At 40.9% G+C, this 72089-nt stretch overlaps 3 protein-coding genes and 2 long non-coding RNA genes across 9 annotated transcripts in view; 3 read left to right on the forward strand and 2 right to left on the reverse strand.

Moving 5' to 3' along the window:
- The first annotated feature begins 1624 nt into the window (after positions 1-1624).
- LOC133732069 (uncharacterized) lies at positions 1625-12789 on the forward strand. 2 transcript variants are annotated; one of them, XM_062159528.1, is made up of 15 exons: positions 1625-1894; positions 1977-2627; positions 2851-3051; positions 3161-3472; positions 4251-4378; positions 4616-5731; positions 6320-6461; positions 6547-6706; positions 6969-7132; positions 7483-7568; positions 8684-8783; positions 9546-9607; positions 10954-11113; positions 12240-12300; positions 12412-12789. In XM_062159528.1, the coding sequence occupies exons 1-14, from the start codon at positions 1733-1735 to the stop codon at positions 12273-12275; spliced, it is 3480 nt and encodes a 1159-aa protein (XP_062015512.1). In that variant the 5' UTR covers positions 1625-1732; the 3' UTR covers positions 12276-12300; positions 12412-12789. The 2 variants fall into 2 exon arrangements, with proteins under 2 accessions (XP_062015512.1, XP_062015511.1); XM_062159527.1 differs by lacking the exon at positions 12240-12300 and having other exon boundaries at positions 12350-12789.
- A 5649-nt stretch (positions 12790-18438) lies between these two features.
- LOC133731793 (uncharacterized) lies at positions 18439-19243 on the reverse strand. Its single transcript, XM_062159201.1, has one exon. The coding sequence runs from the start codon at positions 19201-19203 to the stop codon at positions 18613-18615; it is 591 nt and encodes a 196-aa protein (XP_062015185.1). The 5' UTR covers positions 19204-19243; the 3' UTR covers positions 18439-18612.
- Positions 19244-54371: 35128 nt separating this feature from the next.
- On the forward strand, positions 54372-55668 carry LOC133729965 (uncharacterized). 2 transcript variants are annotated; one of them, XR_009856564.1, is made up of 4 exons: positions 54372-54459; positions 54697-54761; positions 55110-55173; positions 55362-55668. It is a non-coding gene; the product is annotated as an uncharacterized LOC133729965 (long non-coding RNA). The 2 variants fall into 2 exon arrangements; XR_009856563.1 differs by having other exon boundaries at positions 54380-54459; positions 54671-54761.
- A 13660-nt stretch (positions 55669-69328) lies between these two features.
- On the reverse strand, positions 69329-70338 carry LOC133728962 (uncharacterized). The gene is made up of 3 exons (XR_009856117.1): positions 70096-70338; positions 69802-70009; positions 69329-69467 (listed from the first exon to the last, which is right to left on the reverse strand). It is a non-coding gene; the product is annotated as an uncharacterized LOC133728962 (long non-coding RNA).
- Positions 70339-71481: 1143 nt separating this feature from the next.
- Positions 71482-72089, forward strand: part of LOC133732113 (uncharacterized) — a 6521-nt gene continuing 5913 nt past the window's right edge. For 2 of the 3 annotated variants that reach the window (XM_062159579.1, XM_062159580.1), the window contains exon 1: positions 71514-72055. The gene's annotated coding sequence lies outside the window, so the exon portion shown is untranslated. Of the gene's footprint in view, positions 72056-72089 lie in introns of all 3 variants that reach the window. The other variant, XM_062159581.1, reaches the window with a different exon arrangement.

Genomic DNA, 72089 nt, shown 5'->3' on the forward strand with positions numbered 1-72089 from the left:
GGTAAAGTTTGGGTTGAATTGAAGGAAATGGAGATGTTGATTTAAGAGGATTGATTTTGGAATCGTATTTAATTGCCGAATTGTTGTTCACGGAATATAATTGTGTACAGGGCACTATACCGAGTTACCGCTCGACGAAATGCGTGGTCACCTATATAGTACTGTGAGTGGACTTTTGTTTTAAATGTTAATGCATGCGTTGTTTCTTGAATTAATGTTTTATTTAATTATCATAATATTTTGTCGAGCATATTATTTTTAGTTTCGGATATTATTTGGTTTTGGAATATTGATCGGATTTTCCATCATGATTTTAGAACAAGAGTTTTCTACGCTCGAATTTGAATTTACGATTTATAATGATTTTTCGACGAATTATTTTCCGATGTGATTTCTGGAATTATATATTATATTTTATTCGTTGATTTTGAGATTTCTGCCATTTTATCGGACTGGTGGAGGTTTTTGTAAGGATTGTCATATTTATTATTTCTCGCCTATTTGTTTATGACTTCGAGAATGTTTTGGCGTGCGGGGCCACGTCATTGGAAGATATCTTTTTCTCGTGAGATATTGGGGAAGCTTTATGGATTTACTGGTTTTCGATTATTTTCTTCACCATACTGGGGTCGTTCTATAGTGTCTCCTCCTCACTTACTTTGTGTTTGTGAGTGGCAGTCGAGGATTATCCTCCTCACGTGAGTGGTAGTCGAGGTTATTAGTTCTCCTCCTCACACAATCTATGTGTGAGTGGCAGTCGAGGGTAGGTAGAGCCTAAGGGGCTCCTTTACCCGTATGGTGATATTTCTTCCCCATATCCTATTATTACTTGACTAGCGGGCTAGTCCGATTTCTCTTAACCAGCGGGGCTGGTAGGTTTTCACGAGATTTTGAGGTTAAAGAAATACGTTTTATAAACGTTGCATGCATCGAGGCTTTATAAGTTTAAATACGTGGGAAAGTATTCAAATTTGCTTCTTTTAAATTATCTTGATTATTTATTTTTGTCCACTCACACTAACGTGTTTTTCAATACTTTCCCCTGGGCCCTTCGATTTCAAATGCCCAGTTTGCAGGCGAAATTAGTTGAGGTTGGGCGTACACGGGTTGAGGCATAGTTGTCACTGCTTCCGCATTGTAGGATTTATCGATCATTCACCCTCTTTACTTTTATTTCTATTATACCTTTTGTTTTAGAATTGCTCTGATAACCTGTGGGATTAATGTTATTAAGTTGAGATTTGTGTAATGTGAATTGGAAGATGTTGTGATTTGGGGAGCAGGGTGGCTCCAGGAGAATAAGGATGGATTGCTTAGAAGTGCAAATGTCTTTCTACAGGTTTTGGGTAGTCCATTTCACCTCCGAAGGTGTGATATGACTATATGTTGGGTCGAGCCCATGTCGCCTTAGTAGTGTACGAAAGGAAGTGACGGTACACAACATTTCAATTAAAAATTTAATTTACACATCAATTTACTTTACATGAGCCTATTGTGACTTCTACTGATCTACTCAATGGACTGTTGAGGCTGTTACTGTGTTACAACTGAAAGCGACTTCCAGTTAGGAGATTAACCGAGAAATGGTCGATATTTAAAATTCAAAACCATTTTCCCGTATAAATAGTAAATACCTTAGGCGGCGGGGTAAACTGACACTCTCCACTACTCTGCTCGATTGGGGAAGAAGACCGATGCCTATACATACCCAAAATTGAGAACCAGACGAGATATGGCTGTGGACACCAATTTCGCATCCTCATTGCTCCAGAATCTGAAGCTCGAAGATCCATTGCTTCCTCCAACCACATGGGAATCCATCCCTTCCGAAAGCGGCCATTTCCATCTTCCAACCTCCACCTCTCCATCCCTCTACCACGCCTCCACCGTCTCCGTAAGCCCCTCCTTCTCTCAATCTAGGGTTTTCAATTTTCACAAATTCCTTCATTTTCATTTGGACTCGATTTTGTTTACAGGAGGCGAGTCTGGTGCGGCTGGCGATGAATGCACTGCAAGGAGTTGAATCCTCCCTTATTAGTGTCCAAAAGCTTTCTGCTGCGTTTCGCTCCGATCCGGCTGATAGGACCTTCCATCAGGTTCCGAGTCTGTGGAGTAGGTCTTCCAGCACTCGTGCTCTGGGGAATGTTCTCCACCCCATAGGCTGCTCAGGTTTGCTGGTCTTTCTTCTCGGAAAATTCGTCGATTACTTTACCAATTTGAATGTGGAAGGTCAAAATGAAGCTCCAGCAAAACAGTGCGCTCCGTATAGTCTTGTTAATCATGCTTTTGCTGTTGCGGTGGGGAAGGTTGTGGAGGGTTACATGTGTGCTCTGGATACCTTGTATGCGTCTGTGGGTGTGAGGCGGCGCTCTTCTTCGGGCTCGCCTTCTGCGGTGGGATGTCTCAACAGTGTACTCCATTCTGAGCTTACTTTGTTGGAGCTGTATCTGCACACAAAGGAATTGAGGACTCAGATTGAATCCCTTACTAACATATGCAACTTATATCAGTTTTCTGATTGCTTCTCGGCGTCTTCTTTTGATGAGTTACTTACGAAAGCCAAAGCTGAGTTTTGTAATTTCCACAGAGGGGGTGACCTACTCACGTATCTGTATACTCAGTTACAGGTTAGCTTGAAAATTTAGTATGGACTAATCTATTTAACTAGTTTCGGTTATTTTATTCACTGGCCTTTTTTGTTATGGTATTCCATCACATGCTTGTAATTGTCTCATTCGTTATTGTGGCTTCTTTTCTGAACTTAAATAGGACTTCAAACATCTTAATGTTTTGAAATGGGATTCTGCTCGTGTTAGCACTGACATATTTATATACTTTTTGTTTGTTTAGGTTGCTGATCCTGCTCATCGTCCTGTATTGAAGTTTCTTTTTCTTCGTACATGTGAACCGTACTTCGGATTTATAAGATCATGGATATTCAAAGCTGAGATTAGCGATCCTTATGAGGAGTTTTTGGTTGAATATGTTCACTCTCCTAATCCATCTGTTGAAGCTGGTATCTCTATTGACTTCCCATTGGCAACTATTAGGGTAATGCTAATTACGTTTTACTCTCCGAACATGGGAGTTACATACTGTTTTCAATGAATTAGTCATTGTCTTCTTCCTAAAGTTCTGATGGTTGGTATTCGTATCTCAGGAACGAGATGGAGTTCCTGTTCCTTGTTTTTTGAAGGACTTCTTGCTTCCACTTTTCAGAGCTGGTCAGCAGCTGCAAGTTCTAGCGAAATTGCTTGAATTGTGTACTTTTGTTGCCCCTAAGAACCATACTTATGAGAGTTTTCTTCCCTGCTGGAGTGGGTTTTCAAGCAATTGTCCATCTTATGCATCTCCATTGTCGTTCAGCAAAGGAAATATAGAGGCCATGGTACTTTCAAGGGAATGTTATTACAAAAGGATGCAGGACCAACTCCAGAATCTTTTGACGGAATTAGAGTTCAGATTTCAACAGGTGGTTTGTTTTGGTAGTTTAGTTTTTTCAGATGGAAATTGTGCTTTCTCCTATTTTATTAAAAATGTAAAATGCAATTTCCAGTCTCCTTGCTTGGTATATTCTTTCTGTTTATTTATCTTTTTTCTTATCTGCGGTTATTTGTTTCAAGCATGTAATGCAAATGGCAATATTTTCGGTTGCAGGCCAACGTAGTTATATTGTTGTCTGTTTATACCTTATAAGCAAGTACCTTTGATAGTTCCCTTGATTTCTTTTTTCTGAATTACTAAGATTGTTACTTGCCATCTCGCATATATAACACATAACAAAGTGATGCATGTTGTGATAATTCTCTTAATGATCACGCCACTTAGCATATAGTCATAGGTGGGACTAATAATTTTTAAATGTAATTTTCAGACATTGATACTCTGATATGTTTGAAATGGTATAGTGGTGGTTTGCAGCAACCTGTGACGCTGAGGTTCAAGCTCTACTTTCAGTTATAAACAAATTGGATTTATGTCTGTGTGCATGCTTTAAGCAAATACATTCATATTTTTAAGCAGACAGGAACTGGTCTTTTGAATAGAACTGATTTTTTTTGGTTGTTATACCAGTCACAAGGATACTCTTGAAGGATGTAGAGATTTCAGAGTTTCATTATAAGATATCCCCTCTTTTGAAACATATGCTTCATTTCTATCATACTTCATACGATCTTGTTTCTGTAGTTGTCTGTCATCCTGTTGTTTTTTCTTTTCTTTTAATAGTATGCATGATTTTCATTTTGCAGGTAATTTCACAAGACACACTGCCTGTTCTCTTGGATAATAGTGGAAGGAGGTCAACCATCCCAGTTTTAGTCCCACTGGATGACAGTTTTATTGCTCCTTCAACAGATGATGAAGGGGAGTCAAATGTGTAATCTCTCTCTCTCTCTCTCTCTCTCTACCCCTTCCCCTCCGTCCCTCTCCTTCCTATGTGTGGATATTTGTGTGCATGTGAACACTTGCATGCATGTATTGTGTTATTTTCATCATATAACATATGATGATGTTAGGTTGTGCAATACGTATTCATTTATCCTGCATCTAGTTCTTTCATTTTCTCCAAATGTTGTCGTACCTTCAACAAAGGTTAAATTTCTTCAATTATCAGGGTGGCTGATGATTTGGATTCAGACGAATTAAGTACAAGAGACAATGTATGTTACACTGCAGATGCATACGAGTCATCTGAATGTTCAAGCTCCACTATATCTGAAGAGCAAAATGTGTTCGAGCAGATGACTGAGTTCCCTAATCACATTGTAGGGGAAGAACAAAAGTATTTATCTGCTTTAAGCTTCTCAATGAGTATTCCAGTTGATACTTTGCAAAAGCCCCATGGATCTGCAGATTCATGTCATATAGACAAGATTAGTAGAACTTGTGAAAGAAAAGATGCCTTTGGGCATTCTCATCATAAAGGCATACTTACGAGTCAGATATCGGATGTCCAATTTTCAGATTGTCTCTCTGATAAGGATTGGCCGGAAAGAGATTATTTTGAGAATCAGTCTGTCATTGATATAGAGTGCAAAGAAGGTCTGAAGTCACGTCCAACGGACTTTGCCTCAAAGGTGAATGAAAGAATAATGGGATCGTTAAAGGAAGGTTCATCATATTTTAGAAAAAGAATCATGGATAGTAATGCTTTAATAGAAGAAGCCTTTGGCAAGGTTGAACCTCAAAAGGCCAGTTATACTTCTGATACATTTGCATTACAACAGTGGAAGGTTAATTACCATAACAATTTTCTCAGCATGAACCCAATGTTGACAAAAAATAATTTCCTTCACCTAACATCCAGGCCTGGAGAGAGATGCAAGACAGACCTTGGGGATTCTTTGGCTTACTTTGATTTCTCTCACATAAAAGATCCTTGTAAGGTGTTTCCGGTAAAGGTTCCTGTAGGGCTCATGGACTCTGGTGCCTCTACTACCAGTGTTAGGAGTGATCACCATCTGAAACAATGTTCTGCAGAAGCTGATGTTCTGATTGGCAGAACAATAGTATCTGACTCTCTTCCGTCTTCAGATTCGAAGGGCCACACCAAAGGAGATGCTACTTTAACAAATGTTTCTGGTGGTAGTTGTTGGGAGAGTTTGCTTGGTAGATTTAGTGACACTGTCATTAATAGAGTTGAAGATCACAGAGAAAGCTTAGCGGCCACTTTTGACATACCACTTGATTTTATTATCGACACATGCCTTCTGCAGGAAATCATGCTCCAGTATCCTTACATACTTGCTTTATGCTATTTTTTTTTTTTTCAAGTTTGTGTTTTCTGGAGAGGATAATTTGTTCTACACATGGTTTTGGTAACCCATAGCGAATAGCAACCATAGTTGCATATAGGATTTAGTTGGTTTCTTTAAGGTGTCTTAACCAAGTTCACTGTTCTTTTCTCAATGAAGCTTATCTGTCTGCATAGAATATTCTAGGACCGTGAGTTTGTTGTTCGGTGCTTGGTTGCTTATTGGTTCTTTGAAGGTTATGAGTCTGCATATCCTTCTTTTGTGTCACTCTATTCTTTCTAGGCATCTAGTCTAACAGTGCATTCTGTTACACTAATATTCATGTTCATGGTTTTGAGGATTGGGATAGAAAATCTAGTGCTACCTTTTAATGATCTTCAGCCATTGGAATATAAAACTCAAACGCATATTGGAATGTCATTTAATGAAGAAGGATAGATGTTTAAATTCTATATCTTTTCTTTCAGAGTATTATATTGAGTCATTGACTCGGAATGCTATTATTTTTCCTATCCTGGTCAAAATTTTGTTTTGGAATGAGATATTATCCTTGAACATGCTAGATATAAGTATGTCAGCAAGTTAACTATTAAGTTGCTTGAAGAAGGATTTGATTTGCAAGAACATTTGCTGGCTCTGCGACGATACCACTTCATGGAATTAGCAGACTGGGCAGATTTGTTTATTATGTCCCTTTGGCATCATGTAATAATCACTCTGTCATTATACAATACTGTTGTATGAGGAATCATACGTCCCATCTGACTCCATTTTTATTCTGGAATAACAGAAATGGAGTATTACGCAGGCAGATCATAGACTTTCCGAAATTCAAAGTTTTCTTGAGTCATCAGTTCAGAGGTCATCATGTGAACGTGATCATAATAAGGACAGGTTATTTGTGTACCTGAAAGGACATGATGCAGTGCCTCTTTCAGCATCTGCTATTGGTACATTATTACATTACGGTTTTTTTTTTTTTTTTTTTTTGGGACGTAAGTATACCTTTGTTAATACAAGTTTCATCAGCACCTTAATTTATTGTTGTTTGAACAAGCTTCTAGTGTCTGCCCCCTTTCAGACTTGATTATGCTTTAGAATTTTGAGACATTTGGTGTAAATTTAACTTGGCATTCTTCTGTCATCTCTCTGACTTTGTTTTTGTGTTGGGCTCTCTCTATCTTCTCATGTATTATTGTGTCAATGATGCAGGAGTCCATTCCTTCAACTTTCTAGGTTTGGGATATCGAGTGGACTGGCCCATCAGCATTGTTTTGACTCCTGGTGCATTGAAAATATATGCCGAGATATTCAGTTTCTTGATACAAGTGAAACTTGCTCTGTTTTCATTGACTGAAGTGTGGTGCCAATTGAAGGTGTGGATTTTTCTTTAATTTTTTTTTTCTGGTATAGTGCTTGTTAGAATTACTTTCAACATATATTTTTCTGGCTTTTCAGTTTAAGACTGCCTAAAATCCTTCTAACAGGGAAATTTTGTTAAACTGTTCTGATACTGATCCAATCTTTTGGAGAACAGCTTGATTTTGTAGTCTTTGTTTGGATATGGACAATATATTTAGTATTTGATGATAGGGGTACAGTTCTTTGAACTTTTGAATCATGTATTAGGCCACTTGGATTTGCATTTTGCATCGTGGAAGTACATTTGACTGACCTTTTTGTTTTAGTCGCACAAACAATACTAAAAAATTCTTTAAATATGCAGGATCTGGTCCAGTTGATTAGTCGGAATAACCACTCTGAGCAACATGAAAAGGAAGTGAGTCATTTCAATGCAATGGTGAAAATGAGGTATTTTCCACAATTGTTCCTTTTCACATTTGCTTGATCTTATAGTAGTTTTTCGTACTAGTATATCTGCCTTTGCATTATCAATTAGTTTTGCACATATTAAGATTCAGTCTTTTATTTGTTTACGTTTTGAGGAGAAAGAAGATTGTATTAATTAGAGAATAAGTATGACTAGTGGATGAACAATCCACATCCAATAAAACCAAATAAAGGAAGGACCAAACGCATAATAATAATTTAAAAAAAAAAAGTGCCAGTAAGTCAGCAAAATAGTTGAAAGTGAAACCGAATCCCATGAAGCTGGGAAAAGTTTAACTCATCCAAACTTCTTGCACCCTAAGGCCCAGTCCACATCCAATAAAACCAAATAAAGGAAGGACCAAACGCATAATAATAATTTAAAAAATAAAAGTGCCAGTAAGTCAGCAAAATAGTTGAAAGTGAAACCGAATCCCATGAAGCTGGGAAAAGTTTAACTCATCCAAACTTCTTGCACCCTAAGGCCCAGTTATAAGCTGTGCAAAAAGCTGCTTAACTTATAAGTTAAGTAGCAAAAGGTGTTTGCTGAAATTTAAAAAAAAGCAGCTTATTTCAAAAGTTGCACCATTAAGTTGCTGCTTATAGAAGTTGGTAAACAGCAGCTTTCATAAGCTAAAAGCTACAGCTGCTTTTAAATTAATCCCAGCTCCCCCAAACTGGGCCTAACCCTCTTGGTAATACTCAAAACATTTTTCTATTCTTCCATCCAATGACCCACATATTATTTGTGGTGTTCTAATGGCACTTTTTGTGTTTTATATTTGGTTTTATGAGTCTGATTCCACATTAATTTATTTGTATACATTTTTGGAAACATTCTATGTATTGTTTATAGACAAGTTCAAGCACCACATCCGGAATGAAACTGTTAACTGCCTTTTAGCAAAAAACTACGCAAAGTAGTTTAACTGTGCTGATAATTGAAGCATCCAAACTTACTTAAACTGTAGTAGACACAGTTAATTTCAGGTGGACGGACTTTTACATTCTATATGTGCATTCATTTATATTCTATATTTCCCAGCACTACTAATTGAATATTGTATTCAGTCATCGTCTCTCTGATGTATCTCCAGGCATCAGGTCAATCACTTTGTATCTACATTACAGCAATATGTGGAGTCACAGCTATCACATGTATCATGGTGCAGGTTTCTATATTCACTTCAGCATAAGGTTTGCAACCTGCTATCTTGTTCTAATATTTATTCGTACATTGAGCCTAAAAGTGAAGTTCAAATGATTTTATGGAAGGTTAATGTGAATGACATAATTCATTGTACGTCACCTAATTGAAATTTCATATTTTATCGCATAATTTTGTTCCTTAGAATGGGCATGCAATGGATATTTAAAATAAGCTGATTCATATTTTCCTACTTTGCATTCGACAGCGGAGAAATAGATAAAAAAATAAGTTGTCTTTGATAATTTTGACATGTAAAAGGAACATTAAAATTTCTCCTTCAAGTCAACTATGAGTTAATATAAAGGAAAAATAAATTATTGATTGCAGTATTGCAAGTAGTCTTATGAATATGAGTTAAAATGCATGTTGGATAACAATGTCTTCTAGTGTTTTATTATTTATCATTTCCACTGAAGACGGTTAAAAACCATTTATATTATTATTGCTAAGGAAACGTGAAATTCCTTCCTTGACTGGTATTCATGTTTGCGATTTATTGGACTCTGTTGGATGGAACTATATATTTCACCCTGGTCATGTAATAAAATTTATTATTTTATATTCTTCAGTAAGTATATACAGTTATTCAATTAGTGGGGTCTCTTCAGAAAGATGAAATGTCAAGACATCTGTGATTTTTAATGTCACTTATATGCTGTATAGTTTTATTGATTTTGGTATGCTTTTTCAAACATAAATTCTCCGACACATGCCTTCACATGGTTATAAAATCTTGGTCTTAAATGTAGGTCAAAGATATGATGGATCTTCAGTCAGTGCACATGGCATATCTCTCAGATTCACTTCACATGTAAGTCCCCCGACATCATGTAATAAAGTTGTTCAGTTATTATATGCAATCCATGTAAATTGAAATGTTTATGTTCTTAATTACATAAGCTAAAATACTTTGTCCACTCATAGTAAATACATGATAAATTGTCCCCAATTTGTGCTGGGTGTGGGCCGCTACATTGCTTGAATCAATGTAGAAGAAAGGTAACAGGAGGCTGTGATTGCTAGATAGTCCTGTAGGCTGGGAATTTGATCCATGAAAGCTGTGAGATTTTGGGATCTGGTTGTTTAAAAGTGGATAGGAGATTAAAAGGACGTGATTAAGTGTTGTTACGTACTAATAAAAGATGTAGTATATCAACATGATACCTCTTTGCAAAATTATGAACAAAGTTTCTACAACTTCCACTAACATTTCTTGAGGATCGCCACAATCCGATTTCCAGTATTGCGTGCCCTAAACCAACCATCCTCAGCCTCTCCTTAATTCTACAGTGTGTACTCCTATTTATTCGAATTCTCCCAATGCTGTAACACGGTTGACTTCAGTTAGTTTCTAGTAGTATACAAACATACCTATATATAGAATTATGAAGAAATTGTGAAGAGATTGGGAGCATAATGAGAGACTTTTTATCCGAGGGGGTCAGGGCCAGTTATAGGAACAATTTATGGTAAGGTGTAAAGTTGTTTCTTGTCCCAAGAAACAGGTGGTTCAGTGATAAGCAACTTGGATGAGAGGAATGTTACCCTCCTTGGAAAATGGTTGTGAGGTTTCACATTAGAAAGAGATTACATTTGGCTTGCTGTCACTAAAAGCAAGTATGGGATACATGCCAATCACACTTTCCTGCACATAGTCGGTTGGAAATGGGATTTAGGTCTGGTCTTGCGAGGATTGGGACTCTCCATTTTGTGCTTCTTTTCCACTTCTTTCTGGACTTTCCAACTGTGATAGTGTTTCAATTGTCAATATTTTGTTGATTCTTTCTCATCAGAAAAAGCGCACCAGGTGTGGATTTTGTCTGCGACTATTAAAGAATTTTCTGTCAAGTCCTTGCTTCTTTAGTTTATATTGTATTTTTCTTATGATAATGGGACCACATAGTACCTTTTGTACCGGAACTCACTGCCAGACTGTAGCACATAGCTGATTCAGTACAATGAATTGATAGGTTGGACTTATTGCTTAGGCCGCCTCATAGTATCTGCGCTTGAGCACATAGTTGAGCCACCTTTTCTTTATGTATATTATGTAATGTAATTACCTAAGCATAGATTTTTAATTGTTCTTTCTTTTGGTTCATTTTCTTGGTATTGTCACCCTTGTTTGTCTGTTAACCGTTAATTTAACCTTTGCAGATGTTTCCTCTCTGATGAAACAAGACCTATAGCTTGCATCATTGAGAGCATTCTGCAGTGTGCTCTGGACTTCAGGTCTTGTCTCACTGGGGAAGTATGGAATGCAGGAACAGGTCAAGGGAATTTAATTGCAAGACACTCTGGAATCAATATATCCCAGGTGATTCTCATATAGTTGTAAAGAAATGTGGACAGGGAAATTTAACCTTACTTTAATTTAACTCGAGTTGAACTAGCAATGTCATATATAGTAAAAATGATGGAAAGGACAAAGTGCTGCAGTGTTGCTATGTTAGGATATTTTGGTTTCCTATGGAATTATGTATCCAAATTTGGCGTTCTCTGAAACATAGTGTTCTACTTTAAAATGCCAGTCACGGTACATTTATATCATAGACAAACATGTATTCATACTATTGTGATGTCGGCCTTGTGTTTGTGAGGAGTACTTAATCCTCGTATCTCATAATTCCAGCCCATTCCATACTTAATTTTTGCCTGTTTAGAAAGGGAAAAATCTCGAGTCAATGAGTTCACATCAATATTTGCTTAATTCAAAGGAATGAGACTGGCTACTGGCAACAGTTTACATCTCACCAAAAACCACCACCATTGTGACAACCCTTACCCTATTTCCTTCTCAGAAAATGCAAATGGCTACAAATCCAAACCCAGGTAAGAGTGTGAAGCCCATTAATTAAAACAATGACCGGGAAGGTGAGACTAGAATGCGAATTAACATTTGATGTTGTTCAGCTGATTAAATAGTATTGAGATCCAAGATTAAATTCTTTAGTGTTGCTCTAGTGGTGGATGTAGGGGTCAGGGAGGTTTGTGGTATATGTTAGAGTGAGTATGGAGTAGAGGTTAAGAACTGGAGGCTGTGGAAGTAGAAGAGGGGTTATGGTGGCAATACTGTTGGGAATTTCTATATACAGTTTGTGGCATTGCTTAATTTGCAGTATAGAGTGGTTCTGTAGCACTAGACACTAGTATATAGAGATGGGGTGGGTTGTAGTGATTCCAGTGAATTGCTGAACAGGAATCTCGTCTGCATTATGCATTCTCATTCTCATTCCATATAATAAAATGTAACGTTGAACTAGTCCATCTCCTTGGGGATGGTGTTCTAATCATTCTCAGAAATCATTGTTTAGAATGGTACACAACATGGTATAAAGCACCATTTAGGGTGCCTTTATTTGCCTGCAACTTTTTATCTTTGTGTGCCTACAAGGCAAAGTACAGTATTTGCTTTTGTAATTTTTATCTATGTGCCATTTCAGCAAACACAGCTCTCTGGAATTTTTACTGGCGAGTGAAAAGAACTGTCTACTGTTTGCTAAAGTAAGAAATAACTTTTTGTTCATAATTTGTGTGCGCATCTGTTTTGCAGGTTCTTTCCATAAAGCAAACGTTTGACAAAAATATGAAAGAATTGCACTTGTGTTACCTCAGATCACCTAAACATGGCGAGTTTGGACTCTCTCACTTCTGGGAATACCTGAACTACAACAAGTATTACTCACATGCTGCTTCCAAAGCTCTGTGACATGATATTTTCCTTTACTGGCAAATCGGGATTTGTATATGCTTGAAGCATCCCAGTTGATTACCATAATTGAGGAGGGTAATTTGTCAAGGGTAACAGTAGAAAAGTGTCCAGCTGATGTGTGAAATTTTGGATACGTAGCATAGCATTCTTCTACAATTTTGTTGGTCTTGTTCCATGCAAGGTAGGAGATTCATGTTTATTCTTCTTGTGTGCCAGTGTTGTAAATATATGTACAAAATGATTATATAGTGTATCACGAAGAAGACATTTTTTGGTGCCAACTCTCGCTCTGATATGAGATTTGCATGAGACGAGCTACTTCCTATAATATCCCTCGGACAAAATTTAAGGAATTAATGGTATTATAGTACATAAAAAAAAAAAATATAAAACATAACTCAGAATTCCGTCTTCCTCTAGGTTTCTAGTGTGGGATTCAATTCATCACTCAAAACTGCTGTATTTTGAAGGCTAAGCTGGCAATGAAATTGAATCGCTGATATTCGTTTGTGATTTTGACTAATTAGTTGATCTATTTTACACAATTTGAACCGTGATGTAACTCTAGGGATTTTTGGCTATGAGTATAATATCATGGCTATTGAGATTAGCTAATATATACACATACACACACAGATTTATTTCTATGGACGATGGTTATATTTACAATACAATTCGGTCTTGCTAAATCCAAGTATGATCGACGTAATGCATCTCTTACAAGGAGCGATTTTGAAAAACTTAAAAGGTTTTTTCTTTAGCTCTCCAATATTTTTAACGATAGGTGCTCACAAAGCTCATAAAATGTTCATCTCTAATTCTCTATTGTGTAGAAAATGAATGATGACTGGCTGTGCATTCACTCATCTTTCTTTGCATTACTAGAATCTTGAATTACGCTCTTCATAAGCAAAAAGAAGTATGGATTCATGAGTGAAGAGGAAGACGAGTGTGAATGCAAATATGATGACCAATGATGTCTTGTATCAGAAAACTAGTTGTAGAACGTGTACGATTGATAGGTATGCAATGATTCAATTCATTGATTCCTAGTGTTGGTTCGTTTAGTGAAATTGTTCAACAAGACGAGCACATGCACATCCATCTTGTACATGTAAAATGATTATTCTAAAAGTAATTGCTAGATGTGACAGAAAAATGGCATTTATATAGTGTATTGTCCAACTAATTTTCTATGGTCAGAAGCAGAGCAGATACACCTTTATGATCTTAATACCATTGAGCTCGTGTCCATTGGACTTAGATTTTCATGGACTCCCGGGCCGTCTACTCGAGACTGTGTTAGGTAGTAGCTCAATGACGAATGTTACCACTTGCTCTTATCTATACTATTATTAAGAGAACCCACTTTGTTAGCCAAAGTGGGTGTGAATTTACGTAAATATCCTTAGACTATAAGTTAATTTAAAATATTTTTTAATATATGAGAGGTGTTATGGTAAATAGCAAAATATAAATATAAATAAAAATTCAGAAAAAAAAAAATTCATCCCACTTTCTACCGATATAACTTCCCACATCTTACAGTTATAACTTCCTACTTTTTTTCCTCCAAAAAATAAAAATAAGAATAAAACTGTTTAACACATGCATCGCATGTGTCAATAAAGACTAGTTAAGGATAATTCAATGATAAAGCATTATAAATCTCGGATTGCTCAAATCGAGTTTGCCTATGGTTAGTGACATGATTAGCAACTTAAGACATGTTAGTGACATGATTAACGACTGGAGACATGGTTAGTAACATGATTGGGTTAAATGTAAATGATTTTGATGTCGTGTTAGTGACTTGATTAGTGATATGTTTAGCTACTTGAGACATGGTTAGTGACATGATTAACGACTTGAGACAGTACGGTTAGTGGAATGATTGGGTTCGATTGTTGTGATGTCGTGTTAGTGACATGGTTAGGTTGCTCTATAAACTAAGTAGATTGACATAGTTAGTTTTTCCAATTAAAATGTGTTACACTGGCTTATAGTTGCTTTAATGTGCTAAATTGATGCAAAGACAAATATTTGATCTGTTTGCTGTATTTTCCAAGTTTGTGTTTAATGTGTATATCTCTATTCTGCTAGCAGTGATTATTGCTGGTTCTTTTTCTTCATTACACTGGTTTATAGTTGCTTTAGTGTGCTAAATTGATGCAAAGACAAATATTTGATCTGTTTGCTGTATTTTCCAAATTTGTGTTTAATGTGTATTTCTCTATTCTGCTAGCAGTGATTATTTGCTGGTTCTTTTTCTTCATCTGGGTTCATAGTTGAAACTATTAACTTGTGTTTTTTGTTTCTGTTCGTATTAATGTAAATGAGCTTACAACTAAAAAAAGGACCCTTTTTGCTGTTAATAAGTTGCCATCACATCTGTTTGAATTATTAAGACTTCTGATTTCCTTCTTAGATTCTCCTCCAAATTGAAATGTCCTCCATTTCTACAAGTTTAGGAACCCCAAGCTTTTATGGTGTTTACGTACCTTAACTTTATAAATGGTTTTCTTTTTTTACTTCTTTTCCTTCATGTTTGCTTCGATTGGAATTTGTTCTGGTTGCTTTTCCATGCAGGTTTCACATACTGCTATTATTCCTGACTCAACTGATTTTTTTCTTACATCTAGATGTCTTCAATGTCTCTGTTTTTTTTTTTTTTCCTTTTTCTTTTCTCCTCTTTCTGTTGGGTATTATTGATTTACTATAGCATTTTTCCGCTTTTAATTGTAGTTTGTTCTGTATCACAATTGTTATGAACTCTGGAGCTGGCAGCTACTCTTATCGGGCATTTCATCATATAATAAATATTTCAAAACATTGACAGTATGATTGTTTGGTGTATGCTAAGCTATCTTTCCTTATCGCCTTATTTTGCTCGCAATATCAGCTGCTACTAAGTGGATACACTGCCAAGGTACAGATTCTTCTGACGTTACTCTAGGTAGCGTCGCATTTGCATCTGTTGGTTTTCTTTTCCATTATTTGAGGGAAGTTATCACAACACTGTCTTACCTTTGACAAATTAATCAGTGGTTAATGAATTTCTAAATCTATATCCTCATGCTCTTACCTATAAGACTCTTACTTAGCAGTATGCTCTTCTCATGATTGCTCTCTAGGAACAGTCTAATATACTATGTTTAAACGATCAGGAGCGGCTTCTCATTGTATCAATAATGGACGAGACTTGTTGGTTTAGCATTCTAGGATTGTATGTCTACCATCAGAATCAAATAAGCTCTGACTCTGAAGGCTATTCACAGCTTAGGCATGTTATCAAAATAACTTAGATGCAGACTAAGCTTTGTGTGATCACTAATCAGAACAACATGAAACCAATACAATTTTGTGATAAACAAGTGTTTATTATCAGATTCTATTCCAAGTTGCCAAACATTAATACCATTAATAAACTAAAACAAACATATTTTCAACTATATCATTATTATAGCAACATACCATTTATATGTTTAAACTTCACAATCAAACTCTAGCATTGTCAAATTAAACTATTACACTTGAAATAATTCAATGAACAAAAATGATCTTAAAAAAAAAAATTGTTAATTTTCAAAGCTACATATCAAAAAATCTGTTTCGAAGTTTATCGCACAACTCTCATCTCTTTCCTTATAAACACTGCTATACATCCTTTGAAAAAAAACACTGCTATACATAGACTACACTTTTGAGGTTTGCAAAAGTGAATGATCAATAAAACTGATCCAGTCAACTATGTCTGCCTCTTGAAGCTACTATGATCTTGAATCATTTTCTCAAATGTATTTTACCACTATATCTCTATGTCATCCTCAACATTGTTGTTCTGTTCATCTTTCTGTTTCGTTTCAAAATAATTATGTCTTTATAGAACCTTATGACAAAGGACAGTGGCTCAGTCAAAACTGAGAAACATTCATCTCCTTTTGAAAAATTTGGCAAGTGGATTGTAAAACAAGTGAGGCACATTTTATTAAAATAAGTTGATAGCAATGAATGTTTAATGATTCAGTATAATTAGGATTTCTATGTTTTCAGAATAGTACCAAATACTTTCATAGTTTCCATCGACTGCTTTGTTGTAAAAAAGAAAGGAAAAAAAAAAAAAAAAAGATTTGTAGGTCCTTGTCATACTGTGAATATCTTATCAAGTCTACCTAAGTAGCTAATGAGTCCTGAAGAGTTAGAAGCTGTTGAGAAAAAAACTGTCTCGGAATTAAACATCTTGGATTCAGCCTTATACTTATGTAGACTTGATAAGATATTCAGCACTTTATTCACAACATGAATTACTTTTAACTATATTTTTTTCATCAACAGTGTATTTACATCCCTAAATATATTCACAGTAAACAAACACTATATTATGAATTACTTTCAACTATATTTTTTTCATTCGCAATGTATTTACATCCCTAAATATATCAACAGTAAACATACTCTGCCTTACATCTCAGGACAAGCTGGTCTTTTGCAGAGCTACATAAACCAGGTTTGTGCCAGCAGATGGGTGGTTCTATGCAGCCTGCCCCTCATGCTCGAAGCAAATGAGGAAAAAGCCACTGAGTCAACTAATAATCTGCCCAGATCATGATATGCAGCAGCTACATTACAGGTAGCACATAATACATAAACCACAAACTTTAAATCATCGACTTTAAATTTAAAAGTACTATCTGTTCCTATATATAAACCACAAATAGTTTGTTTGAAAAAATATGCTTCTGATTTATAAACTATCTGAAAAGGGAGCCAAAATTGTAAGGCCAATATCTGCCATTCAGCTATCTATTGTAGTACATAATATATAGAATAATGGAAACCTGTAACTACATATCCATACAATTTTGAAAACTACAATTCTTCTCTGAACTATTTTTTCAGACATAAATGGTTCAGTTGCAGTGATATATATATAAAATTGGCGATACATTCCCCCTATGATGTATATCTCAGCTGACCATGTGTGATGTAATTACCATCAGATATCAACTGCCTTTATGATTTGTGTACTTGAAAATTCTGTAGTATCTCTCTATTTTTGCTACTTCACCTGCTTTTTCGCATTGATTCTACAGTTTAAACAACAGAATGTTGAAACAAATAATCGGATCTGCAAAATTGTTCAGATCATTGAGACATAGCATGATTCATCTTATGTGCCATACTTGGATTTCCAGCTGTTTATTTACCTGGGATACTAATGCAGGGTAGTACTGCATATTTATGATCTAAAATCGTGGTTTTATATTTCAGCTCAACTGTTAGCCCCTATATATAATAACTAATTAGTTGGTGAAAGTGAATGATCATGATAACTGATCCAGCCAACTAGCTCTCCAATGACATGTTATACTTGAAAAATATTGAATATTCAACCTTCTATAATCTTCGATCATTGTCTCATTCTATTTCACCACTATACCTCTATGTCATCCTCAACATCATTGTTCTGTTCATTTTTTTTGTTTTGTTTCAAAAGAATTCAGATGCAGAATATCTAAAAGATATAGTAGTTTGAGTCAGTATGAAATATGCAGATTAGGTAACTGACAACAGGACCATCATCACTATGACCTTCCGGACTGAATCATAGTATCAATTACTTCCAGACTGAATCTGTTCATCTTTATGACTTTTCAGAGCTCAAAGAAGAAACCTATTCAACATATACTACAACGACCATGTTTAATGCTAGCATAAGAACACACATTTTGAATATGTACTGACACTTCATATGCAGTTTCTATACGAATGCAACTTAACAAACAACTTTCCCCGTTTCCCAACTATTCATGACCTAGCACATCTTAATTTTGTATGAATTCAGTACTAGTGCCCAAACTTTTAAAAACTTCAAAGCCAAACACGAATATATGAGACTAGCATTACAACTCACACATGGCAACAGAATCTATCAGAAATCATTTGAACACAGCAACTCTGAGTAGCATATATTCGATTTCATTAACACATAACACAACACGTCCTCATTGTCCCCAAAAGCAGCAAGGATCAAAAATCCTACCATGAAACAAAAACAGGAAAATGAAAAAAAGAGCAGTAAACAAAAGCAAAAGACTGACTGACTACTCCGTAAGCAAAAGGCCGCTCTTCTTATTGTTCCTCTTGATCATCTCCTCGGGAACAGGCTTGAGTTGATTCCTGGCCTTGGTTTTCGAAATCCTCTGAATCGTCTTGGGGTTGGAAATAATCTGCAGCTTGGTCCCAGTCTTGAGAATATTCTCCTTCTTCTTCTTCTCCCTCTCCTCCCTCTTCCTCCTCTTCTCCTCCTTGTTCCTCTTAATCTCCCCCTTCAGCTCCGCCATTCTCTCCTTGTACGCCTTCTTCACCGACTTGTTCTTCTCCCTCTCCTCGAACGTCGTCCCCTTCCGGCTCACCTGGAGCGCCGACGACCTCTGCTTCCGCGGCTGCTTCCACTTCCGCCCGGAGACCTTCCCGGCGATCACGCCGTCGTAGCTCGGCCGGCCGAAGACCGGTTTGTCCGGATTGTCCGAGGAGGACACCGCGGATCGCTTCGCCGGAGGTGGATAGGCGGCGGCGTCGATTTCCATGGCGGCATCTTCTTCGTCGGCGGCGGCTTCCGGGTTCCGCTTGCGCTTGTAGGTTTTGCCGCCGAAGCCTTCGTCTAGGCAGCGGAAGTCGATTGTGCAGGCCATGAGTGATAACTAGGTCTAGGTCTTGTGTTCGGGTTCGAGTTACTTATATATGCAATTAGGCCTGGCAACGTGCGGGTATAGTGCGGGTACGGTGCGGGTTCTTAACGGGTCGGGTTTTTAACGGGCCGACCCGGTAAAAACCCGTTAAGTTAACGGGTTTCGCGGGCTAAACCCGGCGGGTTTGCGGGTTTTCCGGTGGAACCCGTTAAAACCCGTTAACAAATTTTTTATTATTATTTTTTTTTTTAAGCAACTAGAACAGACTTATGTATATAATTTTTTTTTATCGAATAAAAGCTATAGTGCCCAGTAAAAGATATGATTGATTGAGCAAGAACATGTTTTTGTTAAATTTTTCCAAGTTCATGAGAATCAAAGCAATGGACTAAAAGAAAGTTGCAGACTTTGATGTACTCTGTTACCCTCAATCATTGAATTGGATTGTCCAGTACAAGGGTTCCATAACACCATGTCTTTCTCGTCAATTTCTACACAAATCAGATTTCAGAACAAAAACCCAGAAATCTATGACGTTAAACCCAGAACAAAAACCCAGAACAAATGAATTGAATCTATCAAATATGAAGAGAAAAAAACGATAATGGCTCTAGTGAGGATATGTCGGTTTCAAGCTTCTTATTCCCTTCTTGCATGTGCATCAATGAAAGTCAGTTGGATATTGTTTTATAGTTTCTAAAAAGGAAAGTCCTACTCCTTCATCGATCAGCATGCCATGAAATGAAACTAGTAGAAGGGGTTTATTTTGGTTCATTGAAACTAGCATCAATGAACCTTACCGTCGCATACGCATAGGCCAATCTTCAAACCCTCATCACCATCTTCATCATCATTTTTGTAACCCAGAAATCTATGACGTTAAACCCAGAACAAAAACCCAGAAATCTATCACAACAAAAACTCCATCATTCAAACCCAGAACACACTCAGATTTCAGATTATAAAATGCAATACCCAGATACAAAAACTGCAAGGAATCGAAGAAAACCCAAAGCAAAAGACAGATCCATGCAATACCTTGAGAAATTGGGCGCGCAGAGAGAGATGAGAGATATATAGAGAGAGAGAGAGTTGGGATTTGGGTGACGGAAATGAATGGGAGGTTGCTGTGCTCAGATTGGGTTGCGTTGCAGAGAGAGAGTTGCGTTTTGGTGAATCACGGAAGGGGTCGAAGTGGGTTTGTTTGGAAGTAAATGGGTTCCAGTGGGTTTAGCACGCAAGGCCCGTTAATTTGCGGGCTTTTTGCGTGCGGGCTTTTTTAGCACGAATTTAATAAATGGACGGGTTCGTGCGGGCTTTTACCGTGCGGGTTTCGGGCGGGTTTGCGGGTCACGGGCTCAAATGCCAGGCCTATATGCAATATATTGAGGCTGTTTTGGTCTTCTTCCTTTTCTTTTCTTTTCTGTTTTTTTGGTACAGTCTTCTTGCTCTTTTTATTTATCTTATTTTTTTTTATTCTTTTTATTTATGTCAGACTGACCACTTAATGAGAACTGTTCACGTATTCAGTTTGTTTGGTTGGTGTTTCTGCCGGTGTATCAGGAAGCCTCTACCTAGAGAATCACGAGTTGAGCAAACCAAATCCAGATAGAGAAATAGGTCAAGGATAGATCGGGGTTGCCGGCCTATAACTCTCCGATGCATAATTCAGTATCAATGTGAGATAAAAACAGAGTAATTGTATGGAAATATACATTTTGGACTTACTTGATTTGGAAGTAACTGCCAGTAGATATTGGGGTTCGCACCCATGAGGCTTCGATGTGGGAAGGTGTGCCCTCTTCACATATGATGTGGAGGTCTTGTAGCCGACCTGAAGGCTATTATACATCGATGTCTTGCTGGTCGACATGGATGTCGGCGACTTTTCTTGATTTTCTGTGGGAGCTCCGGCGTGTCTCCGGCAGCTAAGGAAGGCGGTCTCCAGTGGCCGATTGACCATGCATTTCTGGTGTTTGTGCTCGATACGCATGTGGTATGAATAATTGATTGCATCTCTAATCGACCATGCTGATAGTTTTCTCATTTATAAAGTAGATTGAAATTCCAAAATTAATTGATGTAAATTTATTTTATGTAAAAGTATTTATAGTTAAAATTTATTTTATGTAAAAGTATTTATAGTTAACTATATTGTGTGACGATTAAAATTTTTGTCAAAAAAAGTAATAAATATGATTTTAAAGTTATAATGTCCAGTACCATTTGGTCTAGTGGCCTAGTAGTAATAAATATGATTTTAAAGTTATAATGTCCAGTACCATTTGGTCTAGTGGCCTAGTATCCCCTTCGTAAGTGAGTGGTTGTGAGTTCGACTCATGAGACTCACGAAAGACTAGTCGTAGCTGTGAGACCCTGAAAGTTTATTTGGTACTTGGGAATGATTTCTGCAAATATTTGGGAATGGCATTGTACTAAAGCGACTTCCGGAGAAAATAAAGTTTGAAGTCTCCATCAGTTGATAGAGGTTTTCAGTGTTAACGATTTTTCTTTTTTTTTAGAGATTGAAATCGTTAAGTAACACGTGACATTTCTCTGGACCATTAGGTTGGTCAAACTAAATCAAAAGGGAGTAAACATGATCATCAGTTCAGACACGCGTCCTTCACCCGTGAAGACCCCATCTTTCTTTAGAACCTTCTCCTTTGTTTTCTGCTCTGATCAAAACTTTTTCATCCCTGGTGAAACTCCATTTCTGTAGCAAAAGTGACTCAGAACAGAGCCAAATCTTCTGGATCATAATTCTGAATTGAGAGAAAGTTACAAGGTGAAAGTCTTTTCTGGACACGCCTGTCAGCCAACTTCGACAGCTGAAAACTGCCATTTCTGCAGTTCATATTGTTAGATCTATAAAAGAAATATACATAATCTACATTCATAATGAATACATGTAAACAGATATTTCTGTGCAAAATAGAACTAGGATAGATACAGCATCAGCAATCCCAGTTTTTCAGAAATATTGAAAATGGAAAATCTCATACTTACTTGAAGAACTTGATTCATTCATTTTGATCTTCTCCTGATTACACCTTTATAATTCTCTTATAAGTGGATGAGACTGTTTATGAATGAGAATAAGGGACGTGTATCAGCAGGGACCAAAACCTGATTATATATAGAGTTTAACCATGCATGGCAGTTTCTTCCATCAAGAAACTGTCATGCCATTTCAACTGCAATTTCAAACTTGTCCTAATCAGATTTATCCTAATAACTGTACTCATTTGAATTTGAAATCAAAACAGATTAATGAGGTGGACTAACATGATTTAATTAAGTCTGCAACCTCAATTTGATAATTGAATTCCATACCAGTAACATATATATGTCTATGTCCAGCTTAATACAATGTCTTGTTCTTAAGACATCTAACAATCTCCCACTGAACTAGACATTGTTTAAGACTTAGATATACATATATGACATAGCATCCTAGAGTGTGCACTTGAATCCAATTCACATCACAAATCTGTTCTCAAAATTCTGTCAGTTATACTTAAACTGTAATGAACCAAAGAATGTCTTGGTGAGTTAGTAAATCACCAGCTTTCCAAAGCCACACTGCAGCAAGTAAAACCCACATGAATTACCTCAAAGTACAGTAGTGAATATATGCTTGGGCTAAATACAAATTACTACCCTGTGGTTTAGGTCCAAAATCAATTTAGTCCCCGAACTTCTAATTTCATCAAAAACACCCCTGCACTTTCAATTTTGATCTAATAGGTCCAATTTGTTAGTTTTCCGACAATTGAGTTATTTAACTTGTTAATGTGGCTCATATATGGCCTATGTTTTATGATGTGGTGTCGAGGTGGTCTGCATAGTCAATTTAGGAGTGAGTCCTACTATTAAAAATAAATAGTTTTTCAACAAATAATCCAACTATAACTTGAACCCATAACAGAATATTAACGAATTGGACCTATTAGATCAAAATTGAAAGTGCAGGGGTGTTTTTTATGAAATTAGAAGTCCAGGGACTGAATTGATTTTGGACCTAAACACAGGGTACTAACTAGTATTTAGCCCTATATGCTTAAACTTGAGCAATCATCTGCAGTTAAGCATATATATATATAGTCCTACCAAAATTTCAATATACATTGAAGACTGAATTAATTTCATACTAAAACATTTGTCTGCAAATGTGTCATTACATTAACAGCATCTATAATTGTACAACTTTATTTTGCAGCAAATAATACATTAAATACATTAATGTAAATGAACTACAATGTTTTACTCACTCTCAATGAATAAAACCAGAACACATGGTATCAAGTACAATGTGATCAGTTCACATCAGCATCCAAACTTCCCAAAACTCCCATAATTTTGATGTGCTCAATGAAAACAGACACAGGTAATGCCTTTGTCAAAGGATCTGCTAGTTGATCCTTTGTTCCAATTTTGACCACTTCTATTTCATCATCTCTCACACTTTCTCTAACAGCAAAATACTTCACATCTATGTTCTTAGATCCAGACGACCTTTTATTGTTCTTTGAGAAGAACACTGCAGATGCATTGTCACAATAGATGATCATAGGTCTCTCAATAGACTCCACTAGTTTCAATTGAGATACAAAATTCCTTAACCACAGTGCATGACCAGTTGCTTCAAAAATAGCTATATATTCTACTTGGAATGTTGAAGTTGCTGTCAAACTTTGCTTGGCAGTTTTCCATGAAATTGCACCTCCAGCCAAAACAAAAACATAGCCTGAAGTGGATTTTAAATCATCCATATCAGACTTGTATGAAGCATCTGTATATGCTTTTATCTCAAAATCTTCATCTTCAATTTTCTTGTAAACTAGCATATGATCTCTGGTTTTCTTCAAATACCTTAAAACCTTCTTACCTGCAACCCAATGCTCATATCCTGGATTTGCTTGGTACCTTGACAGCATGTTTATGGCAAAAGATATGTCAGGTCTTGTACATACTTGAGCATACATTAAACTTCCAACTAGGCTTGCATATGGTACATTTTCCATACTCCTTTTCTGCAGAATATTGCTTGGACATTGCCCTTTGTGCAATCTGTCTCCTTTAGATATAGGTGCTTCTCCTTGCCTGCAATCCTGCATCCCAAATCTTTGGAGCACTTTATCTATGTAGTTCTTTTGGGACAGTCCCAATGCACCTTGCTTTCTGTCCCTTGTAATTTCAATTCCAAGTACATAATGTGCCTCCCCCATGTCTTTCATATCAAACTGCTTTGAAAGAAAAGCTTTTGTCTCTTTTAACAAACACACATTGCTACTGGCTAGCAGAATATCATCCACATACAATATCAGAAAGACAAAATTGCTCCCACTGGTCTTCATGTAAACACATTCATCAAGCTTGTTTTCCAGGAAACCAAAATTAGCAATTACCTTGTCAAATTTCAGATACCACTGCCTTGAGGCTTGCTTGAGTCCATAGATTGACTTTTTGAGCTTGCAAATTTTGTTTTCATCTTCCACAAAACCTTCTGGCTGCAACATATAGATTTCCTCACTCAAATCTCCATTCAAGAATGCTGTCTTTACATCCATTTGGTGCAGCTCCAAGTTGAAATGTGCTACCAAGGCCATAAGCACTCTGAATGCATCTTTTGTGGAAACTGGTGAGAAGGTTTCATTGTAGTCAACTCCCTCTTTCTGATTGTAACCTTTAGCAACCAGTCTAGCCTTGAACCTTTCAACTTTCCCATCTGCATCTGTTTTGGTCTTGAAAACCCATTTGCAGCCTATAGGTTTACATGTATCAAATTTATCCACCAAAGACCATACTTCATTCTTTGACATGCTTTGCAATTCATCCTCCATGGCTTCTCTCCATTTGACATTGTTTACAGACTGCATTGCCTGCTTAACTGATGTGGGATCATCTTCTGCTCCTATGTCAGGTTCTGCATCTATTTGATAAACATGATAGTCATCAGGGATTGCTGACCTTCTTTCTCTCCCTGATCTTCTCAGAACTACTGGTTCTACAATTTCAGGTTCTGCATTTACTTGAGCAACTTCTGCATTTTCACCTTGGACTTCTCCCACAATGTTGACTTGATCATTTTGTATTTGTTGCAATGGAAGTAATTCCGTTTGAAGAGTATTATTGCTTTCAACATCATCACAGTAAGTAGGATATATGAACCAATCTTCAAAACTGCCATGCACTGAACTTGTTGTATCCATGTCATCATCCACACTTTCTTGTTGATCAATCAACTCATCAAAGAAAATAGCTCTGTGACATTCAAAAATCCTAGTCCCTCTTCTTGGACAATAAAATCTGTAGCCTTTAGATTTGTCACAGTAACCAATAAAATAAGAACTCAAGGTTTGAGAATCAAGTTTCCCAGCTTCAACACTATGCACTCTTGCCTCTGCCTTACATCCCCACACATGGAAATGATTTAAGCTTGGTTTGTAGCCACACCACAACTCAAAAGGTGTTTTAGAAACTGCTTTACTTGGAGTTCTGTTACAAATGTAGTTAGCAGTCTTCAATGCTTCTCCCCACAGAAATTTTGGCAAACCTGATCTCAAAATCATACTCCTAACCATGTTGATCAAGGTCCTGTTTCTTCTTTCTGAAACCCCATTTTGTTGTGGAGTGTATGGAGTGGTGTATTGTGCCACGATGCCACATTCTTGCAAATACAATGCAAATGGACCTTTGTGCTGGCCTTTTTCTGAATATTTTCCAAAATACTCACCTCCTCTATCAGATCTAACAACCTTTATAAGTCTTCCAGTTTGTCTTTCAACTTCAGTTTTAAAGATTTTGAAGGTATCCAAGGCTTGTGATTTTTCAGAAATTAAATAAATATAGCAATATCTTGAAAAATCATCAATGAAGGTAATGAAATAACAATTCCCACATATGGTATTTACTGGAAAAGGGCCACAAACATCAGTATGCACTAAGTCAAGCAAATTTTCACATCTTTTTGAACCTGTCCTTCTAGAGTTAGTCATTTTTCCCTTCAAACAATCAATGCAGGTTTCAAAATCTTCAAAGTTCAAAGGTGGTAAAATTCCTTGTTTAATCAGATTCTTCATTCTTTCCTTAGAAATATGGCCAAGTCTTTTATGCCATAAATAAGATGAAGAATTATGATCAAATTTTCTTTTGACAGCAGGACTTTTTTTCAACATGAAAATTTCCTGATTTTGATTTGAAACAGATGCATTAACACAATCCACAAACCAATAACCATCTATGATTTTAGCTTGGCCAAAACATACTGAATCATGATATAATAGCATAACTTTATTGTCACTAGAGAACTTGAAACCATTGTTTGACACAAACTGAGAACCAGAAATAAGATTCCTACTTATACTAGGGATACAATAAACATTGTTCAATTCTAGTACATAATTGTTCCTAAACACAAGCTTGACAATTCCTACAGCTTTTACAGCTACTTTTTGGCCACTTGCAGTGCACACCTTTGTCTCATTCCTGTTTGGGATTGTTATTCTTGATAATCCCTGCAATGAATTGACAATATGTATAAGTGAGCCAGTGTCAAACCACCATGAATTGTCATGCAAAAAATCATTTGTTTCTAGATTAAAAACTGGTTTTGACAGAAAATTACCTTTCTTAGTTAGCCAAGCCTTGAAACCCTCACAATCTTTCTTAAAATGCCCTGGTTTCTTGCAAAAGAAACATTTCATCACTATAGCAGGCTTATTAGAAGACTTACCCTTATTGTTGTCAGTCTTAACTGTAAGTTTTGAGGTGCTGCCTTTGTTGTAATTGTTTCCAAACCTTTTCTTGTATTGCATTTTGGTGACTAAGTTCACTGAAATCTCTTTTCCTTTCTTCTTGACTTCATCTTCAACCTCAACACAGAGTGAGATCAATTCATTCACAGTCCACTGCTCTTTCTGGGTCTTGTAGAGTGATTTCAGATTATCATACTCATCTGGCAGTTTGTTTAGCAGCATGTACACCAGGAATGAATCTTCCACAGCCATATTCAGTCCCCTTAGTTTTCCAGCAACATTAGAACCTCTCATGATGAATTCTCTAACACCGCCTTTCCCATTGAACTCCATTCTCATGAGTGATTTCATGAGATTATTTATCTCAGCCTTATCTGAGATTTTAAACTTCTCAGCAATGGAGTTTAAGAACTCCTTGGCATACTCAGAATCTGGAATGCCTCCTCTCACATTATCAGGTATGCTTTTCTTGATCATGATCAAAGCCATTTTGTTGTGTTTGTGCCATTTTTCAAACTTCTCTTTGGCCTCCCTGCTTGCAGTTGGTGTCAATTCCTCAGGTGGATCCTCCTTGAGCACATGATCATAGTCAAGTATTCCCAAGTTGAGCTCAATGTCCGATTTCCATTTTCTGAAGTTAGAGCCATTCAGAAGCTCAATTTGGCTGATACTCATAGGGAAATGCATGGCTGCATATCAATAAAATTTAGTAAACATTCTAGTTTGCCAAATACCAGAATATTTTCGAGTCCCAAAATGAAATGAAAGTTCATGTTTTGAAAATTCATCCATGCCAAATCATATAAACAGAAAAATGAAACTCAATCACTTTCAAGATTCTGACAACCTTTGTGGTGTACTCATCTCTAATGATATCTAAATGTTCACAGTTCTGCATATTCACAATCATAAACCAAATGCTTGATGCATGTTTCTTTGGAAATTAACATCAATTTGATTTTAAGTTTTATGATGTGATCTTGTATGAAGTAGACAGAATAGGTAGATAGTTTCTTGTATACTAGGCTATTTTGATAGCATGAAGTAAATGAAACTTATTCTGTCAGGTTTATTCATGTCTTTATGATCTTCCCAATTTTCGAGATTTTTCCATTGAGGAGGATTAGACCTGTCTCAAAGGGATCTGTCTAAGATTTTCCTCCTCACCCGGATCCATCTCAAGGGGATATTACCTCTCCAAGATTTGTCTACAGGATATTTTACCTCACCTAAATCTTCCTCAATGAGATTTCTTCTCACTTGGATTTAGCTCAAAGAGATTTCCAACGGTATCAAAATCACAGAACATGTGATATACATACTTATAACAACTAGTTGAAGCAATTATTTTAATGTAAATTGATGAATTCATACTAATAATCTGTATCATAACATTCAGATTTATATCTATATGTATACATTCAAATTTAAACGATATATATTGAAACTATATGCGGATTATTGTGTGATCCCAGAATTCAAATTGAAAAACACACAGAACATGTAATTCACATGAATATAGACATGCTCTGATACCAATTGTTAGATCTATAAAAGAAATATACATAATCTACATTCATAATGAATACATGTAAACAGATATTTCTGTGCAAAATAGAACTAGGATAGATACAGCATCAGCAATCCCAGTTTTCCAGAAATATTGAAAATGGAAAATCTCATACTTACTTGAAGAACTTGATTCATTCATTTTGATCTTCTCCTGATTACACCTTTATAATTCTCTTATAAGTGGATGGGACTGTTTATGAATGAGAATAAGGGACGTGTATCAGCAGGGACCAAAACCTGATTATATAGAGTTTAACCATGCATGGCAGTTTCTTCCATCAAGAAACTGTCATGCCATTTCAACTGCAATTTCAAACTTGTCCTAATCAGATTTATCCTAATAACTGTACTCATTTGAATTTGAAATCAAAACAGATTAATGAGGTGGACTAACATGATTTAATTAAGTCTGCAACATCAATTTGATAATTAAATTCCATACCAGTAACATATATATGTCTATGTCCAGCTTAATACAATGTCTTGTTCTTAAGACATCTAACACATATCACCACGACTTTTTCATGAAAATTGTTCAAAATTGCATCTTCTATACTGTGCTCGAAAATCATGATAATCCAACGTTAATTCGTCCTCAATCAAGGTGAGACTGCTTACAGTTCAGTGAAACTCCTGTTCTGAGATGACCACTGATATTTGATTCTAATTCGTGTTTGCATGTCCAACCCTCTTTCAAATTCAGTCATGTTTCTCCATCGACATTGAGTTAATTTCATGAAGTTTACATCTCCATTTTGAGTTCACACACAATTGATTTTACAATTGGTAAGTTTTTCCTCAATCTGTTGAATTTCATCTTTTCTAGTTCAATTTTCATATAGAATCTCATAGTAATTGAGTTTTGTGATGCTTAAACTTACCATTTGCACCTGTTATGACTCGGTCCTTCCCATAATCTGATATCAAAACCTTGTTAAGGTTTATTCATACCCAAACTTCATTCATATCAGAACCTGACCTTCTGGACTTTTACATATCAAATCCAAACGGCTCTTGATTGTGTTTATGCTGAGATTTTGGTTCATAATCCTAGACATGTCAAGAATCCATCACCAACTGGTTTGATGTCAATCGGAGTCAAAGTGAACTTTTGACAAATTTTCTAAGTTGATAGAATACAGCTGGAATTTTTAAGAAAAATTGAACAGTTCAGGCTGTTTGCATCCATCTTTTCCCTTACTTCTCGAACGCCAATTTTCTTGAAATTTTAATATGTTGTACCTTGATATTTCAGTTTTAATTCTGGAAAGTTTCAAGTTCACTGCTGTTCAGGTGAATTTCTAATAAATCTCCAAGCATCATCAGTTCCTACCTCAACTCACTTGTATCTGCATTCGCCTTTTGAATTTTAAGGGCTATTTTAATTGATACTCAAAGGTGCAGACGTATATGGAGTCTTATATCAACTTAACTCATGTTTCGATAAGTTAGTACTACTTTGAAAAATGTTGTTAAGTTGGAGATGAATTATAAAGACCGGTCAAGTGAATTGATGATTTATCCAACTTGGTAATAGGATGACGAAGCATGGAATCTGGTTGCACAAGCCAAAGGCAGAGGTATTGCTTAACCTGGAATAACATTCGAAGCACTTTGATTCGAGGTAGGGAGGCTTCACCCTAGTTAGTGCTCTTATGTTTCCTACATTGATTTTATGGTTTGAAGTGGTTTTTAAGATTTAACACTTGAGTTCATGAGATGACTTGAGAGTGAGCGAGGCATAGCGACTTCCTTGGGTTTCGATCCCCTAAACTTCCGGAGGGGCTGTACGAACAGGATAGTGTCTGATTCGGTGCCTATACTAGCGCCTCACGCGTAATACAACACGGTCATCAAGTTTAGGGCAAATAAATTAAGCTCCAAGTATCGTACCCAAGGGAATAGGGAACCCCCACTTAGTTACGGACAACTAAGCACAAATACAAATTATCCTAGCAACAAGTATCCGAAATTGTGATTTTTAATTGTGAAGACTTAAACTAAATATGAGAACCGAAAATAGAAAATTGCTAAAAATGAAAAATGCAATGCTAAAGTAGTTTGCGAAAAAATTCAAGACAAGAGAGTGTTGGGTGCTAGGGAGATTCCTTCACCCAAATCCTATGTGCCGGAAGCTAATTTAATGTAGATTCATTTGGCGGTAGTCGTATCCTAGGCGGTTCAAGGCTCAAGGACCATATATTCTCAATTACGGTATTAATGTGTCGTTTCAAGGGTCACACAAACTCAATTAGAGAGAGCTAGAGCCGGTTCAAGGGTCTCTAAGTCGCTCTAATTGGCATAAAGCTCAAAAATTAGACCACTAAGCGATTCACCCTCGCAATCACGCGGCGGGTGTAAATCACCATGCTTATAACCTCTACAATACCAAATTGAGGGTTCTAGCTTAGGAATTAGAGGGGATCAAGCCTCTAACTCCATCCTAGACATGCTCAAAATACATTCCCTAGAGTTGACTAGGCTCCTAGACATGCATTTCAACCCAACAAAAATTGATATAAGCATCCATCAAATTAAATTGCATCATGACATTAAAATAGGCATCTTTTACATAAAATTTGGGCTAGGGCACACAACCCTAACCCCCAACAAAATTTCTACTCACTACCCATAATCAAAACAACATCAATTTCAATATACATCAATTGAAGAGGAAAAATGTGAAGAGAAGTGGAAAGTCACAAGAACAAGTCACAATTGCTATAGAGCAAAAATGACAAGTCTTGATTTATAACCTCCCACTTTTACCCAAGTCTAAATCTTGAATAGTAAAGAAGCCTTTGATGCTTGGAGTGATTCTCCTTTAAATCCCCTTTAAATCTTGACAAAATCGATGAGATTTGGTGTAGAGATGTGATAGAAAAGAAGGAGAGAAGATGGGTAATTTTGGTGAGGTGGGTTGGATTTTGGTGAGGAGAATGGAAAAAATGAAGAAGTGGGATGGATTTTTGTGAGGAGAAGTGTTCTGCTGGAAGAAGGGGATCTGGGCGTGGTGTTGTGTGTTGGGAGGAAGAGAATGGAATGGGATTATTGGAATTAGAATGGTCTGGCCGTGTTGTTTGTTCAAGGCTAGAGAGAGTATATGGTCTGATGGGTATGAGGGCCGGGAATGGGATAATTATATCTGTGGCTACTGTGGTCGAGAAAGAGGAAAGAAAGGATATATGCTAGAGGCCACGTGGCCAAATGAGAGAGGAAGAGAGGGAAAAAGAAAAAAAAAAAATGAAAAAAAAAAAGAAAAATGAAAGAAGAAAGCTGTGCGCGTGAGGAAGAGAAAGGAAAAAGGGAATTAAATGTGCTGACATCATGATGACGTCAGCATGGTGCAGATTTTTTTTTTTTCCTTTTCTCTTTTATTTTGTTTTGCTTTCTCTCTCTTTTTTTTTTTTTTTTTTTCTTCTTCTTCTCTCTTCTCAATGCACTTCCGCAAATACTACCGGAGGTAATTGAATTCCGCTCCCTTGATGGCGTTGACCACGGTTGACCAGCATTGACAATTTTGTCATTTTGTCGGAAACTCCAATTTGCTCCAATTTCACACAATTTTCTCTCGTTTCCGCAACTCTGCTTATTTTCTACAAAATAAACAAAAGTAAATTAATCACATAATAATTGACATGAGAATTGGTTTATTTCTAGTGCTTTAGATATAATTACATGCATATAAATGCGTATAATCAGTGTCTGACATCCTTTGAGGTGTGACACTAGATCTAGGTGGTACGGCGTAAATGGACACTCTCGCTACTCTTCACCTGTTGTTGAAGGTTTAAATTTTCGGTGAGGATGTAGTTGGCTAGTATTAGACCGGTCATCAGGTTGGATTTTACCCGGGTACTCATTCGTTTTCATATGGTTTCACATTGGGAGTTCTTTATTTAATTTTATTAAATCTTACTCAACTAACGCCAATTACTATCTGGTTTTCAAACCTAGCTAGGGCTAATGTTTGAACAGCGAGGACGAAAGCTCACCCCTACTATAGTTGGTCTTGCAGGTACTGTGCACGGGGATTGAGGAGGATTTCGGGACTGAGCTGGGTGCTACATTTTTCTTTAACTATTTGATATATTTACCTACACATTTTATTCACCTTTACTGAATTGTTACTGTTTGATGGAGGTTGAGTGTTATCTTGTTTTTGTCAATCTTTGCTGAGCTTCTTAACTTCGTATTCAAATGGTTTGAACCAAACTAGAATTTATTTTCAATGTTGTCCTTTCAGTTTTGTATCAATTGAGTACTAATGTCTCTCTTGACATCGTTTAGTTTATAATGTTTTTTTTTTTTTAACAAACAAGAATAAAGTTTTCAATTTCACCTTGCTTTAAACTCTACGTTTTCCGCCAACTCCTGCCATTTCATTTCTTTTTTTTAGTGAAATTGCCTTGCGTCTCTTTAGGACATGAGTTAAGCTTGCTCAGCTTGTGCTTCTAAAGGTTCGTGGCACTGTAATGTAACCAATTTGGAGAGGTGCAAATTAGGGCGTTACAGTAACATTTGAGTTGTTTATCTAATAATAATAAAAAAAGGATTAAATTATGTTTAGTCCCTGTACTATGACCCTTTTTTCGTTTCAGTCCCTGACATTCTCAATTAATCTGAAAAGTCCCTAACGTCAAAATTTCCGTCTGATTGGTCCCTCCCGCGTCAAATTAGGAGTTGGCCTTAGGTGAAATGTCCAATATACCCCTATGTTATTTCTTTTTCCTTTTTAATTTCTGTACCTACATGTACATTTGCAAAGCATAATTAGCTATAATAAGCCACGCTCATTGTACCGCCAGAGGTACCAACTACCGTCAAAGGAGTGACCCACGGATAGGCAGCCAGGCGGGCTACGGCCTGAGCACAAGATTACCCCGGGATCACCGCTGACGCGCCGCCACGCGCTGTGCCAAGACGGCATCAGAAGCTACTGAAACTGGGAACTGAAGCACTTCAGTCTCACATCGAAAACAAGGAGAAGATCGGACCTCTCCTCACCTATAAAAGGTCCTCTTCTCTCTTCATTAAATTACGCATTAACTACTCATTTATTATTGTGCTGCCTATATGTATCAACTGACTTAGGCATCGGAGAAGTGAAGACCGCCCAACGCGGTCTCCCTCTGACGCCCTGTCTTTCATTTGGTAGCCAGCGAAGATCATCAAGTATACAGAGTAGCGGTCCGCCCACCGGACCTGCGTTAAACGGAGGTTTGGCTACCGCCAGACTTTGAGCATTAACATTGGCGCCGTCTGTGGGAACCCTTGAACAAAAGGTCATCCCATCACAACTACCATGACTAGCGGTAGCGGGGGAAACGCTGAGGAGCAGGCAGACCAATCCGCCATCCCCCAACCCTCCAATCCAGCGGTAGGTGTTAACCGCGCACTATTCACCACCCCGGCCAACCCCGGCGGTGAGGCAAATCCAAGCAGCAGCCGCCCACCAGGCCAGGACCTCGCCGCCATGTACGAGCTGGCACTGGCAGACCTTCACAAGGCAAACAGAGAGCGTGAAGAGGAGCGTAGAGAGAAGACTGAGGCCCAAAAACAGGTGGCTACGCTGATGTCACGTTGTGATGACCTGAAAAGGACGTTGGAAAGAACCGCCAATCCAGCGCAAAGCGAGCATTCACACAGCACCATGCGTAGTCAGCCCAACACTGGCACATTGGCACCAGGACCAGTCATACAGATGCAGGTTCCGCTGGACCCACCTGAACTATTGGGGATGGGACCACCGCCCATCCCCCAGCTCATGTTGGAGCAGGAGGCAGAGTCGGTACCGCGCACCAACCGCTCGGAAGCTAGGGCAAGAACTGAGGGCAATCCGCCTGCGCCAAGGCGTAGGCAGGCCCAGCGGAGTACATATGCCGGATCCGTCGGCGACGCAACAGCCCAAATTCTGGAGAGGATGCAACAGTTGGAACAGAGGTTGGTACGGGCGGAGTCGGGCGCCCCGGCGCCAACTCAAAGCCCACTTTTCACGTCCAGACCAGGGCCCTTCACCGCTGCAATTCTGCAAGCTATCAGACCTGCGTACGCAAAAACTCCAAAGATGTCACATTACAGCGGTACGTCCGACCCCTTCGTCCACATGGACACCTTCAAGAAGGTCACCAACAACAAGGGATTTGACGACCCCACCCTGTGCCACTTGTTCAGCGAAACACTGGACGGAGAGGCAATGAATTGGTTCTTCGAATATCCGCCAGGATCCATTGACTCATTCCACGCACTATCACATACCTTCCTCTCCCGGTTCATCTTATTGTCCGCCGGACATCATAACACAAGTCAGCTGTTCAGCGTCAAGCAGGGAGAAAACGAATCACTAAAGGCATTCGTCACAAGGTGGCGAGCGGCAGCATCTCAGTGCCGCGATCTAGACAAATCGATGGCATCGGCGGCCTTCAAGCAAGGACTCCTCAAGGGGCCATTCCTCTATCACCTCAACTACAACCATCCAAACGCGGCATATGACCATATCATGAGTGAGGCGGTCATTCACGCCCAGGCGGAATTCATTACATATGGAGAAGCCCCACCGCCACCGGCAACGCCAGCAAAGACAACACAGCCCACCTCCAGTCATCATGAGACCGTTAATAAAGCACCCACCGCACCGCCAACTGACAAGAAAATGGAATGGCCACAGGGCCACTACCAGAGCAAGCGGCAGAAGGACCAATACCACAAGGGCAACCGCCCAACCCAGGAGGATAACCGCAATAGACAAACGGAGTCTTCTCAACGGTATGCAATGTTCACGGTCCTCACGACCTCGTACGAGGAAATATACAATCAGTGCAAGGATCAAATCCCGCCACCGCCCCCAGCAAAATACCCAAAGACGGGCAAACCTAGAAACACCGGCAGATGGTGCAAGTACCATGAAGACAGCGGCCACAATACCAACAGCTGCAACACACTGAAAACGGCCATTGAGACCTTGTACCGTGAAGGCAAGATGGAACAGTTCAAGGTGCGCCAACCGCCACCCGTGATCGCCAACGTAGAGACCTTGGGCCGCATTAACACAATCGACGGCGGTGCTCCAATCACGGGCATGTCTCACAGAGCAAGGAAGCGTTATGTACGCGCTAATCACCCAAAGGAAGTCTGCCATATCCGCTACGAGAGATCCGCCAAAATCCCAAAGGCGGGTTGGGAACCTATTACATTCTCAGAGGAGGAGGAGCGCGGGGTGCATCTACCCCATGATGACCCCTTCTTGGTCGACGCCATTCTTGGCAGATTCTCAGTGGGGAGAATATTGGTAGATAGCGGGTCCGCTGTCAACGTCATCTTTAGCGGTTGCTACAGCCACCTCAAGCGGAATAACAAGTTGCTCCAGGACCATGAGCCACTGCTCAGCTTCTCCGGTGACGTCACACAACCGCTCGGTTCTGACTACATGCGGTTGACTATTGGCGCTAGTCCATGTATGGCGGAGGTACATACAGAATTCATAATCATTGATTGTCTCAGCTCGTATAATGCCATCCTCGGACGACCGACGCTCAACAAGCTTAAGTGCATTATCGCCGGATACATGTTTCTCATGAAGTTCCCCACACCTAATGGCACGGGCAGTGTAAGGGGAAGCCAGCAGTTGGCACGCGAGTGTTATTCAACGACTATAGCGCGGTCAACACACCGCCATGATATCCTGACAGTGGGAAACCAGGCACCGCCACCAAATATCTTCGAGGACCCTAGGGATGAGGAGGAGAAGTATGTAAGGAAGGAGCCGGTCAACCCGGACACATCCTTGAAAGTTGTCTGCATCTCAGACGAGCACCCTGAGCGGACAGTCCGCATAGGCGCCCAACTAGACCCAGAAGTGGAGGCAGAACTCATTCAATTCCTACGTCATAACGCCGCCGTCTTTGCATGGTCCTACGCGGACATGCCAGGTATCTCCCCTGAAATTATCACTCATAAACTGACCATCAAACCCTCCTTTTATCCCATCAAGCAGAAGCGGAGGGTCTTCGATGAGGAAAAATACCGGGCAATCGGAGAGGAGGTCGCCAAACTCCAGGACATTGGATTCATCCGCCAAGTCATCTATCCCCAGTGGATCTCAAATTTGGTAATGGTCAAAAAGCCCAGCGGCAAGTGGCGGATGTGTGTTGACTTCAAAAATCTCAACAAGGCATGCCCAAAGGATAGTTTCTCGCTACCCCGTATCGATCAGTTGGTCGATTCAACCGCCGGACATGAGCTCCTCAGCATGATGGACGCTTTCTCCGGATACAATCAGATCAAAATGCACCCCAGCGACCAGGAATGCACCACCTTCACCACCGACAAAGGCCTCTACTGCTACAATGTCATGCCTTTCGGTCTGAAGAACGCCGGTGCAACTTACCAGCGGTTGATGAACGCCATGTTCGCTGAGCATCTGGGAAAAATCATCGAGGTCTACGTGGACGACATGCTAGTTAAGAGCATAAAGGCCGGCGGACATGTGACAAACCTCAGGATCATAGTAACCATTCTCTTGGCCTATGGTATGCGCCTCAACCCAGAAAAATGTTTCTTTGCAGTCACCGCAAGCAAATTCCTGGGATACATTGTCAGCGAGCGGGGCATCGAGGCTAACCCAGACAAGGTACAGGCCATCCTTAATCTGGCGGACCCCGAGTATAAGAAGGACGTCCAGTGCCTCCAGGGCAAGTTAACCGCCCTTTCTCGATTCATCTCTCGACTCACTGATAAGTGTGCCCCATTCTTCAAACTCCTCAAAACAACGCACAAGAAGGTCATCGACTGGAATCCAGAATGTCAGGCGGCGTTCCAGGGCCTGAAGGAATACCTGGCGGCAGTCCCTCTCCTTTCTGTCCCTGTGCAAGGAGAAACCCTATTCATATACCTAGCGGTATCCGCATCGGCGGTAAGTTGCGCAATTGTTCGAAGGGAAGGCCAAGATGAGCTCCCAGTTTTCTACGCCGGCAGAGGCATGAACGGAGAAGAAACAAGATATCCTCCCTTGGAGCAACTGGCCCTCGCAATTATCGTTGCCGCCAAACGCCTCCGCCAATACTTCCAGGCTCACACGATCCATGTGTTAACCAATCAGCCGCTGAGGCAAGTGATACAAAACCCCGACCATTCGGGGCGCCTCAGCAAGTGGGCCATTGAGCTCAGCGAGTTCGACATAGAATATAAGCCAAGAACCGCCATGAAGGGCCAGGCAGTGGCGGATTTCATCGCTGAACTCACCAAGCGTCAGCCAGAACACGGTACTGAGCCAGAACCCAGACCAGAAATGGTAACCGTTGAGGCAACTCCCCTACAGTCAGAGTGGAACCTGCATGTGGACGGCTCCGCCAGCGCCAAGGCCAGCGGCGCCGGAGTCATTTTAGCAGGACCCGGGGGACTGAACGCGGAGTACGCGTTGAAATTCAACTTCAAAGCTTCAAACAACGTGGCGGAGTACGAGGCACTTATCGCCGGTCTGCTCCTCGCCATTGACTCAGGGGCTGACAGCGTCAACATATTCAGCGACTCTCAATTAGTCGTTAACCAGGTCAACGACAGCTTCCAAGCCAAGGACCAGCAGTTAGCGGCATACTTGGGATACGTCAAAACGTTGCTAAAAAAGTTCAACTTTCACACCATCACACAAATCCCCAGGGAAAAGAACGCCAAGGCTGATTCACTGGCGAGACTGGCAACCGCCCAGCCGCATCAAAGTCCAGCGGACACAAAGGTGGAATGCCTTGACAAGCCAAGCATCACAAAGACCCTAGCGGAGATCTTCAACATTGAAATCAACCCCAGCTGGATGGACGAGATCACTGCATACAAGCGCAGCGGCACATTACCAGAGGATAAGGTCAAGGCACGCCAACTTCAGCGGAGAGCAACCCGCTACAATATCCAGAATGGCAAGCTTTACCGCCAGGGGTTCACTCACCCCAACCTCCGCTGTTTAACCCCGGAGGAAGGAAAGGTCGTGTTGGCAGGAATCCACGGCGGGGAGTGCGGAAACCACTCAGGCGCCAAATCCCTGGCCAATCGCACAATGCGACAGGGCTACTTTTGGCCTACGGTTGGTGAGGACGCCCGGCAGGTGTCAAGATCTTGCCACAAATGCCAGCAGTTCACTGATCTCCCACATGCACCGGCGGAACCACTTTCAATCATCATCGGTCCATGGGTTCACTCTACATGGGGCCACGATTTGATGGGAAAATTCCCAACCGCCAAAGGACAGTTCAAGTACATCATTGTTGCTATCGACTACAACAGCAAGTGGATAGAGGCAGAGCCACTGACGGCCATCACTACCGCCAAGGTCATTCACTTCCTCTGGAAAAACATTTACTGCCGCTATGGTGTCCCACATACAATCATTACAGACAACGGCACACAGTTCAACAACGAGGAGCTCATTTCATTCACCGCCAATCTGGGCACCAAGATGAGCTTCGCATCTGTCGCCCACCCCCAAACCAACGGCCAGGTCGAAGCAGCAAACAAGATAATCAAGAAGCTGCTAAAAAAGAAACTCGACACTGCCAAGGGTTTGTGGGCGGAAAAGCTTCCAGAAGTGCTATGGGCCATCAGGACGACTCCATCCTCCGCCACTGGTGAAACCCCTTTTTGTATGACGTTCGGAACTGAGGCCGTTCTGCCTGTTGAGGTAACTCAACCCACCGCTCGGGTCGAGTGCTACCGCCCAGAGACCAACGGCGATGGCATCAACCTGGACTTGGACCTCCTAGAGGAAAAACGACACAATGCCCATTTGCAAAACCTGCAAAACAAGCAACGAGTATCGCGTTTCTACAACGCCAGAGTCAAGGCCCGGAACCTCCAACTGGGGGACTGGGTAATGAAGGAAGTCATTCCACCGCCAACAAAACTCCGCCCAACTTGGGAAGGTCCATACAAAATAGTAGAAGTCGTTAGCCCAGGCACCTTCTACTTAATGGACAAGGATGGCGTCACTACGACCCACCCTTGGAATTCCGAACACCTTCGGTATTACTACAAATAGTCATGTCGCTACCCAGGAGCATCTTGACTTAGCTAAATTTTTGTTCAATATTTAGCTAAGGGAAGCTACCCAACGGGTACATCCCCACTTTTGTAAACACTGACGAGTCAGTTATCAATGAAACGAGGAATTATTCAAACCATTGTTACCAAGTCTAGCACTGAGGGCAGCTGGCAACGCCAGTAATCGTCAGCGGACCACATCCGCTACGTTGTGCACTTGGACCAATCTTAATTCCTTTAGTATTTCATTGATTGCAAAAGAAAATCCTAAGTCAAAACTCTAGCGGTATAGACATGTCATCACAAAACATCAAAAATTCCATAATTCATATATTCAGGGCTGGGACTCCCCACCCAAAAATATTCCTTACATTCAAAAAAATATATATATATATATATATTCAGCCTCAGCGGCTACACAATCATAAGAGAGCAAGTCCGGCATCTCAGGGGTTGGCCCCGGCATCGCCTACTTCGGACTGCGGCGGCTGTACGCAGCTTACTTGGTCAGTCCCTCGAGCGGTGGGACTTGGCGTCTCTATGGTCCCATCCGCCGGAGTATGGTACCCACTACCTGAGCTGCCGCCTCCTGCTGAGGGACTGGGTACTGGCGGGATTTTCTTCGTCGACGCTACATTCTTTGCTTGCGGCGCCTTGGGCAGGGACGCCTTCGCCCAGTCAATGGCACCCTTCGCTTGCAGCATCTCCACGTTCGCTAGGGCGCCGGCCTTCGCCGATTCATTCATCGCCTTTTTGTATTCCGCCGACTGTTTGAATTTTTCCACAGCGGCGGCGGCGGCTCGGCTTCCCTCGTCCCTCATCCGGGTCACCTCACCCTCCAGTCTCTTCACCTCCCCTTGCCTGGCGGCAGACTCCCGCTGCAGGATATCAATTTTCTTATCCTTGGTGGCCACCCGCTCTTGCAGCAAGACCATGTCCTGCTCCAGCTTGGAGACATGATCATTTCGTTCTACGTCCCGCTGGATGGCCACTTCTAGCTTGCCACGAGCGTCCGCAGCATCACAGTCCGCCTTCATCAGGCGTCGCTCCACACCCGCCAGCCTGTCCTTGGCATCCACCAGCTCCCTCTCAAGTCTCTTAACCTCCTCCCGGAGCTGTACCTCAATTCGGGGTTGCTTGGAGGCCGCCAAGAACATTTCGTTCAGCCCAACCGCCAGGTGCCCAAAGGCTGAGCTAAAGGGCGACTGCTCGATCGCCGTTGGCCGCGTCATCCCTGCTAGACCGCCGAACCCCAACCGCTCGCACAGATGATAGAGAAACTCCTGCTCACTGTCGGTCATGAACTCGGTGAAGGCAGCGAAGGAGTCCAGATCGCTCACAGGCATCTCTCTCTCGGCCGTCATGGGGGCCTTCAACGGGTCTTGTCGGGCCTTCTTCTGCATGTGGACCTCGAGGGTCTCGTCATCATCCTCCTCCCCGGCCGAGTCACGTTGGCGCCGCTTCCGCAGGATCCCCCGTGTATCTCCAGTGGGCGCAGCCCTGGACCCCTTGTGCGGTTGTCTCTCCACCGCAGTAGCGGCAGCCCCCGCCGGCTCCACAACTCTTTCCTTTTGTGGCCCACGTCAAGTGGCGACCACTCTTTCCTTCTGCGGCACGGTAGAGGACCACTTTTTACCCCCGCCCGCATTTCCATCCGCCTGCACGGTGGGCAGACCGTCAGCCCCTAGGTGGGAGTGGTGCGGCATGGGCAGCACCACCGGAACCTCGGATGCGCTCACCGCCAGAGTCTCCGGGTTCACAACCGTCATTTGGGCCGCCTCCCCTGAGGCATACATCGCCTCCAAGAAATTGTCGATCTCAGCACGATCCATGGCTTTGTCAAAAGCGTCGCGGCTCGCTTTGTTGCCTGGCGGAGTATCTGAGAATATGCAAACACCCATCAGCTTTAACCAAGTTATCGAGAGATACAATGTGGCGGAGATCTCTTACCAATAGCGCGCGTTAGTTGTTGATCGACCAACAACTCCCAGCCGGTGAGGAGACGGAAGTCCAGCAAATTGCGATTCCTCCAACAGCCTTTGATACGCACAACACGGCACTCTTCCTCATGCGTCAGGTTATAACGCAGTCCCGCTACAAAACAAGAAGCGAGGCGTCAGTAAAACGGTTGCAATACATATACAATAAACCGCCAACTATGTTCAGCGGAGATCGACGGACAACCTCGGATTGGCTGAAACTCCGACTTAATCCTAAACGTCGGCTCCCCCTCGTTGGACTCCGCTTGATACTCCCACCCCGTCATTGCCACGCAAAACGTCCCCCGCCAGTAGGACATCGAATCCCTCAAATTCTTTATCAGCTTGGGCGCTCCCTGCCGGCGGCTCAAATTTACTTGCCCTCTGCAACCTTGGCGATTCACGTACACCAGTTCGTAGAAGTGCAGTACCTCCGCCACAGTCGGCCCCTCGCACCCGGATAGCCGCCACAGTGAGTTCATCGCCAGCATCAACCGCCACATGTTGGGACAGATCTGCCCAAAGGCGACGCCGAACTCGCACACCAAGATCTGAAGGTTGGGTACAAGCGGCAACGTCACTCCTTGGCGGAATATTGCCTCGTGAACAGCGGCGAACCCCGCTGGAAGAATTGAGGCCTTCTCGTCCGCCGTCGGTTGACGAAGTTTCACCACTCCCGGCAGCCGGTATATCCGCTTCATCCGGCTGACAGCGGCGGCAGTCATCCGCCCTCCCGCCTCGTCAACGGGGGTCCCATCCTGGAGAACCCATGCCGACTCTGTTTCCTCCCCCGTCACATTTCCCCCTTCAGCAGAACCACTGGCGGCGCTGTTACTTGCTAGCCGCTCCTCACGCCTATTCCGCGCAGCAGCATCCTCACCCGCCCTAGAACTCTCCGGACGCGACGTACGGCCCATGACTACTTCCCAGGGTATGGTTTGTAGCGGCTCGATGTCTAGTGGCTCTGGCAGTGAGGTTCCTGCACGGGCAGACGGACGCAACGAGTCAATAAAAACCCTATCCGCCGCACTGATTGACACGTCAGACCCGGAGTCCTCACTGCTCGAGATCTCTATGACGTTGGCCATCCCAAACCCTAAAACCCAAATCAGTTAGCCCACAGAAGGATCTAACCTATCCCTACATCAGGTATAGCAAAGAACACCAAGAACAGCTACCCAGAAAATACCAAAATATGAACACACCCCCTCAACCCAGATTCCACCATCTAGCAAAACCCTAAGTGTCAACTCTCTGTCAAACACCATAACCTACCCCCAAATCTCACCCTACACCCCCGACGAACACCAAGATAACGAGTTCACACACCAATCCCAGAAACAGCCACCAAACCCATAAATCGACAAAAACGAATGCGACAAGAAGGATAACCAGAACACTAACCTCAGTCGTGAACTCTCTGGCGTACTGATGCTCGCTATGCCCCGACGACGGAAGTTTTCGTCTCTCCGACCACGAGAACCCCACCAACGCGCGGCACTCTCTCTCTTCAATCTGGGATGGGCAGAGCTTGAAGACGACTAAGGTTCGAATGGTTTTCGCGGTGTCCATTCTCGATGCGTTCCCCCCCCCCTTTTATGTCCACATCAGAGGCTTTTGGGCCGTCCGCTAGAAAACGACATCACACCCCAGCCGTACACGTGTCCCCTGCTCGCACTAACCCTCCGGATTAACCGAGGCGTCGCCTCGGTTACGAAATCCATCATTACTCGCATTAATGGCGAGAAGACGGCCAGACTGAGGAGACGCGTCTCCGCACGCTAACCCTCTAGTTATTTGCCACGTGTCAACCGCCGTCAGACGAGGCGTATCATGGAAGCAATCACAAATACACCCTTCTACAAGTGACTGTCTCCGCTGAGCGAAACCCCGCCAGCGGAACTTGTCATCTCCAAGTGACTGTCTCCGCTGAGCGAAACCCCGCCAGCGGAACTTCTCACTTGTCCTCTCCAAAGTGACTGTCTCCGCTGAGCGAAACCCCGCCAGCGGAACTTCTCACTTGTCATCTCCAAGTGACTGTCTCCGCTGAGCGAAACCCCGCCAGCGGAACTTCTCACTTGTCATCTCCAAGTGACTGTCTCCGCTGAGCGAAACCCCGCCAGCGGAACTTCTCACTTGTCCTCTCCAAGTGACGGTCTCCGCTGAGCGGAACCCCGCCAGCGGAACTTTTCACTAGCTGTCATTCACGAAGTCTCCCAACAGCGGAACTTCTCCCTTGTCATCATGCAAACGGGGCGCCTTCCGCTACACACCTCTAGCGGAACCCTCTTTTATCTGGCAAGTCGCGTACTTTATTCAGCGCGGTACCGCTCAATAAAGTAACGCCAAGCACGTCTACTGGACGCTGTTTACTGCTATAAACCAGCGGGGGGACACCCGCCAGCGGCGGATCCCGAGGCCACGCCTCATTCTGACAAACGACCGCCACGCGGCGTTACAGTCAGATTGTCCCTACGGGACACGGGGACTAGTCAACAGTCTACGACGGCCCTGATCAGGTACGTTGACCCCCGTCACTCGGGTACTAAAGATTGGGCTCGCTACCCAACACCCTCTACTCCGTGCAGCTCCCCCTCACCAAACAAATTTTGCGACCATCCGGAGGTCCATCTTAGCCGGGGAGTGGGGGACTCCCTGGGGGGCCTAGCAGGGGCCCGCCCGAAAGGGTATAAAGCGTTTGCTCAGTAATATCCATGGCTGACAACGCATTGACGCTAATTATGCTTTTGCAAAGTCTAGCGGAAGAAAACGCTTCAAACCGCCGATCAACTCCCCAACCAAGATTGCCCTCCTTGACTGGGGACTTGGGGGACTTGTACCTACATGTACATTTGCAAAGCATAATTAGCTATAATAAGCCACGCTCATTGTACCGCCAGAGGTACCAACTACCGTCAAAGGAGTGACCCACGGATAGGCAGCCAGGCGGGCTACGGCCTGAGCACAAGATTACCCCGGGATCACCGCTGACGCGCCGCCACGCGCTGTGCCAAGACGGCATCAGAAGCTACTGAAACTGGGAACTGAAGCACTTCAGTCCCACATCGAAAACAAGGAGAAGATCGGACCTCTCCTCACCTATAAAAGGTCCTCTTCTCTCTTCATTAAATTACGCATTAACTACTCATTTATTATTGTGCTGCCTATATGTATCAACTGACTTAGGCATCGGAGAAGTGAAGACCGCCCAACGCGGTCTCCCTCTGACGCCCTGTCTTTCATTTGGTAGCCAGCGAAGATCATCAAGTATACAGAGTAGCGGTCCGCCCACCGGACCTGCGTTAAACGGAGGTTTGGCTACCGCCAGACTTTGAGCATTAACAATTTCTTTTTTTCCTTTTTATTTTATTTTTTCTTTTTAATTTCTTTTTCTCCTTTTCTTTTCTTTTTTCTTTTTAATTTCTTTTTTTTCTTTTTTTCTTTTTTCTTTTTAATATCTTTTTTGCTTTTTCTTCTTTTTTTCTTGTTCCTTTTTCTTTTTTTTCTTGTTCCTTTTTAATTTCTTTTTTTCCTTTTTTTTTTCTTTTCATTTTGCCTACTTTCTCCTTTCTCAACCCACCAATCCCATTCCGATCAAACTCCACAACCCATCCGTTTCTCTCCCCAAATTGAAACCAAACCCAGCAAAGACTTAGCTTGGCGGTGCAGAGATGGACATCGAGCAAAAACAAGAGGCTAGGAGCTGATCGATCACTTCTTCACCTTCTCTGAAGCCATCTCCCTCTGTTGGGATCCGCCCTCGCCTCCATCATCGCTGACGCCATCTCCCAAACACAAGCAGATCCCAATCAGCTCGGAAATTCGCCTCTAAACCACTCCCCTCTTGTTTTCACAGCCTACTTCTCTCTCTCCCACTCAAATCTCACTTTCTCTCTCCACATCAAGCCTCAATTTGGAAACTTTTCACTGAAAACTACCATTTTTTCAGACCCTGAGGTTTTTGGGTCTTGCTCAAAATGGTGATTTGGATTTTGGGTCTGGTTTTTGATGGCCAAGTTGACCAAAACCAGAAGTGAAGAAGAAGAATACTGATGGAAAAGGAAAATGGCCGCCGGCGTGGAGAATAATAATTGGGGTTTCGGGTCGATCTGGATTGGTTCGCCGACATGGCGCTACCGATGCAGCAGGATACGATGGTCATTAAAAAGGAAAAAGAAAAAAGAAAAAAGAAAAGAAAAAGGAAAAAAGAAAAACAAAAAAAGGAAAAGGAAAAAAGAAATTAAAAAGGAAAAAGAAAAAAAAAAAAAAAAAAGGGCCGCCGGCATGGAGAACAAGAATTGGGGTTTCGGGTTGATCTAGATTGGTTCGCCGACGTGGCGCTACTGATGCAGCAGGATACGATGGTCATTAAAAAGGAAAAAGAAAAAAGAAAAAAAAAAGGAAAAAAAAAAATTAAAATAAAAAAGCAAAAAAGAAATTAAAAAGGAAAAAGAAAAAAGAAAAAATAAATTAAAGAGGAAAAAGAAAAAAAAGGAGAAAAAGAAATTAAAAAGGAAAAAGAAATGACAGAGGGGTATATTGGACATTTCACCTAAGGCCAACTCCTAATTTGACGCGGGAGGGACCAATTAGACGGAAATTTTGACATTAGGGACTTTTCAGATTAATTGAGAATGTCAAGGACTGAAACGAAAAAATGGTCATAGTACAGGGACTAAACAGAATTTAATCCATAAAAAAAACAATCAAATCTCAAAACGATAATGGACTTCGGACCTCTAATAGCACACATCGACCCTCATGCTGAAGAAAGTTAGCGGTGTCTTTCATTTACCTGTCAATGAAGTTTTTTTTTTTTGATCAAGTAAGAACTTCATTAATAAACGAAGATTACAATGAGAATGGGAGAAAAAGCTTCAACCGAAACTTTTCCCACTATAGACGTCAAAATGGACATCTATACTGACGCACTGTTGAAGCCAAACTAGGCCCCGACTCCAAACTATCTAAAAACCTTAACTAAAAAACTAAACTGGCACCAGACAAAGTGGCAAAAACAATAAAATGTAATGGAGCAGACTCAGCCAAGAACACCAATTCCCACCCAGAATCCACCTGGCCATCAATTGATCGACCAAGCCAACACTCGTCGTTGCTTCGAACCCGATCAAAGGGATTTCTGGACAATCAGACCTAGGACTAAAGAAAACCCAACACCGTCATCCCACCACTACTCCAAAGCGCCTCACTTCTGACCCAAATCCTGACAGGAAAGACCTCCTAGAAAGCCATTAATGCTCGTCTATGCCACAGGCAGACTTTGTGCAGGCTCTAAACTAGGCAGGAATGACCTTCAAGAAGGCCAAAGTGAAGAATGTCTCTGCCACCACCTGCAGTGCACCCGACCTAAAACAAAGAAAGAAAAAACACCAAAACACCAAAAACAATGTTTCCCACCTCGCCGCCACCTCCTTCAGACCCCAACCGCCGTCAACCAACATCGCCGGCCACTCCCAACAAAAAAACAACCCCAAATGAAGTTGACGGTTTTGTTTATATTTATGTTTTGTATTTCTTGTAGAGGAGTAAAATGAAGTCTAAATGCAAGGTTGGTATTAAAAGGTGCAACACGACTGCCTTATGTCATCAATCTCTAGTTTTTTTTTTTCAATGAAATAAACAACTCATTACAAAAACTAATCTATTGTGAGCCGAGCGCATGACCTCCAACTTATAAAGGGGAGACTTATGCCACTAGACCAAGTAGTATAAGGCTCATTGATCTTTAGTTTGATTTTTTTTTTTTTCACGACCATCTCTGGCTTGATTTTTATATAATTTTTCTTTAATTTAAGTTATTAAAGACAAATTTTAAGTTACATAAAGAAGGAAACATGTAGTGTGAATTGTAAAATAAGGAGTGTGGATTTCACTTCCTAAAGAAATAGTACTCATATAGGAATACATATATATATATATATATATATATATATATATATATATATATATATATATATATATATATATATATATGTTTTAGGGAATCAGAAATTGGGAGAGAATTGAGTCGTGCTTTCATTGATAATAGAGGCCTCTTTATATAGAGGATTACAAGCATAGAGATAGAGTTGTACATGGAAACATAATCGTACATTGATTGGATATCTCCTAAGATTCTCCGAGAATATCTCTAATATAAACCCTATTTCAACTAGAGCAAGTAACCTCGAGTTTGGGCCAGACACATATTCTAGATTTACTTGAACGGGACCCTGTGTCGCCCAAAAGTGGTGCTCCTCTCGTTGCCTCATTAAAAACCTTGCCGAGTAACAAAAACTCAGTGGGACAAAAATAACCTCGATCGAAGGGGAAAAAGAGCACAACACACCCTTCACGTTTCGAGACCATACATGTAGACATCTCACTCTGATGTCCGCATCTCCCCCTGATGACAACGGTCATGGGAGTTCGGATAACTTCCGCAAACGATGCTACCAACATGTTTCTCGAAAGTGGAATTTAGGCAATGACTTAGTGAGCAAGCCTGCCACACTATCCTCAAATTGAACCTAGTTCATTTTGATCTTGAGGAGAGTCTGTTGTTGCTGATTATGCTTAGCGTTGTCGCTTTTGATGTAGCCTTGCTTTATTTGTTCAAAACAAGTAGCATTATCCTATATGCTCGTAGGCTCATCTGTGGTAGACTTCAAACCACAATTGTTCGAACATGCGTAATTATGGATCCAATCCATATACATTCACAAACCACTTCGTGAAGAACAATGATCTCTCCATTGTTCGAAGATATAGCGACTAGGGTCTGTTCTATAGACCTCCAAGATATCACGGTCTTTTATCCATGGTGAACACTTAACCAGTTTGGGAATGACCTTTGTGTGGGTCAAAGAGATACCCAAAATCAACAAAACCTTCCAAAACACATGTCGTTTTGGAATGGGGATAGTGGACGCAGGCCAGTGTTGGCGACGTTCCTGGTGTGTGATGGGTCTGAATCCATCATCTCTCTGTAGGGATAGAAAAGGCCCATATCAATCGTACATCTCAAGTACCGAAAGATATATTTTACACCAATCTAATGGCGTCGCGTTGACACAAAGCTATACCTTAGCTAACAAGTTCATGGGAAATGAGATGTTCGGTCTTGTGCATTGAGCTAAGTACAATAATGAGCCTATTGTACTCACTTGCCTCTAGCACATCTTCGTCATCATCCTTCAGATGAAGAGGATCATTTTCAGGATCAAGACTACGGACGATCATGGGGGTGCTTGAAGGTTTGACCTTGTCAAAATGCCTAAGCATCTATCAACACGCTGCTCAAGTTCCAAACCGAGACATAATCTTGTTATCCCAAAAATTCTTCATCTCAAAATCGGATTTCAAGTGTTCGGCGGTTTCCCTTAACTCTTTAAGGGCTTCCAATGAAGATCATGTCCAACATAAACCGCGATAGAATCCGAAACTTGTTATGGAAACGCGCGGGCACATCCCTTTCCAATCAAGTAGTCATCTTAGTGGGCGTTTCAACCTTATTGTAAATGCGCTCTATGGTCTAGAGCCACTTGACTTGGGTAAATGAGGTTCACCATGAACCTTCATGTATATTCCGTATATAGATCCCCATAGAGATACGTAGTGACCACATTTGTAAGCTGCATCACTACACCAATTTTTCAATCAGACAACACATATCAGACGACAGCAAACATTTTAACTGTCGTCTGAAATAATCAGACAACAGCAAAAAAAAATATGTCGTCTGAATTTTTGAATCCAACGACAGTCATTACTTGGCTCTTGTGCAATTACTTTTCAGACAATGGTTGATATAATAGATGTTGTCTGAATGGATCAATTCAGACAACAGTTATTATTTCAATGTTGTCCAAGGTTTATTCAGACAATGGTTGGTTTTTGATGTTGTCTGAATGGATCAATTCAGACAACAGTTATTATTTCAATGTTGTCCAAGGTTTATTCAGACAATGGTTGATTTTTGATGTTGTCTGAATGGATCAATTCAGACAACAGTTATTATTTCAATGTTGTCCAAGGTTTATTCAGACAATGGTTGATTTTTGATGTTGTCTGATTGTTCAATCACACAACTGTTATTCATTGTCTGTTGTGCAATAACTTTTAAGTCAATACTTGCTAAAAGATATTGTCTGATTTGGTTTCACACAACTGTTTTTATTCATCTATTGTCACATTATCTTCAGACAATGCACCCTAAATGCTGTTGTCTGAAGTTAGATTCCCCTAGGGGTCATCATGGGCCGGGCTAGGGCCGGCCCTACCCTAAATTTTAGGGCTTAGGGTCGGGCCGGGCCGGGCCTAGTCAAAGTCAACAAAATTTAGGGCCGGGTAGGGTCGGGCCAGGGCTTAAATATGCTAGCCCTTACCCGCCCGAAAAGCCCGATCGGTTAGGGCCGAAAGGGCCGGGTCGGGCCGGCCCTCAAATAGGGCCGAAATGGGCCAAAAAAGGGCCTTATTTTGTTTAACAAAAAAAAACATTATTTTTTTCTTCTCAAAATATGGCTTAATGGTATATATTGGTAATAAAAGACTCATTGTTTTTTATTGAACATATTTAATACACACACACACTTGTAACTTATAACATTTATTAATATTAGTTAAGGTGGTTATATTCAATTAAGAGCATAATTGTTTTATGTTCTATTTAGGGTATTGAGTTGACCGGGTAGATCGAGGTCCAAACGAAGGCTGAAATTGCTGAAATTTCTACCATTAACATATATTCATATGCAAATAACATCCAGCGGTGCATTTAAAAAAAATTCCATTTCGTCCCCCATTTTGCTCATGGAGGGTAACAAGCCTAATAAACTAGTTATACTACATTACAAGACATATAAGGATTATGTGCGATCCAAAAATTTTGAAATGAAAATCGATCAATCGGAAAATTCTTATATGTTTATACAATAGTGATAGGTATTGTGTAAAGAAATTAGGCCGATCCGCCGTGAATAAGGCACCTAACGGAGCGGTCAACGCTTTGCACAAGCAAACTTCCCTAACGGGAGCGGCACCATGCGCGGACAAACGTTGCGGAATTTTGACATCCATAAGTAGACCCCCTACCCATGAGAGTGTGGGAGCTGAAATTTCGAAAAAAAGTGAATTGCCAAGGACCGGTTAAGAGCATATTTGTTTTATGTTCTATTTAGGGTATTGAGTTGACCGGGTAGATCGAGGTCCAAACGAAGGCGGAAATTGCTGAAATTTCTACCACTAACATATATTCATATGCAAATAACATCCAGCGGTGAATTTTAAAAAATTTCATTTCGTCCCCCATTTTGCTCATGGAGGGTAACAAGCCTAATAAACTAGTTATACTACATTACAAGACATATAAGGATTATGTGCGATCCAAAATTTTTGAAATGAAAATCGATCAATCGGAAAATTCTTATATGTTTATACAATAGTGATAGGTATTGTGTAAAGAAATTAGGCCGATCCGCCGTGAATAAGGCACCTAACGGAGCGGTCAACGCTTTGCACAAGCAAACTTCCCTAAGGGGAGCGACACCATGCGTGGACAAACGTTGCGGAATTTTGACATCCATAAGTAGACCCCCTACCCATGAGAGTGTGGGAGCTGAAATTTCGAAAAAAAGTGAATTGCCAAGGACCGGTTAAGAGCATATTTGTTTTATGTTCTATTTAGGGTATTGAGTTGACCGGGTAGATCGAGGTCCAAACGCAGGCGGAAATTGCTGAAATTTCTACCACTAACATATATTCATATGAAAATAACATCCAGCGGTGAATTTTAAAAAAATCCATTTCGTCCCCCATTTTGCTCATGGAGGGTAACAAGACTAATAAACTAGTTATACTACATTACAAGACATATAAGGATTATGTGCGATCCAAAAATTTTGAAATGAAAATCAATCAATCGGAAAATTCTTATATGTTTATACAATAGTGATAGGTATTGTGTAAAGAAATTAGGCCGATCCGCCGTGAATAAGGCACCTAACGGAGCGGTCAACGCTTTGCACAAGCAAACTTCCCTAAGGGGAGCGGCACCATGCGCGGACAAACGTTGCGGAATTTTGACATCCATAAGTAGACCCCCTACCCATGAGAGTGTGGGAGCTGAAATTTCGAAAAAAGTGAATTGCCAAGGACCGGTTAAGAGCATATTTGTTTTATGTTCTATTTAGGGTATTGAGTTGACCGGGTAGATCGAGGTCCAAACGAAGGCGGAAATTGCTGAAATTTCTACCACTAACATATATTCATATGCAAATAACATCCAGCGGTGCATTTTAAAAAATTACATTTCCTCCCCCATTTTGCTCATTAAGAAGTTAACATTACATTGGTAAAAAGGTTTCAACTCGACCAATTGATTATTTTTAGTTATGTTGATTACTTGATTTATTTCAAAATTGGTATTACATGAATATATTGTCCAATTTGAAATAATAGCTTTGTAATTATTACAGTTAATTAGTTAACAGTAATTATTGGTAAATATTAAAATACCCATAAGATTATATTAAAACGATGGCGTTTTTGCCGAATTAACGGTTAATTCTTTGAAAAAAATTGTTTTTTTCTTCTCAAAATATGGCTCAATTTAAAAGACTCATTTCCTAATATGGCATATTGAAATAATTTTCTACACTTCCATAGTTTTATACATATAACACATGTAATAGAAAATAACAAAAATAAAAAATAAATTTTAGGGCCGGGCCGGGCCTAGCCCTTAAGGGCTCAATCGGGCCTGGCCGGGCAGTAGGGTAGGGCCGGGCTTTATTTGTGTGACCCATACCCTATCCTAATGGAAGGGCCGTGCCGGGCGGGCTTAGGGCCCAAGGGCTATATGATGAGGCCTAGATTCCCCCCCCCCCCTCTCCCTAAAAAACTTTTGTTAAAATTTTTGCGGGAATCACAAAAACCGGAGCGGTGAACTTAAAATTAAAACAGTTGAAGGTGGGAACAAAAATTTTAATTCCCACACTTGGATATATTTTCCCACACTTGCATTTACTCCCCAAACCCTAACCGAGAACAAGTCATTTTCTCCCAACTCTCCTCTTCATCCTTCCCCGCCTCCGACCAACACTTTTCTCTCTTCTCCTTCTCTCTCGCTTCCTTGTCCTTCCAAACCCTACTCTCTCTCTCTCTCTCTCTCTCTCTCTCTCACTCAGTTTCTAGTTCACCAACCTCGAGAAAATCAAGAGCTCCGCGGCTCCGATTCATTTCACAGAGATCGAGGGATTCGAGGTCGGAGATTTCCCGACGGTGAGTTTGAATTCAGAATTTGTGCGGAAGCTGGAGTCGGCGCTTGGGGTTTCGCTGGGAGGCTCGGTGACGGACATGGCGGTGGTGATAGCGACGACTTCAATTGAGTTGATAATTGGGTTTTTGGTGGTGCTGTGGCGGAGATCGTCTGATAAGACTAGTTGGGTGGTGAAGCAGCTGGCTCTGGCTCAAATTGGAAATCCTCATCTATAGCAGATCTCTCCTTACTACTCCTTTTGTCTCATAGCTTCAATTACCCGCTCCAACTTTTCTTCAACATATGCCCAGAAACCCTAATCCCAAAATTCGCCCTATTCGCTGTACCAAATTGAGAATTCGTTTTAAAGACAAAGGATATAAATGGGTAAGTTTCTGCACAAAAATAGGTAAGTCGCTCTCCGAATCGATGTGCTCTGATTCTCAATCACCCAGCGCGCATCACTGACTTCGATCTATAGCTTTTCTTCCTTGAATAGCCTTCTTCTGTTGTTCTCAAGTGCTTATGAAAAATAGGCTGGTTCTTATTCGATTATGCTTATATATCTCTACTCTAAAGGTACCAACTTCGCTATTTTTTTCTCAAATAATTTCTTCGAGTTTGTTTGTAGGATGTTTATTTTTGGCATTGATATTGATGATTCTGAAGTGGGTATTTTAAATTCATAGTTTATTGCATATTTCTTGAGCTCAATTTTGAAATGGGTCTCTGTGCTTCGCTTCTGAATTAGAGTAATCATGTTAAAGATTAGATTTTGTCAAAATTGGTTTGTCTTCTCTGTTCTTCCCAGCAAGTCTTAGACGTTAATTTATGTAATTGTTTATGTCTGCCATGTATACCTGGAAGCAACTTGAATAAGGTGTGTTTACTTGATTTCCCTTACTGCATAACCTTAGTAATATGAAGTCATACGGTTTCTTAGTTGATTTACACACAAATACGAGGGTATGACTTTTTATTACTTTATTTTGAATCAACCTCCTTCTGTGCAACCTGTATGAAAGTAGTAATCTGGGAGTGGTTTGAACCGGCATGGGAATCTTTAAGAGAAACTAATTTGGAAACCAACCAAATTGAGACCTATGGTGCTTCAGAAATATTAGATATTATTTAGTTGAGTTTGCAGATAGTGAATTGGAGATTAAGGTTTTGAGTTGAGAACAAGTTCATGGCCGGTGATATGAATGAATTGAGAAGCCTATACCTGCTATTCTGCTAAGCTGGTTTCTTTTCAGTTCCCTTGCATATAGTAGGCAATATATATATATATATATATATATATATATATATATATATATATATATATATATATATATATATATGTATGTATGTAAGCTGGTTTCTTTTCAGTTCCCTTGCATATAGTAGGCAATATATATATATATATATATATATATATATATATATATATATATATATATATATATATAATACAAAATGTGTCATTGAATACACTTCCTTACTATTATGTTTGGTTTATTTTATGTTTCCCCCTGTGATACTTGGTGGTTTTAATTTTAAGTTGGTCAATTTTAACTTATTATATGTTCAATGGAGGGTCGCAGAAATAATCAAGAGAAGTAGTACATGGTGGAGAGATGGGTTCAGCCTTGGCAACAGAGGGATCAAATGAATATAATTCAAGGTAAGAAGGCAGTGAGTGATGGAAGTCTCATTCATGCATTTTTCTGCACTGTTATTGTTTTGCAGTATAATTAAAAAATTCACTCTAAGGTAGCGAGTTACTACTTATTAGTTTCTCTTGTAATTTTCAAATGAAACTCGGGTTCACTTTCCCGGGTTTTCTCTTAATAATATATTTTAGGCCCTAGCTAACTTGCTGGAAATATGTACAGGTTCTAAACATTTTTTCTGCTTATAGGAAGAAAGACAAGCTTGGTGAACCAATAGCAGCTCCACGACGGCTTGTTTCTTCTTTGTGGAAAGGTACACAATGAGCCCTATTATGTCTCAATCACCTTATTCAAATTATAGGTCTTCATTGATCATTTTATGAATATTGTTTTTCAGCACAAGGTTCTTAGAATTGCAATTAGTAAATGCATTGTCATTTATGCAACTCATTTGGAGTTCGACTTTAATTTAAATAGAGTAAGGATCTTTGTCATTCAATTTGAGGACAGTTGTAACCAATCTCATCTCTTAATATTGCATTAAGTTTAGGGGCTGAGTTGTTAGTTTGTTGCATTAGTGTAGTCTAATTCTTTGGTTTTGGTTTTAGTAATAAAAAGGCTGATATTCGGTTTTGGTTTTTTGGATTGCTTCTGGGATCAGCATCTTGAACAGGGAATGGAAGATCCATAGCTTGATAGAAATCTAAAGACACAAAAAGAAGAAGGTAACTTTTGTCTAGTATTTCCTGGATCTATTGGCACTTGATTATGATTGTCAATATCAGTTGGTACTTGTCTTCATTTCTATGATAAAAATTGGAACACACTTATATCGCTGTCTTCAATAGTAATGCAAGGATTTTACAAAGTCCTAGCAATAATTCCTGCGCATTAACTATGCCTTTTGTTTCAGTGGCAGCGACGATCCGAATTGTTCTACACCCAAAAGGATGTTGATGTTGTGAGGTCAGAGTGGGCTAAGTTTGTGATGAAGTATCATATTGCATAGCTGTGATGGTTGTTCAAGGAAGGGCTCTTATTTTGGTATTTTGATCACCTGCCTCCTGCTAGCTGGTTTTAGTTTTTGCTTTAGTTATAGGCATGGTTAATGCGCAGTTGAAGGCATTTTTGTTTTGGTATTTTGATGAGCCTCCTGCTAGCTAGTTTTAGTTTTTGCTTTAGTTATAGGCATGGTTAATGCAATGTGGACGCGTTTATGTTTTCCGGATTTATGCAGTTATAGCCACTTAGGCAATTTTAATTATTATGTAAATGTTGGGATGAATATTGCTGATGAATGAAATGGCTTTTGGAATCAAGGATGTGTTCAATTGTACAGAATGTATGTCTTCTCTTATATCTCAGACAATTCAAAACCAACAGCAAACCATTGTCTAACAAATGAACATGATGAAAAAAGAAAGAAAAATCTGTTGTCTGAATCATCTATCTACAATAGTTATTAAACATATTCAGTTGTCTAACAAGATATAACACAAAAAAATAATAATATGTTCTGTTGTCTGATGAAAACGAAGACCACAGAGAATTGAAAAGCTACAATTGTATGAATTGATCAACTAGTACAGCATCTTGGGAGGCCATATGGTTGAAATGAGACTTTAAGGATCCATGAAGCAAGAAAGCTGTAGTTCAAGAAAATCTCAGACAACAGTTTATTTTAGGATGCAATAGTATGAAGCAATGATACACAATGGCTTTAATAGTTTTGCTCTTTTCTTGTTCAAAGTCAGTCAATAGTATTCAATTACTTTGCAGATGTACAAGCTTCCTTCAGACAACAGTTTTTTTACAAATCAATGTTCTCTAAATTTTCATTACACGTCCATATTCTTCTAGGGTCTGTCAACTGAAATTACTTTGCACAAGAGTTAAGTTGCCAATTGCTGTTGTTCTTCGTGGTATTCAGACAACAGACAATATAGTAGTCGCTGTTGTAGTAAACTTTATCAGATGACAGTTTTTTGGTATTATTGCTGTTGTTCTTCGTGGTATTCAGACAACAGACAATATAGTAGTCGCTGTTGTAGTAAACTTTATCAGACGACAGTTTTTTGGTATTGTCTGATTATGTATCAGACGGCATTGAGATAGACAACAGCAAACTCTATAATCAGACGACAGTGAAAAACTGTCGTCTGATTGAAAAATTGGTGTAGTGCATGTTCAATTATTCAGAAATTACCAAACTGACAGGGTAGTGGAGTGCAATGACATCCATTACGAGAGAATATGTCTCATCGTAGTCAATTCCAGGGCGTTTTGTGAGAAGCCTTGCGCCATAAGGCGAGATTGTCCTCTCTTTTTCTCATCACGCTTTCTAACGAAGACCTATTAATCAACAGGTTTTATGTCAGGAGGTGTTGGCATTACTAGCTCAAAGCCTTCCTCTTCGTTAGAGAATCCAACTCAACCTGGATTGCATCTTTTCCATTTAGGCCAAATTTTGTTGGCATTCATTCATCAATGGAACGTGGTTCGATATCATCGGACTCAACAAACTCATGCGTAATAGAAAATGCGATTATGTCATCAATTATGATGGAGTTTCTATCCCACGTCTCATGTACACTAGTGTAATTTTCATGGAGCTGTATATTCTCAGAAATAGGTTCTGACGTTGAGGCGTCCCCCAATGATAACCATTACCCGGAAGATTCTCATGAGACAGGTTTTGAGTCTTGATGATCAAAGGATTGAAATGTGCCAAAGTATCCTTCGAACCCACGGGCCTCCCACGCATCCTAGCTGCTGCCGTGGCCTATAACGCCAGAGTGCCACTCTCTTTGGCGTTGGCGCCATGCCTACCTCCGTGTAGGGTGGAGCTACGTCCTCTCATAGGGACGTCCTTCTTTGCAGGCTTGTTTGCAGCATATTTGTGTGATCTCGTCACTTTAACGGGGATCGAGATGAGACATAGTGGGGACAGACTACAACAATTCCTGTCGTTCCTGCTGAACATTCGTGTTCTTATCTTCCCCTAACGATGGGAAAACTGTCTCATCAAAGTGACATCCGCAAATCTAGCGATAAAGAGATCGCCTCGCAAGGGCATTAAGTGGTGGACGATTGTTGGAATCTCAAATCCAACGTAGTTGCCCATTTGTTTGTAAGGACCCATCATAGGGCGCTGTGGTGGCGCAATTGGCACATAAATGGCACACTCAAATATGCGTAAGTACGATACTTGTACCCAGTCACTTGCTGTAGCGTAGAGGTAGATTGAGTAGCGGTGGGTCGTAGAGGAATTAGCATAGCTGCATGCAATATTGCATCATCCCAAGCGGATATAAGGAGATTAGTGCGCATTACCAATGTCCGGACTACCATCGTAGTCGTTTCGGCGAGACCATTTGGGTGTGTTCATGGGAATATAATGTCCAACATCAGTCCCAATGCAATAACCATCGAAAGTCTTCGATGTAAACTCTCTAGCATCGTCAAATTCAATTGACGGAATAGGATGATCCGGGGAGTGAGTCCGTTGTATTATGATATGTTCTAGGAGTGTATCATAAGTAGCTTTACAAGTGGACAATGGCACAACACGTGATCAGCGTGTTTGCGTGTCAACCAACATCATGAGATATTTAAACGTCCGCAAGTTGGTTGAATCAGTCCATAGAATCCCCATGGATTCTATGTAAGAACAGAATGAGTATTGTCATATCCTTTGCACAGGACGTCTCAGTCCTAATTTCCCTAAGGAACGAGCTTTGTAAAACGAGCGAGAGGCTTTAGAAGCAACAAATGAAAATTTTGGTTAGGCCTGAGCGTCTGAAACGCTATTTGAAGCAAGTTGGTGATTGCAACATCACCTGGGGCACCAACACCATGATGGACACCTTCCATGGCGTCATGGATAGGGACTACGCCAGCCCTAGGCTGGTGGTGGACGGAGGCGGTGCCCTAGGCAGCAGCGTCGGTCACACTTAGTCCAGGAATCAACTTTTAATTCATGCTTCATTTTTCTCGAGAGAAAGGATGTCCATGTGAAGTCTTTAGTAGACGGATCATCATATCATAACCAGGATGACCTATCCTGTCGTGACAAAGCCAATATGTGTTTAAATCCAAGAGGATCTTCTCTCATAACTTCATTTGATTTAACAGCTCGAATAGTGACATAGAGTCCACTAGAGAGACACATAAACTTCTCTAAGATGCGCTTTTGTTCGCAATCATTAGAGGCATTGCAAAGGAACGCATTTCCGTTCTCTACATGCGTTTTCGCATGGAATTCATTGGCTATTCATAGGTGCGATTTGCCCTAGGAGCGTAGAGAGTTTTGCGACAGTAATCAAGGTGCCTTTTGGCAAGGGGAACTTGGGCTATTCCATGTCCTTGAATCAATACTGATGGCCCAGCCATCGTAGTCACAAAGTCATATGCTCAGAATCAAAATGGAGTCATAATGAAAAGAACTCAAAATTGTATTCATAAGCCAACAGAGTACATCATTGTCTGTTAACCATTAGGAGAATCTAATCCAAATGCTAGCTAATGCAAAACAATGGTAGTCGTCTAACTTCTTTCGGTAATTCCAAAATAAATGTGACCAGGTGAGTAGAGAGATGTCGGTGGAGCAAGGCTCGCTTAAGTACCACTAATCTCAGAACCTTCCTAGACATCACACTTACTTTGGGTTAGCCTACTTTGAAGAAAGACTAAACCATTGACATTTACTACAAAGTATATGGCAATTACCTATTACATCTCTTGAAAAAATAAAGACTTAAACAAAATTGACGATCTATTGATCCCCGCCAGATTTGTAGTCTTCAACCCTTCACTCTAGATCATCTTCTTGATCTTCTTGTTCCACATAGTGAGCTTCTCTTACTTCACAATATGCTTTGTAGGTGGTGACAATTTCTTCACGAGCTCTACAAATGTGTGCCCAATGATTGGAAACTCCACATCGAGAACATACATCTCTTTGCTCAGACTCCATTAATTGAGGCGCTTTGAAAGCTTCATTTAGATGGCTCTTAGTGTTAGTGGGGCCACCAACATGGCCAGAGGCGTTGCCTCCCTCTCTCTTTCCACGTTGACCTCTTCGTTTCCGTGTTCGCCTATTTTGGCGGTTACCTTCCTACGTAGAGCGATTATATGGACCAGAACTTCCAGAAGTATCCCTAAGATTAGGGTTTCGCTCTTGGCACCCTCTTAGGGGCACGACTATAATTGGACCGGAATATGCTATGTTTCCACGGATCTCAAATTATAGTTCTTCACAAGGATGTTGTCATGCTTTTCAGTGACATTCATAGCTCCAATAAGCTCATGAAACCTTGTGATTCGTCCTGCAGTAACATCGATTCAATAGTTTTTAGCAACCATCAATGCAGAGACGAGGAAGGTAGAGAGAGTCTTCTCAATCAACATCACATCTGTGATCTCTTTACCACATAATTCCATTAAGGATTTAATGCGAATTGCTTCCGAGTTGTAGTCAAGAACTGACTTGAAATCACAAAAGCGGAAGCTATGCCATCTCACTTCTAGGTCAGGAAGCAGGGAGTCACGGACGTTGCCAAATCTTTCTTCGAGTGAGATCCACAGTCTTCTAGGGTCTTCTTCATTCATACACTCGTACTGGAGCGAATCATCCATATGACGAATCATTAGGATGATGGCTTTCGCCTTATTTGCCTCTAAGGCTGCTCTATTTGCTTCCAAAGCTTGAGCTTGCTTAACAGTTAGCACATCCTGGCTAGGCTCAAGAATCATATCTAAGATTCCATTGGCCTTGAGATGCTGGCGGACATCACGAACCCACCTGTGATATCCAGAGCCAGTTGTTCCCAATGGAGCAAAGTCCAATTTATTCAGGTTACTCATCCTAAAAGAGAACAAGAAAAAGGGTTAGTTTCAGAGCGAAAAAGGTACCACGAAAACATATAAAAATTTTGAGCGTAATCGCTTCCAAGAAATTAGGAATTTTGGAGCGTAGTCGCTTCCAAGAAATTCGATTCCAAGAGGGGTTGGATTAGATCGAAACAATGATGTTTGTGGTCGATCGTTTCTTCTCAACAAACTCTAAGTTTGGAGGACTCTACAAGCTCCAAGATTGGAGTGAGCACGAACCCCCACAGTTCGGCTTAATTAGGTCTCCCCTATGATGGAGAAAGGGGGGTAGAAGAAGGGAGGTTGCAAGTCCCCGAGAAAAAGAAGAGAAAAGAAATAAAAATTTCAAAAATGGGAACTTTTATTAAAAAATACCTCGAAATAGGTCGCCGGAAATTTTGACCGGAAAAAGTCGTCGGAAAAATGACTGGAAAACTCGCCGGAAGTTGGCCGGCGGTGGTTGACCAGCTGTTGACGGGGTGCTGATGTGGCAGGTATGCTGACGTGGTTGCTGACTGTGTTGCTGACGTGGCAGAATCTGATGACGTTGCTGTGGACCCTGTGATGATGTGGCTGTTGGCTCTCATTGAGCCCTTGCGGGAGATTCTGCAGCAGCTGGTCAACCTCTTGAAATTGGTCTTCAGTGACAGCACCCTCGCGTAGAAGCACCCTCAGATACTCTAAAACTCTCGCGGGCGCGCCAGGAATCAGAATATCAGGACCCAAGAGGCGACGAAGGCCTTCTCTGGCATCATCTACGACCCCAGGTGGGCTCACTTTGAGCACGCGAGCTAACCGTTCTAAAGTGGACGGAGTAGGTTGCTCAGCGACAGGGGCCTCAAGAGGCTCCGCGACAGGTGTTGCTTCTGGCACTGGTTCAGGAAGTTCTCCTATTTCCTCGACTTCAATGACTTGGGGGGCATGGGGAGCAGGTTCCTGATCAACCAAATTGGGAACAGATTCAGCAGGATCCTCGTCCGCTATTTCTCTGGCTACCGCTTCCACGTTTGGACCCTAGAAAGAAACATCTTCAGAATGACCAAGTCAAGGGTAAAGATAAAACATTTTTTGTCAAGAGAGGTACCTCTTCAACTGGTAGCTCGCGGAAATTTGCTGTTGGTGCTGGGGCAGTCTCACCGGAGGTTGGACCCGAATCAGGCACTGTTGATTCTAGAAGGAGAATTGGTTGCTCGCGGGAAGTATGAAGGAGCGGCATCCTTTCTTCAACCTCAGGCGAGCTATCATCTATGACTTGTGCTGGGACTACGACCAACTGCATGTTGTTTGCAGCATTGATCGCAGAGGGAGAGTCACCATTGGTCTCTTGGGCTTGTGTGCCAGACACACCCTCGCCGGCAACGGAGGAGCCTTCCCCAACTTGCCTCGAAAACCTGCGACGAACCTGAAGCGGAGAGACGTTATAAAACCATACATAGAAAAACAAAGTATCAATGCTCACTTTAGAGGAGTATTACCAGTCGGTCAGCGACTGGTTCATCTTCTGCCCATGGATCGGTCCGGAATTCAGCGCGACTGCGTTTGCGTGCTAGAGCAGCAGCAATCTGTCAGGATTTAAACAAAGTCAAATTAGAATTTGAGAAGGCTGCTAAAATATACGTGCTAAGAAGAGAATCCTTACAGTTTGAGGGTCATCATCATCAGAAGAGGAGCCCTCTACCTCAGGCTTGGTCAGTTTTACTTTCTGTTTAGCGGCCGGACCAGTGGCCGGAGAAACACCCACGACGCAATTGCTTGAAGGCGGTGCGCGTCCCTGCTATAAACTTCGAGTTAAGGGGAAGAGTTTGGAGGTAAAAATGATCAAGGAAACAACGAACACGCTAAGGCAATTACCTCTGGAGGATGCTCGAGAATTACAATTCTAGCCTGAACCAAGCGCGGGGCTCGCGCGGGTCTCGGAGCCAGTTCGGGTGGTGGAGGTCTTGCTTCATCGTCATGAAAGCGAGCAAGTTCTTCAGTATCAGCGTCGTAAGGATATCTCAATTCTTCGAAGATGGCCGTAAAGATTTCGTCATCCCTTTGCCTCCAGTAGTTAACAGAGACTTCCTTCCACCATTGATCATAATCTTCAGCGGTCCCATCCACGGGGACGATATTATCAGCCCAGTCAGGGAGATCGACCAGTACAAGCATGCTTTGTGCTGGCGGAGGTCCATTTAAGGGGCCAATTCTGCGCCAAGAGGTGTTGTAATTCCAAGCATCATAGAGGGGAAATGGCACCAATTGGATAAGACCAAACTGGCGAGCAAAATGGTTGGGAGCATAAAGCTCATAACTGAGTTCGTTAGCAGCGAGCCTAATGTCTGAACAGGAGATCGCGCGGCGAAAAGCCAAGCGCGCGCGATCACTATAATCAGGAGCCCCAGGAAGGAAGCCATTTTCAAGAGGAGCGGGGAATCTCCTATTGAGTATTAGATCGCAGTAAGGCATCTCGTGCAGGAGGTACAAATATGAGAAACACTCAGAATATGGTGGAGATATGTACCTCGCCTCGCGACAAAACCATTGACCAAGAAGGGCATCAGCCGGTGGTAGCAGTGAAATGTCGTCGCGGCGGAAGAATGGAAAGTAAGTTTGAATCCAGAAATCAAGGATCCAAAAGGGGCCAGAAATGCTAGTCTCAAAAGGATGCATCGTGGCCTGGTACAGAGTACGGTAGAGGGCACCCAACACTGGTTGTCCTAACCCCACGCGGCGACCGTTGCCAGAAGAGTCCAGGCGCCAATGGGCTTACAGGAAGAAGTACAAAATATGAACTTGCAGAGCCAATACTCCAGAAAAGCAATGCCACCAGTCGCATTGCGCTCTTTGCGATAATAAGCCAGCCACCGCGGATAGGAGCCGCTATAAGCACTGCGACCAGTTTGGTCCATGGTTGATGTGAAGGTGTCAGAGTCGAATTGGCCATGCAGGTAGGGCTCGTCATCGATGGGCAATCCAGTAATGGTGAGGATATCCAACAATGTTATACTTATTTGGCCAAATCGAAAATCAAAAGTATTGGTAGCAGTATGCCAAAAGCAAAGGAAGGCAGCGAGTGGTGAGCGATTCCCACCGCGAGGAAGGCGAAAGCATAAATCGATAGTGTGGGTAATACCTGCCACGTTCCAGCGAGCCAAATCTCGTGCTCTTACTTCACGATACCAGGAAAGCTCATCTGCGCTAATTTTGGACGGCCAATGCCCTATTTTTGCCCGATGATTCTGCGCACCCCAACTATTGAAATCTGCAGGGGTCCTCCGGAGGACCTGAATGGGTCGATGAATGGGCAGGCTGTAGAGGACGAGAGCGTCAGCGGGAATGGAATCTCGTGGTGCCGGACCCAGTCCGGCGTGATGGTTTGGAAGCCTGAAAAGCAAAGGTCTCTGGACGGAAGTATGGATGCGACAGCGGGCACCGATGTTGGTTCCCCAAGTGCGAGCGATGTTATCAGTAAGCTCTTCTTCCTGATCGATGATTACCTTCTTTGGGGGAGCCATTTCTGGGTTTCTGTAAAGTGGGTATGGAGCGAGAGGTTTTCTGGGTTTAGGAGACTGGAAGGGTTTCTGATGTGACAGGTCTGGGGTGGCTGCGATATTTAAATAAAAGATTTTGTGAGGGAAACGATGCGATGAAAGGACGTTTTACCAAGCGAATAGACGTAACATTCATTAATTACATCGTTTCGATCATCAGACGTGTCGTTTTAGTCCCCTTCAATCAGTTACATTTTTGTGGGCCTAATATCGAGGCCTGGGGGGCAATGTTTGAGCCCAAAAGTAATTTTGGCAAGATCCTTTGGTGGATTTAGCACAGCTGGCCGATACCTGCGGCCCAAAAATAAGCCTACTCGGGTTTGGGTTACAGCTTCACCCATTCCTTGATCCATCAGGAAAACGAAACCTTATTGGAGTCGAGTAGCGGGGATTGAGTAGGAAACTTCAATCAATATCCCTTCTATGACAAGGAGCAGTCGAAACCCTAAGTATATATACCAGGTTTCAGGGACGAATAAAGGACCTCTCTCAAATCAATCAATCCCAGCGATTACAAAGGCCTCCCCGGAGCAAACCTTCAACCTCGTTGAAACTCGGTGACCGTACGCCAGTCCTAGTCTCTCCAAGAGCCGACTGTCAGCATCACCAGATCAACCCGGCGACCGTACTTTCAGTCCTAGTCTCCCCAGGAGCCGACTGCTAGCGCAACTGCCACCGTTACTACCAGCGAAGCAAGGGTAACGCCCTCGCAACCCAGCGAAGCTAAAGTCACGCTTTAGCGCAACCCGTGCTTTCTCCAAACTTCCCAGTGATTGCTCTGCTTAGTCTACAATACTAAGTATCGATTCGGTGACGCGAAGAGATCACACTCAAGTCCTTATCCGTAAGGCAAGAAGTCCTTTCTCGGAAGGCATAGAAAAGAACCTTGTGGCGAGGTTGGTGCTCTCCTTGTCCATAACGCTTGAAGAAGAAGTCAGGTCAAGGGACTCCCCCGACGATTGCACCCCACGGTGCTGGCACGCCCGAGCAATCACAGCAGCAAAAGAGACAGTTTGCAGGCCAACTGGTTTCCACGTCAAACAATGATACCTCAAGCAATTAAAGAAGAATATAAGGCTGGGTTCAATTAATCCTTGTTCGTGGAATCAAGAAAGGAAGAAGCAAAAGTCAATGAGACAAAGCTCGTCAAGACTACCTCTGCCAAAAGTTAGCAGAAAAAAGATGCTACAGAGATTGTCTTTGCCTTTCATCGAATAGGTGGTGGGCATTTTGTTGTTGTTCTACAAATAAAAAGAATGAGAAGGCACACTCCCAGACCAAGACTCCAAATTGCTCTTTACTTGGTTGGATGATATGTTTACTCTTAAGAATAAAAAGAGATCATCTTTAGAGTAACGATCATGAAGTCTAGAGGTTGCTGCTACTCACTATCAATGGAAGGAGTCAAAACATGTCATTGAAAGGAACATGGCACCGCTTCAGCCGAGTTAAAAAAAAGGGGTGTAGTGAATTTGATGTTGGCCTGAGGCAAAAACAAATGCCATCTAATGAAGTGTGGTCCTCTAATCTGCTGCCACCCAAGTCACGTACATGAGATTTGGCTTTTTTTTGACAAAACAAGTTAGGCCATTAGACAAGTCTCCCAAAAAACTTCTCCGGGGTTCAGACGAAATTTAAAATGTGCAACTCAGTGTCCACTCAGCATTACGGGTGCCCATATCAAATTTGGGGCCCAAAAGCCTTGATTGGTGTGGACCAAGCAACATAACTCTCAAGTAAAGCCCACGATCAAATTTGGGCCCATTTGAGGAAATCGGCGAACCTTGACGCTACGGGTTTTCTTTCAAGATACCTGAACATTTGGTTTCGTTAAAAATACTTCGGAAACTGAAAATATCATTTTGGTACAAAACCAAGGAAAATCCCAAAATCCACAAAATTCAGAACTACAATGGTTTGATCCCTTTACAAGGTATGTAGGCAATCTAGCGACTCACTAGATGCAACCACAAATTCAAATCGGATCCCTGACTCCACCAGTCAAATTCACCCAAACACCAGAAAAATCAAATCATTCCCAAATTACCCAAAAGCAAATTCAAGGGCTCTAAACCCTGACAAATAACCCAAAAAAAAATCTAAAAATAAATGGGTCATCTACCCATTTAAATCCCAAATACTGGAACTACATGTGGTTTGATCCCGCAAGGGTATGTAGGCAATCTGGAATCAAATAATCTAGATGCAACCGCATCCTAAACACTATTCCTATTCCAAAAATCCAACCCTTCCAATGGGTCATCCACTCATTGGAACTCTTGAACTACGAGTGGCTTGATCCCCTCCCGGGTACGTAGGCAACCTATTCCAAAATTTCGGGTGCAGCCGCAAAAACAAACAAACACACATTGGTTTCTTTATAAATGGAATCAAATGGTGTTTCCCTTGTAACAAGGGGTTATAATTAAGAGATACATTATGTCTTGAATGGGTCAAGCCCGAAATAATTAAAACTCTATTCTGTTGATGAAGACAAGTGAAATTACGTTGGGTGACATTTTCACTTTGTGCAATTTTTAACGCAACACCTGCAAAAAATCTGTTATATTGTCATATGTTGTTACTAATCAGACAACACAATATTTTGAACTTATACATGGCACTCCACAGAGGTGCACTCTCTTTGTTGGGATGCAAATGTGGCTTCAGTCAGTCAAGAGTCTGTCAGAGTGTGGTCATTAGTCCTCTGGAAAGAGCATTCACAAGCTCAGTTTTATCTCCACAAAAATGTTTTGTGGAGTTATATAGTTTTATAATTGTCCTGCATTTAGTAAGTGCCATTAAGTACTTAATATTTGGTTCTTTTAGCTAGCAGATAAAAAAAATATGAAACTGGCGTATTAAATTAGTGCTATTCTAGTTTTCCCTTAATGCTTTTGTAGAAGTGCAATGCAAATTGGTAATTAAAATGTGTACATGTACAGCCCGTTTTTATTCTGAAAGTTTTCCATTCTTTTGCAGGAAACTCTAGAAGCTGAGATCAAGATGCTCAAGAAGAAGCTGACCTTTAAAGCAATTACAATGCCTACGCTGATCCTCTTTCTAATATCTCTAGGTTGTTGTTCAAGTCTGTAGCACCTGTTGAGCTTAAGGGACTGTAGATTCTGCAGATTGCTGATAGAAGGAAGGAGTGCTGTTACTAACATTACCAGAGAGGTCGACGTACCTAAGACAGGTCAATTTGCCTACGAAATTTCAAATTCTTAGGTTATGCAGATCTAACACACACAAACACCTTAAGTTTGAAACGATTGTATTATGATGATGTTTGATCCCAGAGTGGTAATGCTGATTTCAATTTCGCATTGGTTGGCCTATTGCCAAATCAATTTTATGGACCATTTGATTGTTTTTCTTCTAAAGTGGTCTTTGGTCATGAAGAAGCTATGAAGTACACTAGGTAGATGTGTAATTAAAATTCCAAGAACCAAAAGTCAGAAAGCAGCAATGGAGAGCTGTGACTTAAGTTAAGCATGAGCAACAGAGAGAGAGAGAGAGATAGTGAGGAGAAGAGGACAAAGAAGATGCACAGTTTTTTTTTTTTTTTTTTTTTTTTTCCAGTAGAAAAGGGTAAAGTGAAGATTAAATTTTTACTGAGATTAAGAGCAAGTTCACCCGTTGGGTCACCAGGTCACCCACTATTCACTGCTTTTTAGTGTTAATTTCACCCTCTGGGTCACGAGCACAGTGTATTTCGTGCCCTGGGTCACCCTGTACAGTGTTTTGGGTCACCATGGTGACCTGCACAGTGTATTTCGTGTCCTGGGTCACGAGCACAGTGTATTTCGTGTCCTGGGTCACGAGCACAGTGTATTTCGTGACCCAGAGAATGAAAATATACACTAAAAAGCAGTGAATAGTAGGTGACCCGGTGACCCAACGGGTGAACTTGCTCTTAGGGGAGGTGTATTTACCAAATTTCTATTTTCTGGTATTGTTTTATTAATGTGTCTTCATTTCTTCTTCTGACTCCATTTTTAACAGTTTGGTTAATCTTTGGTTTCAGGATAATTGTGTTTGGGTAGGTGATCTTCTACAACTAAACCAATCGTGCTTGGGTTTTGAAGATAATCGTCCTAGATCAACCAGGTGAGGGACCATCGCTTCTAATTTGTTTCATTTATTCTTCGTCAGTTGGTTTCGCAAGGGCTGGGTTACACATATAATCAGTGCCCCCCCCCCCCCCTTTTTTTTTTTTCAATATTGCTGTAATTTTTTCATTCAATTGATGTAGTTGTGCTTCATTATTTTCATATAACTAAGATTCTGAATAAAGCCAAGGATCTCTATTGTTGATTATTGATTGTTTGTATTGTTTTTTGAAATTGGGTTGCAGAAAACAGAAGAAGTGTTGCTGGGTTTTGGATTTCAGTGATGGAAGGTAAGGTTTTGATGGAGAGCACCAACCGTCTCTTTTGCAGATAAATTTGATGGAGAGATTGGCTGCCATAAAGTGGAAGATAAATTTGAAGAAACCAACCGCTTGATGGAGAGATTGTAATGTTTTATGGTGGTTGTAAAAAATCCAGCCAATTTAGTTCTCGTTTCGAATTCGATCAACTAGGTCAAACTTAGTTACTCTTATAAACCTATATTTATATATCATACACTCCAAAGAGCAACCTCTATAAATTCAAATAAAATGAAAAAACCGACCGTTAGATGTGATTATTACAATAAATTACGAGTGTGGTAAAAAAATTAGTCAATTTCACCATATTTTCGATTCCGATCGAAGTGGTCAACCGTTGTCACTTGTTTTTTAGAATATATATGCACATATTCTATATAGAAGTATGAGAACTTCCACACACACACACACACACACACACATATATATATACTAGCATTTCTCCACACATGCTCTGCATGTGCAAGTTATTATTATTTTTTCTTCAGAAAATAAAAAAGAAAAGAACTGGTTATTGCAGAGAAAAGAAAATGGGAGAGAGAAAAGTGGGTTGTGGGTACTTTTTTTTAATTTGTTTAATAAAAATACATTTTGTAAATGTCTTAATTATCCTTGTGATTTAATTAATTCTCAAAGTTTATTAATTTTCTAGGGTCAATTCTGTCAAAATTTTAGATTTTGGCTAACAAAGCCTCTTTTCTTAATTATTTTGTATAGATATATATATATATAAACACACACACACACACATATCTATTTTATATCTATATATATATAAGAGTTAAATATTATTTACTCCCTATACTTATAGGGTTTCATCATTTCAGTCCCTGACCTTCAAATTTCACCTAAAAAGTCCCTAAACTCCCAATTTCCTCTCAATTGGTCCCTGCCGTCAAGCATCCGTCAAAGTCTCCGTTATCTTGCTGACGTGGCGGTCGTTTCCCCCCTAAAAAGTCTATTATACCCTCACTTACTTTTTTTTTTTTTTTTTAATTAATTTTATTCTTCTTTTTTTTCTTTTCTTTTTTTTCTTTTTACCTCTTCTTCTTTCACATCTCTCCTGATCTCCGTCTGGTTAATAGAGGGTCTTTATCCGGAAGCTCTCATCCTCATCTTCTCGCTGGACCGAGGATATGCATACCCATGACCAGAATCATCACTAGATCCCGGATTTCGTTAACTGCAGCAGAACCATGTCCGATGATTAATAAACTATAATTACTTGCATGCAACTTTCATTACATCAACACTTTCCATATAATCACAAATAACAAATACCAACCTCCACCTAATTCAATTCCATTTTTTTCGATTCATTCACACCTTAGTGAGCTCAATCAAATACAGTTCCATCACTTTCTTCATTCCAAACCACACCAGACCCAATTCCAATCAAAATGTGTGCCCCAAAACTAACATAAATCCAAAAATTCGATCTTGATAGAAAACCTCACAAAAACTCAAATACCCAAATGAGATTTTGAATCAAAACACTTCACCCATCAAAATCTTACCAAAAACTCAAATACCCAGAGCAGATAGGTGGGTTTCGGCGGGTGCTGGGCGGCGTTGGTGTTGGGCTGGGTGGGGTACCCAGATTGCATATGTTCTCCTTTTGCCTCTCTCTCTCCTTGATGGCTTCAACTTGCTCAAGATTGAAATGAGTACTTCATGAATTGAATTCAATCTCAAGAGAAGAACTCGACCCATTTCGAAGAGGGACTGGATCGGACATGTAAATACGAATTGGAGTCAATTCATCATTTCATCTCAAAACAGAATTTTGTATGAACAGTCATTGGTTTTACCTTGATTTTGGAAGATTCAACCGTTGGATTTTCATGAAATTTGAAGACAGTTTAGAAGACTCGATTTTGAACAACTTTTATGAAGAAGTCGTGACTATCTGAGCAACAGAAGATGGAGTTTTTAGACGCCGAAGTTAGCTGACGAGCAGAGTTTCGTAAGAATGAAAGAGTTGTTCATTCTCCACTATGTATTTCCAGATCAGGCCTAGTAAATCTAAAGTGATGAAGTGGGTTTTCTGAGAATGTAAAAGGTAATTTCATGAAGATATGAAGGCATTTAGGCTTGGTGTTGATTGCAATGGGATTGGTGGTTGGGTATGGAGAGAGAGCTCAGTGGTGGTTATGGTGATTAATTTGGGTGTGAAGAAGAAGAAGGTAGAGAGAAAATGGGCATCTTCGTCGTCTTGGGGCAAAACCAGTAAGCTACAGGGGTCTGGTGCGGAGCGGAGAGCGAGAAGGGCGGCGCGGTTGGAAACGTCACCGTTTTGGCTGACGTTGGTGTCGTCGAAGGTCTAGAGATGGAGAGAGAGAGAGCTGGGTTTATTTTGGGTTTGTTTTTGGAAGAAGAAGACGCTCTATGTGGAAGAAGATGGAAGAAGATCGAAGAGGTAAAAAAAGAGAGAGAGAGAGAATAAAATTAATTAAAAAAAACTGAATAAGTGAGGGTATAATTGACTTTTTAGGGAGAAAACGACCGCCACGTCAGCAAGATAACGAAGTCTTTGACGGCAAGGATCAATTGGGAGGAAATTAGGAGTTCAAGGACTTTTTAGGTGAAATTCGAAGGTCAGGGACTGAAACGATGAAACCCTATAAGTATAGGGAGTAAACAGTATTTAACTCTATATATAAACACACACACACACATATATCTATATCTATATATATATAAACACACACACACACATATCTATTATATATATATATATATATATATATATATATATATATATATAAAAACACACACACACACACACATATATATATAAAATAGTTTACGGGCTTTTACGGGCCGGGCCTAGCGGGCTTTTGGCGGGCCTCCCATCGGCCCACCGAGGCGGGCTTTTGTGGGCTTTTTGACGGGCCGGGCCGGCGGGCCTCCATCGGCCCACTTGATCCGCGGGCTTTTTGATGAGGCCTACTCTAGCTCTTGCTATAATTCCATGTTAGATTGAGAAAATTTGTCAAATATGCATCTTGTAGGGAGTGAGACTGGTAGAACTTCAAAATGGCAATGATGCATTGAACCTTAGGAGAGATCCAAGATTTTGGTCAATTTTTGGAGGAAGCTTTAGCTTTGTTTCAGAAGAAGTGGCTGCTAAAATTCAGTTATCTAAAATTGTGCTATTGAGTGACGTTTTTCTTTCTAAATTTTGTGTATTAATATATTAACATCTAATGATGTCCCCTGATACTAAGATCTACTTTAGCTCAATTAAGGCTTCTAATTCATAAAACTAAATCCCGCGGCAAAGTGCGGCCAAAATTTCTAGTATTTTCAGTGACTGTTCATTTAACAGTAAAATGCCGGTTCTGCCCTTGCTTTTTCCATCGGTTTCTTCTTTCTTCTACGGACTGTTTCTTTTGCTCTCACTGCACTCCCTCTCCTCCCATCTCAGCGATTTCTGTTCGGTATTCATCTTGAGCCGACGTCTTCACTAGCGTGGTGCTTCAATCGATTTCTCAAGTTTTCAATCTTATTCGAGTGAGTTGTTGATAGGTATAATTTGGCTCAGTCTCAATTGGTGCTTGGATATGGTGTGAGGCTAGCCAATTGGTGATTGAAAGAGTAGGTCTACTGCTTGCCTTCTCAATTTTGGTGGCTAAGAGGGAAGAGTGTTGGTTCAGGGAGAGCGAGTAGAAAGAAAGCCATCCTTGACAGCCGCAGAGAGAGAGAGAGAGAGAGAGAGATATTCAAGAAGCGAAAATCTGGGTTGCTCTTCTCAATCAAATTGTCAAGGTATAGACTCTCCTATGTATATGATCGATTCTGA

The sequence above is a fragment of the Rosa rugosa genome, chromosome 2 (genome assembly GCF_958449725.1).
Source record: "Rosa rugosa chromosome 2, drRosRugo1.1, whole genome shotgun sequence".
In the NCBI taxonomy this organism is placed as follows: Eukaryota; Viridiplantae; Streptophyta; class Magnoliopsida; order Rosales; family Rosaceae; genus Rosa; species Rosa rugosa.

Excerpts from the sequence above, each read along its gene's own strand:
- LOC133732069 (XM_062159527.1), top strand. The coding sequence starts at position 1,733 with ATGGCTGTGGACACCAATTTCGCATCCTCATTGCTCCAGAATCTGAAG. Across the intron at positions 3,052-3,160 it reads TCCCATTGGCAACTATTAGG|GAACGAGATGGAGTTCCTGT; the intron begins GTAATGCTAATT and ends TTCGTATCTCAG. Across the intron at positions 6,462-6,546 it reads TTATGTCCCTTTGGCATCAT|AAATGGAGTATTACGCAGGC; the intron begins GTAATAATCACT and ends CTGGAATAACAG.
- LOC133731793 (XM_062159201.1), bottom strand. The coding sequence starts at position 19,203 with ATGGCCTGCACAATCGACTTCCGCTGCCTAGACGAAGGCTTCGGCGGC.